The 71,425-nt window shown below is 46.0% G+C and overlaps 3 protein-coding genes across 5 annotated transcripts; 1 reads left to right on the forward strand and 2 right to left on the reverse strand.

Moving 5' to 3' along the window:
• Positions 1-1,934: 1,934 nt before the first annotated feature.
• Positions 1,935-2,993, reverse strand: LOC309595998 (G-protein coupled receptor 12-like; the record flags this gene model as incomplete). Its single annotated transcript, XM_082323681.1, has 1 exon — positions 1,935-2,993. One exon carries the CDS (start codon positions 2,991-2,993, stop codon positions 1,935-1,937), a length of 1,059 nt encoding a protein of 352 aa, XP_082179807.1.
• Positions 2,994-22,236: 19,243 nt separating this feature from the next.
• Positions 22,237-54,258, reverse strand: LOC309595809 (ubiquitin carboxyl-terminal hydrolase 12-like). Of its 3 annotated transcripts, none has more exons than XM_082323168.1 (9): positions 54,132-54,258; positions 40,427-40,507; positions 35,984-36,057; positions 34,782-35,008; positions 33,485-33,561; positions 32,526-32,609; positions 31,668-31,865; positions 29,523-29,601; positions 22,237-24,729 (listed from the first exon to the last, which is right to left on the reverse strand). In XM_082323168.1, exons 2-9 carry the CDS (start codon positions 40,450-40,452, stop codon positions 24,628-24,630), a joined length of 867 nt encoding a protein of 288 aa, XP_082179294.1. In that variant the 5' UTR covers positions 40,453-40,507; positions 54,132-54,258; the 3' UTR covers positions 22,237-24,627. The 3 variants fall into 3 exon arrangements, with proteins under 3 accessions (XP_082179294.1, XP_082179295.1, XP_082179293.1); XM_082323169.1 differs by lacking the exon at positions 54,132-54,258 and adding an exon at positions 41,482-41,571; XM_082323167.1 differs by having other exon boundaries at positions 22,240-24,729; positions 35,984-36,197; positions 54,132-54,252.
• Positions 54,259-60,152: 5,894 nt separating this feature from the next.
• On the forward strand, positions 60,153-68,652 carry LOC309595731 (ras-like protein family member 11A-like; the record flags this gene model as incomplete). Its single annotated transcript, XM_082322996.1, has 4 exons — positions 60,153-60,297; positions 61,723-61,779; positions 64,142-64,224; positions 68,185-68,652. The coding sequence occupies 4 exons, from the start codon at positions 60,153-60,155 to the stop codon at positions 68,650-68,652; spliced, it is 753 nt and encodes a 250-aa protein (XP_082179122.1).
• Between the last annotated feature and the right edge of the window lie 2,773 nt (positions 68,653-71,425).

The following is a 71,425-nucleotide window of genomic DNA, read 5'->3' on the forward strand; positions in this document are numbered from 1 at the left end:
ACAAAGTTTCAAAAATGGTTTAAACTAACTCTGTCTTGAGTGTTCACACTGAGGAACTGCAGGGACCTGGCTGCACTTACAGAAACTAGAAGAAATAAAATGAGCAAAGTGTTTATATATATATTACTCCTTCTTATACATATATTTACTTTTAAATGTATGCTGATTCAACATTGTGCCTACTGCCCATTGCTCAAGGTATTCAAAAGAGAAAGGAAATGAAAAAAAAAGAGAGACTGGCCACCTTTCGAAGGTAGACAATAAGCCCAAGCCCCAGGCACACTTTGGAGATTCATAGCTTTCTCACATGTACTTAGCTCTGGGGGGCGAGAAATTCATTGCACAGATCCAGAGAGAAAACACAGTTGTGCCTGTATCCAGCCATAAAGTGGCTTCGTACCCACTGCAGCCTCACAAAGCAAGAACGTTTCTGTCTTCCGCAACACTGCGGTGTACGCGTGCCGCGGTTTGGCAGCGGCGGTGCCGTTGGGTTGGGTTGGGTTGGGTTGGGTTGGGTTGGGTTGGTTCATCTCTTTTGCCCATGGTGCAGCAGAACCTAGTGCCTGCTTTGAAGAGGGGCATTTCGGATGCTGGAGATCACAGCATCTTTCTCTAAAGGAGAAGAACCTGTTTGGGACACAAGTCTCCTTCTGCAAATACTGAGCTGTTCCCATGCCGGGATCCGGAGCATCATCCACCACCTCTGCCCTGAGCCACCCTGGGTGTTTCACCCCAAGCCCTGCCATCTCTCTGAAGGTTGCTTGGTTTCTTGCTTGCTTTTTAAGTGAATGCACTATTCCACTCTCGGCCAAAAGAAAGCACAAGATAAAGGACACTTCATCATGGGCTCACTAACACCACAAAGCACATGATACAGTAGAGGAATATGAGGGTACTGGAGCTTCTCTAATGAAGCAAGTTAAGCTGGTAGCATCGGGAATTACGCGTGTGATTACAGAGGCTTCCCTCTAGGGGACCCCAGCAAGCCCGGCCCCGTCTTTGGATGAGGATCCCACCCCGTGTAAACGATCGGCGCGGAGGGAGCGCAGCCGGGGGAGCAGCGCATCACCCCCGGCCCCCGCGGGCAGGGGCCCGTCCTCGGCCCGCCCAGAGCCCTGGGGGGGGGCACCCCCTGCCCTCCCCGCCCGCACACCCGCCGCCCCACCCTGCCCGCGGTCACCTTTTTTATGTTTTGGGGGGGGGGGGGGGGGTACCCCGGGTCCCCCCATCCCCGCGACAGCCCGACGTGACGGCCATGCCCTAAAGTGCCTTTCGCCCCGCGGGCTCTCAAAGTGCTTCGCAAACGACATAGAAACAGAGAGGCACCGTGTCCCCCCCGGGCCCCCTCCACCCCAGCCCCCCCGAGCCGCAGCCCCCCCCCCCCCGTTATTGCATAGCATTGCAAGACCTGATTTTAGGGGGACCGGGGGGGGGGGGTGCCCGCCCCACACAACCCCCCCACGCGTGGGGACCAGCCCCGCCGTGGGGGGACCAGACACCCCCCCCCCCCCGCTCCCGTGGCCGTCCCGGCGGCTGCCACGCATGGGCCGTGCCCCCGGAGGGTGGTAGCCACCCGGCCAGGCCCGGCGAGCCCGCTGCTCCCCTGGCTCCTTACCCCGAGAGGAGACAAACGCCATCGTACGGAGATGCTTTTTTTTTCTTTTCTTTTTTTTTTTTTTTGGTGTTTTGTGTTTTTAAATAAAAAATAAAATGTGTAAGAAAATAACATTTCTAAAGGAAACCATTATCATTCTACTCTCTCTCTTTCTTTCCCCCTTCTTTTTCCCTTTTTTTCCTCTTTTTGGCCATCTTCCCATGGAACGAGATGTGCTGACCGGGGGTGGGCTTCCTCCCGGTAGGAAACAATAACAACGGAGGGGAAAAGGAGGAGGAGGAGGAGAGCAAGGGAGCGTGTCTCACTCCGTGCTCAGTCCTCACACATCGCTGGATGTCCTTGGTCTGGAGGAGAACGTGGAAGGGACGCAGCCGCAGCAGGCCAGCCAGAGCGACTTCTGGATGTCTGGGTTTCTGAAGGCGTAGATGATGGGGTTGATGAGGGAGTTGCAGGTGGCGGGCAGAGCCAGGGAGTAGGTGTAGACCACGGGGTAGCTGGAGTCGGCCACCAGGGAGTAGATGGCGAAGGGGATCCAGCACAGGGCGAAGGTACCGAGGATGAGCGAGAGGGTGGAGAGCCCTTTGCGGGTGGAGGTGGCCTGCGCCGTGGCGATGAACTGATGCTGCACGGCGATCTGTTGGGCGTGCCTGAAGGCGATTTTGCAGATCTGCAGGTAAAGCTGCATCATGAGGGCGAAGAGGAGCAGGAAGGTGACGGCCAGCACCGCCGCGTTGTCCTTGGTGACCGGCCGCAGGATGCTGCAGGCGCTCTGGTCCCGCAGGCAGTTCCAGCCCAGGAGGGGCAGGAGCCCCACGCCGAGGCACAGCAGCCACATCAGCAGCACCATGGCGCAGGTGAAACCCAGCGTACGTTCGCTGTGGTAGGTGAGAGCGTTGTACAACGACAGGTAGCGGTCCACGGTGATGGCCAGCAAGCTGCAGACGGAGGCGGAGAAGGCGGCCAGCAGCAGCCCCGCCGCCCCCAGCTCCGCCGCCTCGCTGGGCGGCCGCAGCAGGTACCGCACGGCGAAGTTGGCCACTAGCCCCAGCCCGGCCAGCAGATCGGCCAGGGCCAGGCTGCCGATCAGCAGGAACATGGGTGCCCGCAGGCTCGGCGTGTAGAAGAGGACGGCCAGCACCAGCGCGTTTTCCCCCGCCACCGCCGTCCCCGTGGCGCACAGGGCGATGTCCCAGGGGCTGACGGCCCCCCCGGCCCCGGCCCCGGCCCCGCCGCCGCCGCCCGGTGCCGCCGTCCCCGGCCCGCCCGCCGCCGAGGGCCAGGCGCTGGGCTCCGAGGCGTTGCCGAGCCCCGGGAGCCGCTGCTGCTGCTGCGGCTGCGGCTGCCACGGTTCCCCCATGGCGGCGGGGCCGTGCAGCATCGCTGGGGAGAGAGGGAGAGGGATGCGGTGAGGGGGAACCGGCGGCGGACGCCGGGCTGCGGGGAGAGGCGCCGAGCCCCGCACCGAGCCCGGGGAGCCCCGCACCGAGCCCCGCACCGAGCCCGGGGAGCTCCGCACCGAGCCCCGCACCGAGCCCGGGGAGCCCCGCAGCGGCTCCGCTGCAGCCCCGCACCGAGCCCCGGGACACCCCGCACCGAGCCCCGCACCGGGGCCGCCCCCGCCCGCCGCAGGGCGCATCCCCGTCCACCTCCCCCCAGCCCGACTGCAGCTTCCCCGGGAAAGAACCCCCGCCCCGGCCCGGGTTACGCCGTTACCCCCCGCCCCACACGCACCCCTCGCCCGGGGGAAGCCTCGCCGCTAGCTCCTGCTCCTCCCGCCGGGCTGAGGCCGAGCACAACTCAGCTCCCCGCTGCTGCCAGCAGCCTCCATCCGCTCTGCCCCGCGCCCGGCCCGGCCCCGCGCAGCATCCGCAGGCGCTGCGCACCCCACCGCGGGGGAAGCACGGAGCCGCCTGCCCCGTCCTCCTCCCTTCCCCGGGGCACGGCTACCTTTTGCCGCCTATTTATACCGAAAATCCCCCTCCCTCCCCGCAGCCCTTTCTTTTTTGCGTGCAGCGAGTAAAAATAAATACTATTAATAGCCCTCGCATATATGCGGAGCCGCTGATGAAACGAGAAGGCAGCGACAAGGGACAGCCTGCGTTAACTTTCTCCTTTCTCCCTCCCTTCCCCTCCTTTGCAAAGGACTGGTGCAAGATGCTGCCAGCCAGCTGCAAACAGCTGCAGGATCCTGCCCTGCTCGGCGCGGGTCCCCTTGCAGAGCAAATCCTGCCCTCCCCGGGCCGGGCAGCTGAGGTGTGAAGGTCAGGGGGGGCTCTGCCCGCTGCCCGCTGCCGGCCCCCGCTGCCCGCATCGCCCCTGCCCGCATGCAGCCCAGCCCGGGGGGCCGCCGCCGCCACCGCCGGGGGTTGTTGTTTTACCTGGCTTTAATGCTCGAGGATCAGCTTGCTTCCCCCCGTTTTTATTTTTTTCCTTGCCAGTCCTTCCAGTCCTTGGTGTTAAGCCTCATTCCTCGGTGAGCATTGCTAATAACGTTGGCAGATAGCTGGCATCGACTTGCACTTAATATTCCTGCCCCATTGGATCTGCTGATAAATCTCAACTCTGACGTCAAAGTCTTCACTTATATTCATGATCCAAGTCTGTGAATCAGAGCCGCTGTGATCAGAATAACAACAAGGCTGGCTCCCTGCTCCACATCCACATCCACACCCGCAGGCACGAGGGGGGGGCGCGCACCCGCGCGCACCCACGCACGCACCCATGCACGCACCCGCCCCGCCGTTCATTCATCAGCTCTCCCGCCACCCCGGCGCACCTCCCCAAGGTCGGGGCCCTCCGCACCTGCGTTTTGCGGATGCAGCTTGGGTGCCAGCCAGGCCCCGGCGGCTCGCAAAGGCGGCCGGGCAAGGTTTATTTTTACCTCTTGTGCCGGGGAACGCGGGGATCTGAAGGGGGGGGGGGGCTGATTCGGCGTGGCATGGCTCGGCTGCCCCGCTCTTCAAGGGCAATGCCCAGGGACAGCGGCACGGGTCCCCCTGCACCCCCAGGAGCCGGCAGCTGGGGGTCCTCGGGGGTCCCCGTGCAACCAGGCTGGGGCAGATGCATCCCCCCACGGCGGAGACGTTGCACCCCAGGGCCTTCACCCCGCACGGGCTTCCCTCCAGCCAGTGTGAAAGCTGGGATGAGAAGGAGCAAGACCTGGGAGCTTCGCGTGGGCTGCTCAGCCCAGCACCCACCCTCCTGCGTGGGGGGACCTGCCCGAGGCGGGTGGGTGTGGGGGTCTGTCCCCCTCCCAGCACCGCAGCACCCACCCACCCCTAAGGCTTCCTTCCCGACTATTTGGGAAAGGATCTGCCTGGAAAGGAACAAATCCCGAAGACACGATTGTTTTTCTGGCCACAAACGGCTCCATGATTCAGAGAGGGAGAAGAATCTTCAAAGCAGGGATGCTCAGCTCCCGGATCGGCAATATTTCAGCTACACCTTCTCCTCCCTTTCCTACTGGTTTCATAACACTCCAGCTTTACTCCTGCATCCCCCTCTCTCTTCCAGGCTGTAGCTGTGCAATGCAGCGAGCTCGATGCCGGGAAGGATTTCCAGCTCCTGATGTGCAAAGATATTTAGGTGAATATCGGTGGTTTGGGCTGAACCCGATCGCCCCAGTTAGGAGCATCTGGGTTCTTAATCAGGCCAAGCCCCGTCCCGGGGGACTTGAATCGTCATCTACCTGGGGCTGCCAGCCGCGTGACTGAGCGCCGTTGTGTGCCGAGTGACATGAGCAGCATGCAAAGGGGCGGAGGGAATCTGAGCGAAGAGCTGAATGAATTCGCTCCCGCTCCCAGTAATTACGCACTGCCTGGGAAAGGGGGGGCGGGTGAGGAGCTTTGATTGACTCCCATCGGCAGCTGCCTCTGCCAGGAGGTGGGTGCAGAAGACGGGCTGGCCGGTTGCGGCAGAGGGGATGTGACGGCCATGCGAGGTGCTCTGCAGGGACACAGCCCACCCAGGCCCCCCCAGGCTGAGATGAGTGTGGGCGGCCTCAGCCCAGCCAGGCTGACGGGCCACGAGCGGCCGCAGGTCTGAGCAGGGGCGGCCCCGCTGTTCCCAGCGGATCTGCCGGGGGCTGCCGCAGCTCCGGGACCCAGGTCCAGCGGGCACTGAGGCTGAGCAGGGATGGGCATCCCTCCAGTAATTGCCCCCAGACACCCAGTTGCCCCAGTCTGGTCCTTGGATCCTCTCACCTGGAGCTGCCTCTCGCACAGACACGCACACCCCAACGGGTCTCAGTGACCCCAAACCCCATGCTCTCGCTGGTGGTTGGCTGGGACCTCCCGATCCCTCCAGCATCCAGCCCCTCCTGCAGTCTCACTCGCAGAGACCCACTCAAACACCCGGCTCTCTCGGTTGATCCCCAGGCCCTACAGAGGTCCTGGTAGTCCCAAACCACCCTGCTGCCTCCCGTCCCCACCTTCAGTTCCTCCCCTCAACGTCCCATCGCAAGTTTGTCGCAGTCCCAGGATGCTTTCCCCGCATCCCGCCGCGCGTGCCAGACCCCGCAGGTATTACCCCTCTGCTCAGGAGGTGCCCCCTTTCCGTGCGCTCATCGCAGTGGGCTTCTTGCTCAGCAATCAGGGCTGCTTGCCCTCCTGCTCCACGTCTCAGATGACGTTTTTTGGGGTTTTCCCATGTGCAAGTGGGTGCGCCAGGCTGGCAGCACACCGGGAAGCACTGGCAGAAACCTGAAGCTTTTCCTCCTTTTCCCCCATGCCTCTGCCCGGATCCTGCAGCCAGCTGAACCTCAGCAGGTGAAACGCTGCTGCTGCCCCACTGCACAAAGCAGCCCCGCACCTGGGTACCGCGGCCCCGGGGCTGGCTGGTGGAGACCGTGTCCCCGAGGGGGGTCTCTCCTCCAGGTGGCAACAGGGGCTGGAAGAGGTCTCAGGGCCGTGCCAACACACCTCCAGCCTCCTCTGCCTTCGGTCCCATACAGAGGAGGACATAAACCCGCCAACGTGCTGGCCACCCAACTGTGCACCCAGTTATCTCCCTGGCTGGGAGTCATTCCAGGATGCCCCTAGGCCCTCTCAGTGGTGCTGCTGCCTGCGCTGGGCACTGAGCGGCAGCGGAGGGGCCGCCGGGATTCGGCAGCTGCACGTCTGTCTGTCTGTCTGAAAGGGAAAATTATCTGTGCCGGGGCAGCCGGGGCTGCTGGGGCACCCCAACAATGTCATAGTTTCCTTAAGGCGCCGGTGACAAAAATGACATTATCTGGCCATTTTTAAACCAAAGCATACCACCTCCAGAGCTGCCCCGAATGCAAGCGGCGTTGGATCTGTGAGGATGCACTACTGACCATCATTTTGTAATATTTGACCATCTGCCTTTTATAGTTGCCTATAATGTTCTGAGCCCCCTCGGTATCTGCAAAAACATTTTGACGATATATTAAGTATGCTTTATCTATATTCAAATTACAGACTCAATAGCAAGGAGTAAAAATCAAACTAATCAAAGACACCAGCAAAAGCCTGACACTGTGATTAGACAGCAAGAGGCCACCAGCCTCACCTGGGAACACCGTTCGGCGAGGAGAAGGCTTTCCCTTGTCATTTCCCACCTTCATTTCTCATCTTCCTCCTTGGCTTTTGGGCCTTGGGAGGAAGATCAACGCTAAACACCACACACAGTCCTCCCCCGGCGCTGCCCCGTGGGGATGCGGGGTGCTGCCAGCCCACAGCAGGGCTGGACCTGGGTCTCATCCTGCCTTAGAAATTGGGGTTTTTTGGTTAAAACCCAAGTGGCTGGCGACGTGGCTGCCTGGCGAGCAGGAGATGAACTCGGGAGCCGCTGAATCTCTGTCCCTGTCTCTGACTTGCTTCACTGCAGCTATTTCTATAGCCAGGTCTTTGTGGTGCTTCGGTGGCCCCAGGAGGGAGCTAACAAGCGCCTGGGTGGGTTACGGGGTGGCAATCAACTGATGACCTGGCCGGCCAAGGCAGAGCCCGCGGGTAACCAAAGCTTGCACGAGGGCTGCTGTTTAACAGACGTAACGGGTGGTACGGAGCTCACCACGAGGAATAACTACGATGCCAATAACCTGCAAAAGCGGACGGACTGGCAGTCTTTTTGCCACTGTGTGGTGGTTTTGCAACCAGCAACCAAAATGCCCTGAAAACCACAGGCAACCGAGCCAGCGGGCCGCTGGGTTTCGTTCCCCCAGGCTACGCGGCGAGCCCCGCGCCATCGCCGATGGCTGGGAATGCTGTGGGGCTTCGCAGGCGCTGCCCCGGCTCCGTGATCATCCGGGGAGCCCGTCTGGACACCCCCTGCTATCCATCGTGGGCTGTAATAAAACCATACCTAGAACACATTTGATAAAATAGATGTGATGCAATTCTCCATCATTTTTTTCTCTAAAAGCATTAAAATCAGCTTTATTTCTTTTCCTCGGGGAAGCATCGTTACGTCCCTGCATCACATGAGCTTTTCCCACCTTGGCTCCCGCTCCTGCCACAGCATCCCGCGGCCAAGCCGGCAAACCCGGGAGCCCGTTGCCTTGAAACCCACAAGACAGGCGTGCAAAGCCGCACCGCTGGAAATTCATCCCCATATTTATACCGGCATCTTTTCCGCAGCGAGAGGATGCAGCCTTATTTCAGCGCCTCTGTTGTTCCCTATTACTCCAACGGTGCTTGAAGAGCTATAAGAAGGAAAAGCGCAGCTATAATTAGCAGTGCTGACTAATCAGGGTGGCAAACAAGCGCGCTGAGCCCGCCAGCCTCCCCAAAACGGGGCCGTCGGGGGCCGCGCGCCACTGGAAAGCGCGTGAAGTCCTACATTCAAAGGCTTTGCATAATCTTTGTGGCTACGGAGTGGAAATGAGGCCATTTTCTCGCCACTGCTGCCGCCGGAGAGCGGGGACTTCTCCCGGCGCTGCTTCGGCTGCCGGGCTCCAGCCCCCAGCCCGGCAGGAGGAAGGACCAGGGCTCCGTGATGGGTTTGGGGGTTGAGGTGCCGATGTCAAACCCAGGCAGTGGAGGAGGTGGAGGCAGGCAGGCAGGAGTCCAGCTTATAAAATCATCCAGCTCTGTTGAAAACCAGTTGATTTGGCTCAAAAACCTCTCACAGGGAGCTGGAATGGACCTGTTCGACGGCCCAGCTTGCAGAAGTGACCTCTGCCATCCTGCCTGCAACAGCACCGCTGCAACCCTGCTTTTACCTCTTGGAGAGCTATGGATGGATGGTTGGCTTCTGCAGCACCAGGGAACACAGGTCCCAGCCGGCCCCGCGCTGCAGAGATGTGAGAGACCTTCCCGCACCAAAATGCGATATCTCTGGGTTGTCCGGCGTGGGGACAGTGGGGACAGTGGGGACACCGTTTCTCGCTGCACGGTTGCAATTAGACATCCAGCTGCTGTGAACGCTCGCCCATTTAGCGGCAGCCTCGAAGGGGTGCGGGCACCAAAGGGACACGGGGCGGTTCACAGCAGGGACGCAGAGTGCACTGCACCCCGGCTCGCACGAAACCTCCGCATCAGCGGGTTTGGCCCTGGAGGCTGTTGGGGTTCCCGTTTTTGGGGCCAGGCTCCATCACACTCTGGTGGCAGGTCCGGGCTCCCAGGGCCACCCCTGCTCGAGGCCAGCCTGCGTCCCTGCATCCCGCCGGCACCTGCCCGGGGACAGGACCCTACTGTCACCTGCACGGGGACAGGACCCCACCGGTGCATGCCCAGGGCCAGGACCCAAATGGCACGTGCACGGGGACGGGCCCCCCAGGGCGGCCGAGTGGGGGCAATGCCAAGCTGTGCCAGGAGGGAAGCAGCATGATTTGAAGGCTTGCTCTGCCTTCTCCTCCCAACTCCACCAAACACTCAGGCCAAACCAGGGGGAGGATCTTTCCTCCTTCCCTCAGTGGTATCATTCCCACCTGAATGATTTTGCTCTGAGTCCTTAAGCTCCATCGCTTTCCTGAGCCAGAGGAACACATTTTGAAGCACCTTTGCTGGCAGGCGCCATGTCACCATATGTCAGCTCAGCTCTGGCCAGCAGGGCTGCTGGGGCAAGGTGGTTTTTCTGAAATAAAGGGGTTTTGCACCGTGTTTTCCTCCTTCTCCCGGGCTGTGTTTGGTGCTCTGGCTGGCTACCTCGTCAGGAGTGACTGTTTCCCCTACGCTGTAATTCATCAAGCCATAGGGAGCACTGGGAGTGTGCAGGATGCAAGGCAAAATATTAGGGTGAATGATTGTGGTAATTAATAATTAACAATAACCTAATTTACCTGACGTGGCACAGAGGTAAGGAAGGTTTTCTGTGGTTTTGGAAGGGACAAAATAAGAAAGATTCTTAAAAAAAAAAAAATCTGGAGTCTTTTTGCAGCTGAGTGCAGGGCAGCCTCCCCTCACTGCTGGTCTCCCGGCCACCTGCTGCCACCAGCGTGGCCTTTCCAAAGCCAGGCTTGGAGCGAGCCGCTCCGGAGAAGCTCGGCTGCTGCGCCCGCGCTGGGACCCCCGTAATCCCCGAGCCCTGACAAGGACGCAGGTCTGAGGGCAGGACGGTCCCAGGTGCGTGCAGAAAAGCTGTCGGCTGCCCTGGAGCCGGCGATACACCAGCGCCGAAAGAAATCTGCAGCCACCGCGTGCCGGCGGGGATGGATTTGTTGCTCCATTGCAAGCGCTAAACCCCCATGCTGATCCCCCGACGCGCCGGCACGGGGGGGTGTCAGGCAGCCCACCCAGCGGGGAAAGCCCCCCGCGGCAGCGCTCAAAGGCCCTCCAGCCTCCCCAGTTCCTTTCCCGCTGGGCAGGAAGGACGTTGGGTTTCATAAAACCCGGGGAACAAATTCTCAGCTTTGAAGTTGTGCAAAAGGCAGCTCCGACACCCCCTCGCCCAAGCACAGCCGGTCCTCTCTATTTATTGATTTTAACTCTGGCTTCTGACATTTAAACAGGATCCTACGTGGAGTCACGGCGCCGGGCTCCCCTCGGAGCATCTCCCGAGCACGGGCACATTCCCTGGAGTTAGGCTGGGGACCTCATTGCCCGGATCCAAAGCCCTGGTCTGAAATGTGGGGTGGGCTAGGACTTCATCAGAAAAAGGTCACAGCTGCTTGCTGGTAAGTGAAATAACTCATATAAAGCAAGTGCTTGGCTTGGAAAAAATTCAGCTTGAGGTAGGGAGAGTTATAACCAGGTAAAGCCAAGTGCTGGGAGCCAACAGGAGCAGCCCCATGGGCTGATGTGAGATGCTGCCTCCCCCCGCTCTCCCGCTGCCTGCCTGCCTGAGCCGGAGCCCTGCCCAGCCCAGCAGGACGGGGCCCAAAACGAGCTAAAAATGCCCCACTGCCCCTAAAATTCTTAGTAACAGAAACAACATGGAAAAGGCAGATTTCAGCCCCCTGCGTCCGACGGGCTCGCTTGCTCCCCCAGCTCAGGGCACAGGCGTGAAGTCTTCGCCTCATCAATGATGCAGGCGATGCTATTTCTGCCTCTGAATATTTCAGCAGGAGCGGTGAAGGCTTCCTGACTTTCCCCGGGCGCGGGGCGGCGTTTGCAGGCAGCATCGCTGCAGGCCACGGCCGCTGCAGGCACCGGGCTTGCCAGCAACCTGGGTCTCAGCCCAACCTTCAGCCTGAGGCCTGCGCACCTGGATTTTGGGGGTACGGAGGTATTTTTCCCACTCTGGGCATTGCATCTTCTCCTTCGGCACCACTGCCCAGGGCTGCGTCTCAGTAGGGGGGAATTTCCCCAGGGTAAAAGAGACATTTCCCGGAGCGTGAACACCCAGCCGGAGTGGATTGCTGCTAAATATACTGGGAATCTGCCTTCTCCATCCTCTGGGCTGGGGTTTAAACCAGGAAAGTCCTCTATTCCCAAAGGATTTCCCTCTGCCCTGGGGACTTTACCCCAGAGCTGTGCCGTGCCTCTCCCCACAGCGATGCTGGAGGTTGCTTGGCTGGGAAACATCGTCCCCCCGCGACTCCCATGGCCGAATTTATGGCAGAAAGGCACTTGGCAGAAGGAGTGAGAAAGTAGAAAACGAGCAGTGGGGAAAGACCCTCCAAATACTTTAAACCTGCCAAATTCAAAGGGATTGGGGAGGTCTCGGCGGGAGTTTCTGGGAGCAGAGCAGCGGTTTCCCTGGCGTGGGCAGAACGGTGCATGGCACGGACAGAGACGCGGTGCACGGCATGGGCAGGAGCAGGGTGCACGGCGCAGGTCGTGCCTGGCCCCAGGGACGCGGCACCCCACGCTCAGCCAGGACGGAGCCGCGGGTCCCGCTTGCCGCAGGGAGCCCTGGCACCGGTGCCGGCCGGCTGCCCACCGCGGATCCTGCCTCCCACCACCGGCAGAGAGCCGCGGGCGATTCACACTTCGCAGCGCAGAGACTGTTTGCATCCAGTCTGCCTTTATTTACCACCTGGGAGTCCCCAGGCAGGGCGAGGGTGGCGGGACAGATGGGGAGGATGAGACACGGGACTGCACCTTCACATCCAGTTTTGAGCTATTATTTCCCCTATTTTTTAAATTTTTTTCTACCGAAAGGTCAGCTCTCTTGTCAGAGCTAGAAGTCACGATCATCTTCCCTGATATCAGTGTAATCGTGTTTGATGAGTCACTTGCTTAACGGGAAGAGGCTGCTGGTTGCTATAGGGATGGCAGCAGAGGGGAGAGGATCCCTTCATTACCCTAATCACTGCTTGTGATGGAGAAAACACAGCCCCAAACAATTCCAGGCCGAACTCCCCTTCATCGTAACTTTCTGGCAGTTTTGCTTGCCAGGCTCTTCCCTGCAGGGGTGCCTGGGCAGATCCCGGAGCGCGGGACAAGCTGGCGTTTGGGGACATCACAGGGCCGGGGGTGGCGGGGACCGGGGAGGGATACAGGTAAGTGCGGTGCTCGATGGTGGGCTTGGGTACCACGGGGAAACTGGGAGCTGCAGGGGCTGCGGTGGCTTTGGGGTGATGGAAGGAGACACCCACGAGTTCCCCGCCGCCGTCTCATTAAATACCCATCTCTCCTTAAGCTGTTTTTCTATATCCTAGGAAAAACTGTGGCTCCTGGGGGTGCCAGGGCTGATCCCTTTGCAAGGCAGCCGGTGCCCTGATTTGCAAAGGTGAGATGCTGGCAGTGCGGGGGGACAACCTTTGGAAATGAGGCCAGCAGGCCACGGAGTCCAGCCGCCGAGGTCGCCGGGACCCATCTCCTCCCGGCTCGGTGTTTGCCAGCCTTTCTCCTCGCTGGGTTTCATCACCATGAGGCATCCCTGTCCCACCGCCAGGCACCTCCCAGGGGTGCTCACTTGGTCCCTTCGCCCTTTGCTTCACCTTCTTCTCTCCCATGCCAGACTGGGGGATTTATTCCCCAATTCAGTCCTGGAGGAGGCTCCCAGCCACTCCTACGGGGGACGCGGGGAGGGGAATTCTGCCAGGTCCATCCCTGCAGACCCCCACTGCCATCGGGAACCCCCCACCATCTGCACGGTGCTCGGCAGAGCACCGCTCTCCCCGGGGACACCTCCTGCTTTCCCAGCTCTTCATTAGGGAACCGCTAATTACCACCACAGTGTTCAGCGATGCCGTTTCACCGCAACGCTCTCGTTTTGTGTAAATGGGCTATATTTAGCTCCGCTGCTCCTGCCGGGGATGCAGCTTGCCCACTCGCACTTTTTCCTCCAGATCAGGAGAATTTGGTGCCTCTTGATGGTGGGGAGGAGAAAGGGGAGAAACCTCCAGTCTTCAACCGTGCTCTCCAGAGAGGTTTGTACTTGTGCTCTCCTGCACAAGCAGGGTTTGAAGAGCTCCTCAATGGGCTCCCAGCAGCGCTGGGTTTCAGAAAGGAGCATCCTTTCCCCTTTGCAAATCCCACCGTGAAAAATAAAAGGCGGGAAAAATAAAAGGAGGATGGCACTGGAGGAGACTTGAACCTCCTGGGTACTGGCCGGCCTGTCGCCTCTTTGGTGGGCAGCGCTCGAGGCATTGCAGAAGAGCAGGTTCTTGGGTGCTCTGATGCCACAGTCGCATCGACAGCGCTGGGGAAGGCTCTCCCCTGCCATCTCTCTGCTCTCCAAGCAGCCGTGGCCCCATCAAGCCCAACCCCGCAAGCCCCCCAAGTGTTTCGGGAGTTATTCGTGCTGGCAACGCCGTGGCCTTGGAGGGGGAATTACCGGGCCGTCGCCCCCTCTGCTCCATCGGCTGCTTGGCACAAGCCTCGTGGGTCCCACGGCTTTCCTCTGTGCAAGAAAACCTCCAACACAGCTGGGCCTGGAGCAGCTCCGGGGACAGGGACATCAGGGGGAGCGGCTGTCACCAGAGGAGATGCGACGGGTCAAAACCACGTTTGGTAAAGCCATGGCCCCACGGGTGCAGCGACGCAGCTCTGCGCTTTCAGCGCTCCAGCCCTCTCTGCCCGACTCATCTCACCCCTGGGTGCCACACGGGGACCAGCGCAGGCACCCACATTTTGCTGTCGTCCTCGGTGCGTTGGTCCATGGTGGTGCTGGCTCCGGCTTTGGGCAGAGACCCCAAACCCTGCGCAGCCGCCTCAGGGGCTCGCTGGGGCCCCCACCCTCACCAGGTCCCTCCCGTGCCGCTTCCCAAGCAGCGGCTCTCAGCCTCTCGGTTTGTTTGCAAACAGGCTGCTGGGGACGGCAGCATGTGCTGAGCTGCAGCATGACTCACGCGTGGCTGGGCGGCTCGGGGACCCGGTGATGCTGCTGGCGCGATACGGCTGCGAGCGCCTGGGAGCAGGGATGGGCGCTGCTCCGCTTCCTCCGGCGCTCAGCGGGGAGCTGGGTCCGGCCGCCCCTGCGCGCGATGCCCAGCGTGGGCATGACCACCCCGCACGGGGGGACACCGTCCCACCCGCACCAAGTGATGGGGGTACCAGGGGCAAACCTGGGACATCCCCTTTGCTCGGGAGACCCCTTTCCTCCCACGCTTTGCTGCCTCTGACCCAGCAGAGACAACCGGGAGGTATTAAGGAGGCAGGAAGAAGCTCAACCGGCGTCACAACTGTGCAGCAGCCTGGAGCCCACGATTTATTTCTTTCCAGGCACAGTTTGTGTGGGTGACAACTGCTGCAGAGATGACAGCGGAGAGCAAGGGCTGAGGGCGAGCTGCGGAGCTGCAGGGCGGTGGTGCTGGGCACCCCGCGGCACCCAGCACCCAGTGCCGGCAGCCCCGGAGGGGTTTGTCCGCATGAGACCCACACCGGGCATCGCAGGGTGGCCACGTGCCAGAGCAGCTACCTGCTGCCTCAACTGCAGAAACCAGCGTCAAGGTCATTTTTATGTTTTCTTCACTCTATGCACCTTAGTGCTACACACAAGGCCCCTGCGATGTTTTCAGACACCTCGGGGAGGAGGATGCAGGTGAATCCTCCTAGCTCAGCCCAGCGCGGTGCCGCTCCTGCGTCCACGCTCCTCCTCTGCAGACCCTGCTGTCCCCAGGGCCAGGGGCTGGGAGAGCCCAAACCTCTGTCCTCTGGGAAGGGATTGGCGGTTCCCCATCTGCTTCATGGGGTGTCTGTCTCCAAATCTGCCTCGCTGCATCCCCGAGTCCCTCAAATTCTGCCCTGTTGGGTCCCTGCATCCCAAATCCTGCCTCACTGAGTCTCTGCCCCCCAAATCCCACCTTGCTGAGTCCCAGCGCCTCTGCGAGTCCCTGACCCTCAAATCCTGCCTCACTGCATCCCTGCACCCCAAGGCCCACGACCTCAGAGAGGACAGCCATGCCCACATCCCACTCTGTCTAATGGGGAGCAGGAGATGCCATATGGCCATGCAACTAAATGATCATTAAAGCCCGGTGTGTAATTAAATCTGATCCAAAATCCCCAAGCTTGGGATCATCTGTGGCCAGGTGGCTATTTCAGCAAGGAAAAAAAATCCCCCTGCTTTCCCCATCAGGTGTTTCTTGAGACACGCAAGAGGCAAAACAGCTGCTTTAAACAGCCGAGCACAAGCAGCAGCTCGCAGAGGTGGGAGCAGGAGGCAGCTGCGCTCCCGCTGCCGGAGCTGCGGCGCTGAAGGTCGGCCCCGCACACAGCCTGCGCCGGCTTCGCGCCGGGGCACCGCGGGCGAGCGAGCAGAGGGCTATTTTTAGCCGCTTGGCTTTTTAAGAAAACAAAACCCCATCCAGGAAAAACACCACTGATACCTTGGGAAGAATAAACCCAGCCTCGATCCTGGTCCTTGGGAGCAGCCTGTGCCCTCCGGGGAGCATCCCTGCACCCTCCTGCGCTCGCAGGCACGGTGCTGGGGTTGGGGACCGGACCCCCCAGCCCTGGCTCACTGCAAATTTAGAGAAATATGGGGGATTTTGCCCCAAGGCACAGACTGGATTGCTGGTCTCTGTTTAACTGGAATTAGGGAGGTGAACACTCTGAGCAGGGCCGGAGCTGCTGCTCGGTGCGCAGCCCGGGGGCCAGATGGATGCTGCGGCTTGGGTGAGCGCGGAAGGGCAGGAGAAGCGGCCGGCAGCGAGGGTTTGTTTGCGGAGCACCCATGAAAGGTGGGGCGAAGGCTGCCCCGCCGGCCCAGGGCACGGCAGGAGCCCCACCGCAGCAGCCTGGCTCAGCCCTTTGGGGCTGTTTCGGATGCGGAGCCGTCCCTCGTGGGCTGGACACCCACCCGGCAGCTCGGGCCCGTCCCCGTGCCGGTCCGGCAGCCACAGCAGAGGCACCCCAAGGTGTGGGTGGGATGGGTGCTGGCCCCTGGCCCCTGCTGCCCAGCCATGGGGACAGGAGGGAGCATCTTAGGAGAAATGTCCCCAAAACAGGGTGTTTTGGCTACCCCAGAGGCCCCAGCAAGGGACAAAAGCCTGGCGGGTGAGCAGGGCTGCGTCTGGGCAGCGCAACCTGCTCAGCAGGATAAATAAAAGAGAGTTAATACAGAAGAGCCTGCTGGACATCCTGCAGCCAGAGCATCCAGCCATCCCTCCCTCTACCGCTCCTGACTCATCGGCAGCTCCGCAGCGGCTGCCCACAGCTTTTGAGAGACCCCAGAGTAACGCTGCAGCGAAGGCAACGGGAGAAAAAGCAAATGCCTGGCTTCTCCCAGCACCCGAGGAAGGGGTGATGCCGCTCGAGCAGCGCCGGGGACGGCAGCAGCTGATGGTGCCGACTCAGGAGCGTTGGCTGCCGAGGGGGCGAGCGGCAGTTTGAATCCATCAAAGACATACAAGTTGAAGGGAGACCTCTCTAAACGCTTCCCACCAGGCTTGGAGGAAAATCAGGGTGGGATGGGATGAAACTCAAAGCAAGACGGCGTTAATCATCCCTAAACCTACAGCGGAGAGATGGAGAAGGGGTCTGCGGGCCAGGAGAGCGGCCGCTCGGTGATTTTGGGGCGTCCCCCGCTTGCACGAGCACCCGGAGGAGAGCCGGCTCCCTCCCAGCAAGATTTGCCAGCCTGGCGTGTTATTTTTTTCAGTGCCAAGATATAATTAGTGCCAGTTCTTCAGGAGCTGCCACTCACCATCACGCAACGTTTGCTTTTCTTAGGAATATGACTAACTGGCAAATGATTAAACACGCTCAGGGAAGGAGGAGGGGGAAGTGAATTTTCTTTTTTCCTCCTTGGGAAGAAAAAAAAAAGCCCAACTTCAGGAGCCACTTTGCAGTCCCGGAGAGTGGAATAAACTTTGAGGGCGCTCGAGGAGGGATGCAGGAGCCACCCGCCAGTCACGCCGGGCAGCCCCCGATTCCTCCCAGCATGAGGATGCTCGGAGCCGCAGCCAGGGTGGTGGGAGTCACCGAGATGCTCGTAACCACGGCTGCTCTGCAGGGACGTGACCACAACAGAACATCAAGCCACCTTCCTGCCAACCTCCCGTTTTTCCCTTCCCCTTTCCCCCGTCGCTCGCACCTGCGGACGGATGCTCTCGTTTGCGCTCCCTCCCAGCAGAGCCCTTTTAACACAGCGGGTTTCTCGAAGCTCATCTCCTCGCCAGCGTTGCTTCGAGGAAGGATGCCTCTCCCGGGGACCGACGGCGGCACTGCTCTATCCCACGGCCCGCGCTGCAGCCGAGAGCCGAGCTGCGGCCTCCGGGGAGCCCGAAATTGGATCCCGCTCTTTCAGATGGGTTATTTTGGAGAGGTTTTATGTTTTGTTGGAAGATATTTTTAGAAGAAGATAATGCGGTTGCCAGCTCTCATGGGAATCCTTCTGTCCCCGAGTCATTGCTGTTGAAGCACTTGGCTCAAACTGCGGAGAAACAGCGCGGAGAAACTGGTTTTCCCAAATCCAGTCACCTCCTCTTGTTGGGGGATGAGTGGGAAACTTGGGCAAAACCAAAGCTTGGCCTTTCTGCCGGCTCTGAGGCACCAAAACTGAGAGGCCCCAAAAATTCAGACCTAGGTTTATCTTCAGTTTTATACCACCCATGAGAAACCAGGCCAATAAGGGTAACATCTCCATTCAACTCTGCTTAACTGCACCTTAGGGCTAAGTTAATGAAAATATTTCCATTTGCTCTGGTGGCTTCACACATCCGTTAATGCCCCTTCCTGGCCTGAAGACTTGGTCTCTGATCCTCACTACCCCGCGCTTGTCCCCCCGTTTCGGGGGACACCCCGAGATCCTGGCGGGAGGCTTTGAAGGGTGCCAGCGAGCGCAGGGGCGCGGAGGTGTCGGGGCCGCTCCTCCCTCCGCGTCGGCAGCAGGTGCCAGCGTGGTTTGGCTCCTTTACGCTGAAGTGATGGCAATGAATTTTGAAGGAATAAACTGGATTTTTTCCAAACTCGTGGCCTTTCCTTTGGAGAAATATTGTGACTCAAAATCTGAAAATGAACAGTTTAACATTAAAAGAAAAAAAAAAAGAGAACTTGGAAAGGATTGCCGAGAATAACACTTTCTCCCCATCACCACCACGTGATGCAACTGGCTGCGCCCTTGCCGGGGAGGAGCTGAGGGTTTGCTGGCCCGAGGGTGGACGCGAAGGGACCCAGAGGAGTTGTGTAATGGAGCAATCTTTTGGCACTGATGTTATTTTACCTCGGCTCATCCAGGTGACGGGGAGGGGGAGCCTACAGGTGTGGCTCGGCCTTGAAAAACCCACGGCAACTTGATGGTGCCCCAGTTACAGCCACACGGGTTTGGCTGCCGAGGGACCATCCACGACGCCGAGATGTGCTCCTGAGATGAGGCTTTCCACCTGCAACAGCCCCCCGAACACGCGGAGTCCCCACGGCCTGCAAAGACACTGCTGCAGACCTGATGCTTTCAAAATACCGAGCGTATTTCAAATTGCCCATCGCTAAGAGAAAAAGGAACAAACCCAAATTGTAAGGGATGCAAGCAAGTCAAGACGAGGAGGTCTCGCAAGGTCTGAAACCTGTGCTGACACCGACGTGAGGTTCCTGGCCAAATACATCTTTCCTGCTGGCTTTGACCGGGGTCTATCACGCCGAGACCTCTGCGAAACCGACCCTCTGCTCCCAGCTGCCGCTGGGCACAGGCGGCCCCGCACAGCAGAGCTTCCAGATGCGGTTTCCCTTCCTTCGGGCCGTCCCTTCCCTCCCTCCGTTTCTTCACGGCACAGTCCCTGCTTTCTGCTTTACAGCGCTGCAGTGACTTGTTGCAGGAGATGCAGGCAGCTTCTCCCAGAAGGAAACAAATGCACTAATAGAGTGCTAATTAGGATACTTCATTACAGACAAAGTTATTCAGCTCCTGCTGAAAACTGCCTGCTATTTTCTTTGGTGTTTATACCTAGGGGTAGACAGAAGAAATAGCGTCAGCCACATTTGACCTTCTCTTCATCCATGGCCATGCTCGGGTGGTCAGTAGCCATCTGAGGTTCACTCCAGCTGGAGCTCCTGTTCGCTTGTCCCTTCTAAGTCCAGACCTTAAGCCAAGAAAATGTCTCTTTCCACCTCTACATTCCTCACACGATATATTTTACTAAAGCAGCTACGCTCCAGATAAAAACCATCTTGAAAAGGAAATGAACTCTGGGTAGATCCAGGGACGCTCCCAACTCCAAACGCAGCTCTCAGCCCCCATCCTTGCCCTTCTCCCCTTCCTTGTATGCCGCCTGTGACTCGGAAATCACCAGGGAAGACCCAGCTGGGACTATCTGAATTTTTTATACACAAATCGCAGTGTAACCTGTGCCTCCGCCGCATGCCCTGGCTTTGGTGCAGCTGGATCCAGCTGCAGGCGATGTTTCTCAGCAGCATGGCATCAAAAGCATTTTGCCCTCAATAAATCTGGGCCAACCTATCTAGAGTAATACTTTGGGGGCTCTGATATTTTAAGGCATTCATAAATCCTTTCTTACCTTTGCCCTTCAGGTCCAACTCCTCCTCTGGAGGTTTTTAAGCCGCCCTCCTTTTCAAGGCCCCTGTGCTCCACTCCCCGTCCAAGCTGACGCTGGCTCATGGGTCCAGTCCCCATCGTGCCACGTGGGTCTCGGAGAGCATCTGTTCCTACACCCATCATCTCCCACGTCCCAGGCCCGCTTCCCCAGACAAGCACATCCTGGCCTGGCACGAGGTGCCCTGACGAAGGGACGAGTTACCGACCACAGCTGCTGGAGACTCATCGTTTTCATCCAGAATTAGAATCACAGAATCGTTAAGGTTGGAAAAGACCTTTAAGATCGAGTCCAACCGTTAACCCAGCACTGCCAAGGCCACCACTAACCCATGTCCCTCAGCACCACATCTCCCCGGCTTTTAAATCCCCCCAGGGATGGGGACTCAGCCCCTGCCCTGGGCAGCCTGGGCCAGGGCCTGACAGCCCTTTGGGGGAGGAGGTTTTCCCAATACCCAACCCAACCCTGCCCTGGCGCAGCTTGAGGCCGTTCCCTCTCGTCCCATCGCTTGTTCCTGGGGAGCAGAGACCGACCCCCCCGGCTCCAGCCTCCTTTCAGGCCGTTGCAGAGAGCGATGAGGGCTCCCCTCAGCCTCCTCTTCTCCAGGCTGAGCCCCCCCAGCTCCCCCAGCCGCTCCTCCCCAGCCTTGTGCTCCAGCCCCTGCCCCAGCCTCGCTGCCCTGCTCTGGCCACGCTCCGGCCCCTCCACGACCCGCGACGCTCCACAGCCCATGCCGGCAGGTCTGACCCCGTTGTACATCCAGCCTCCAGCAGCCAGACCCCCGCCCTGGCCTAGGGCCGCGTGGTTCTGCTGTATCACAACAGAAGATTCCCAGACGAGACAGGGCCCGCGCGCACCCCCTCCGCGCACATGCTGACAGGAGGGCGGGTTAGTTAAAACGAGCAGCCGGATGGTAGCAAGGATCAAACCATTTTCTTTTGCAACACGTTGTCTTCAGAATAAAAGGCCGAGATGACCCTCGCGCTATCCCGCTTCATTTTGAACCTTAGGTACTCCGAATGACCCCTCACAGCCATCTAACCCCATTCGGCTGCTGCTCTCGGGAACCACACAAAGCAGGCTGGCTGGGTAGGGGGAAGCAAATTCTGTAGCTAGGACTGATTTTCCAGGAGCGGGAGGGAAGCAGACAGAAGTAGCCGGAAGGTTAATTAGCGCAACAGCAGTAAATCCTAGCAGGACTTTACATGTTGAGAATTAATTATGTTTCAGGGGCTGGTTTCCTTTTGATGAATGCCAAGGACTACAACGGGAAGGTTTTCCCTGTCTCAGGGGCCGTTGTTAGTCTATTTTCTTTCTTGTACCAATCAAATACGATTTGTTTTAAACCTATCCTAAACTGAGCTGGCATGGTGACTTTAAAAGCTGCTGCTGGTAACTGGAACACGCCAAGCACAAAGACCAAGTCATAAACAACCTCTGTTCCCGAAGTCTCGAGGGCAGAGCCTCTCCACAGACAAACCGCAGGATCTGCCGAACTGGAAGGGAAGCGGCGACGCAGGTTGGGTTTTGCTCCCGCTGCTGGTTAGCAGAGAGACGCGCTAACGGCGGGATGGCCTCCAGCCCGGCGCCAGCGCGACGCTCCGGAGAAGACCTGAAGTGACGAGACCAGCCCCCAAGTCCCAGCATCGATCCCGCCCTACTGGTACGCAAAGCTAAACCCACGTTGCTTCCAGACATTCCGATTTTGGTTGTTTGCCCTCGACAAAATGAATTCTGGGCAATACTCTTTCTGAAGTGGCTGAAAGTCAAACTCGTGTCCACTAGAGTTAAAATTAGCTCCATTTATTTATTGCTAATGCGTGACCCAGCAGGACAAGGACCAGACAGTACTTTGGATTTAAAACGTGTTTTTACAGAGCAGCTGTCATTTTCTAATCTCATTTGTTTCTGTTGCGTTCTGACCGAGTCCCGTGAATTCCTACTCACGGGAGCAGCCTTTGATCACGTTTTCCCCTTATGAAAGTGAACTCCAGAGAACGACACAGAAACGAAGACCCGTCCCGCAACGTACCTGAAAAGCTCCAAGCATATGGCACTATTTTTGCTTTTAAATGTCTCTGCTCCAGATCAGTCAGATAATATTTGCAACAAAGTCTGACGGAGTCCGACAGCAAGGGGTGAAGGAGGAGAAAGGAGAAGGCAGGGAAGGGCAGGGGCAGAGCCGCAGGGGATGCTGAACAGACGAAGGGATAGCGGGAGCGGGGTGGGTGTCGGGGAGAGGCCCCAGGTAACCTCTCCTCGATTTACCAGCACATCAGTTACCATCTACGACGCCGAATTATTCGTTTCTCTGGGTTTAAACCGCTTATGCGCAGGTTGTACGCACGCAAGTGCAGCGGGGTGGGAACCCGCATGGAGGGAGACGCTCAGGCGAGCGAGCCGCTAACCCATTTTATTTCTGCCTGGGACTGAAATGCAAGGAAAAGCATTTGGGCCATGTGCCTTTGATCATACATGACCTTTATTGGAGACAGGTGGGGTCATTTATTATACAGAAGTAACATCACACCATTCTCTTCCAATTTAATTCCTTTTAGTCTCCTTATAAATCTGTAGCAAAAGTGCACTTTTAACAGTTTTTAATCTATAGTATATATCTTTCAATATTATCTCTCAGTCAGGTATTTTATTTGTAAAAACGTATCGCCAGATATACAAAATACATGTCTAGTGTACTACATTAATTTTTGTATTTACTGTTTAGATTATTTTTTTATCTCAGTGCTCTCTTTTTTTTTTTTTTATTTTTTGCAAGACTTAGTGATGCCAGGCTTCTGGTAGCGCCACCAGGAGAGGACTCACGGCTTGTGTGTGAACAAGGGGAGAAGACTCTTAGCCAGGAACAATTTTCACACAATAGGAACAAGATGACAAGAACGTTTGCGGTTATTGAATGTGTCTCTTAAAATGACAGTACTCTGTATAATAAAAAATAATTAAAAAACCCAATGTCCGTATTTTACCTTCTGGAAGAGGAGATGTGCCAGGAGGATGGAACCTGTACCCAGGTGGAATACAATGGTAACGATTAATTTGCATTTTGAAGACAGGAGTTAATTGCTAACGTGACATTTCTGGTCATGATAAGAAGAAACGGATACGTACAGCCACCACAAGAAACTGTTTGCGAAATGCTGTTTTCCTGAGGACGATATTTTGGTAAAATATTTTATCTCCTGTACAAGCCACAGAATTGCATAAGTTAAATGTCCTCAAGAACAACAATCACTGGTATACACCATGAAGGGCTGTGCTGGGAACAACCACACAGAGGACAGCTCTTGTGTCACCTAACGAGACGAAGAAAGGAAAATCGGCATTTCCACTGGTAGTTTAGAGCCAGCTGCAACAAGCTTTGGCACAGCAACAGGACTTCTCGAAAAGAAAATTACAGAAGATTTTCTGAGATTTCTTACAAACTTCCTTAGTCTTTTCTTTCTAGTTATCCTTGAGATTATAATATATACACACGTAACGGATAATTACTTAATTTCAGTCTTCAAAAGACTAACAATTTCCCCTGTTAAGCAAGGCCTATAGAGGTAAAACAATCAGAAGCATTTTTAGGGGGGGTATTATGATTCCCAGATCGATACAAACATTACCGACAGATAATGAGGAACGCTCAGCAAGGTAATGCCTGGGTTGGTTGGTTGGTTTTCCTTCTTACTTGTTCATTATCTTGAAGACTTAAGAAGAACCGGATTAGTTACAGAAATAATGCTTCCCTTGGTTAACCCTTCACAATTAGTGCTGTTTCTGTGTATTAGCATAGATTCAAAACGCTAGTTGCATCAGTTTACTGTGTATTGAATGAAACGTTGAACGGATCCTGTTTCAGAACGAGGGCACTTTTGGTTTACGCAATAGCTCCAAGAAATGCTGTCACTTCAAACTTTCTACAGCAACTGGTTGCCAGACATATTCTCCAAACGGTAACTGCTTTTCTGCTCCCCTTAAATCTGCAGCAACGTGGCTCTGAGTCAAAACTTCTGCTTCAAAAGAAAAATGCACAACAGACGAGGCTGAATATGGACAAAGTTCTATACCTTCTGAAGAGGAAACAGAACAGTAAAAATAAAAGTATAAAAAGAAGCAGTGCTGTTAGTGTTATCTAAACCCAAGATAATGCATAACGGGGAAATTTACAATGCTGCAGAGAGAGTTTTTTGTCTGCTTTTTTATAAAAATTACAGACTTGACATTTCCAATATGTCTTAGCTTTGTACTGCTTCTCAAGTCTGAGTCACCAAAAATATCCAGCAACCAGCTGCTGTTCATATCCTAAAATATGCCTTCAGCTGACACTGAATATTGAAATCATTCTGCTAAAATACAGAAAAACGACGATGGTAGAAACCAAGGTATAGCCTCAGGCCAACATTAAATGGTAAAAATTCTACAATGCTACTTTTAAATCTCTTCTTCAGTTCATGAACAAATAAGCAGCCAGGTTTCAAGTAGAGGTAACACAGATTTTGGAAGATAGCACGTAAAAAAAGCCCAGAAAGAAAACTGGAACAAAAGCTCTTCTTGTTACGGCAGTCAGCACTAATCCTCCACGAAATGGCAGGGAGAAGCCTTTATTCGCCCTGCTGGATCTGTCCTGGTCCTACAGCAACTATGAGGAACTGCTTCTGCTGTCACAAATATGTTCCATTTGGACATATCTTGATCCCTTTTTTCGTTTATTTGTATACACGTATCTTTTGTCTTAGTCTCTTGACTGGTAGAAGAGGATATATCCAGATTCTGAGTTTTTGGAAATGTCTGATGTTAACCCATAGAATTCTTCAATGGCCTGGGCATCAATTTTCTGAAAATTAATGAGAGTTACAATTAGCCTCAGTCAAAACACCACCCTAAGAATCCCCTTCCCAGACGAAGCATTATTTTCAGTTCTCGGGAGTGATGCTGAAAAGCCACGCAGCATTAATACAACAATATTTCAATATCATTGCATTCAACCAAATACAACAAAACATTTTTTATACTTATTACCTTATTCACTATTGAAAAAAAGGAAACCAAGATGAAATAGTAAACCTCTCGGAAGTGGTGCGCTCTTAAGCTGGACTATAAAAAAAAGGGATCCATGAAAATGGATCCTTAAAAGAGTACACGTCGTTTTTATATTTGCTTTCTCATTCAGACTGGTGTTACCTTTCCTGACTGCAGGTTTGCAATGTAAATGAAAAAAAAGCAGTCACTGGTCAGCAAAGAAGGCTTTTGTACAGTTGGGAGTACATAAGGGCCATCCTGAGCAGATTTAACGTTCAGCTGAAATAACCCCGGATTTTCAAGTTCTTGTGACCCTCTTAGAGAAGTCCTGCAAGTGCTACTGGTCATTATACCACGAAATCTGTGGATCTCATCTGATTATGATCTTCTGGTCTTACGAGAGCTTTCTTTCCCTTAGGATTTGCTGGTACAACGCCTACTGGAATATCATCACAAGGTTTGTGTTTTAAGAGAAATAAATCATTTTCCATATTAATAGAATTAAACGGTCCGCTTACATTTAAAGTCGTGAACTATGTGCAGAAAAGCAGTTTTTCATCTTATACTCCAACCAGCAAGGCCTGTAGGGCATTTTAAAGGGCTTTTAAAGAGGCAAGTTCTATTTGATCCCGCTCCTGAGAACGACTGGCTTCACATTCCTGAATATGATTCTGCAGTCAGCAGAGAGCAAGCGTAGAGACCAAAACACTGAAATAAAATACTCCCAATGACCCGTGTTACTCAGCACTCCACTGTGTTTTAGTTTAGGACTCTGGATCCACAGAGATGAGAGGCTGAAGTAGCCTGAATTTGTTGTGGAGGACCAAAGGAGACTAGCCTAAAGATTCCCTTTGTTCCCCAAGGAATAAAGTTGAGGAAGCAAAGAATGTTCAGAATACAAGGGGCTCTGGGTTGAACACCTTCTTTGATCATGAGAGGGAGCAGCGGAGACCAATTTGTGCTTCGATTTTAAAGGAAAGGGACCACGCTATGACTCCATCAAGGAGCCTCCTCAGCCACAGAATCCCTCTGGCAGCGTGCTAACTCATTGCTCACTGCACAGACTTCGGCATCACCGGCACACACAAAAGCGCTGGTTTCTCTAAGTGGCACTGCCAGACAAGCTGCAAGTTTAAGCCATCCTTTTCCCAGCCTTTTTGAAGCACAAAAAACCCAGACATAGTCAGTAAGTTTCCAGAAGATGCATCAACTGCAGGACAGAGCTGCAGAAACTCTCCCTTGAATAGTTTTGTTAAACACTTTCTGTTAAAAAAAAAAAAATAGGGGGGATGTTTTCTTTTTCTCTCTTCTCCATTCAAGGACTTCAGAGAAGCTGAAATACCATACTGTGGGCTTTTGCGTTTTCACGCAATTTATTAACATAACATCTACTACAAACCGTTAGATACACATTTTAACAGAAAAATAGCAAAAGAACATTCTTCAGCCCTTGTAATATATTTAGCAGACAACTCAAACATGTTTTATTTTAAGTGCCAACTAACTTGCCATGCAATCAAGTCTATTTCCACTACTCATTTGAATGCAACTCAAACATTTGATATAGATTAATTCCCCCTACAGATATTTTTAGTTTTATCACGGCACAACTGACTTCCTTTTTTAATTTCACTATCCACCGAAAACACAGCGGAACTTAAAGAGGATTATATAGACGCTATTCTTCCCATCCTTAGCTGACCACATATATCGTGGACAGCAAAGTTTTACCCAGTTGCAGCTTTAGAGTAACAACCAGTTGATGGTTTCACAACTACTTTTAGGATTCTGCAGCCTCACCTGGCATTAAGATGGTTTTTTCTTGCTAACCGAGCTTAAATATCCTTTGCTCATTTCCAGACAACTATTCTGGTTCCCCAAACCAAATCCTTTTCTTGCATACCATTCATAGCATTCAAGCAAATGCTGCAAATCTCTGAACAAATATTTAAGTGAAGCCATGCAATCATTCTCCCCCTTTTCTCAATTTGGAGAACTCCCTGGATGGACACTTTTCCCTCTCTGTTTCAGATAAACATTGTCACTGTGATGTATCATTTAGTTGCTCTAATGACAACATGTCCAATTAGCCAGAGATCATTTACTCAGGTTTCTCAATTAATTTTCCTTGGCGCAGTATCCCATTTGGACTGATTTGCCTCCTGGATTTGATGCAGTCGCTTTTCAGATATGCTGTAGTATGTTTGGTTATTATCTATTTTCAATTTAATTGAAAGTTGGCCTTCCAACCAAATCCAAATAGATAAACAAACATGACTTCACCACTTTTGACATTTAGTGGGTAATAAGGATAAACTACTTCCTATTGACAGTTCAGAGCTATTAATTCATATCACTTGCCAAAATTGCAACACAGCTTTTTAACTGTATTTAAGGGGAAAAAGCTTTCTCCTGTGTTCTCTTCTGTATACAGGTACAAGGGCTTTGGACTCATCTTCTGAAGTCTGCTGACTAATACCTGTTTTGTTATATAGCCAGCTCACACCTAGAATGTTAAGTCTTCAAAGCTTAAAAAAAAAAAATTTAAAAAAATCTGCTTTCATGCTCTTAAGAGTCTCTGAAGAGCAGAAGGCTCCCGTGGTTAGCCCTAAAACCAGAAACTTATGCAGAATTCATGTTTTAGGGGCTTTGGGGTTTTTTTTGCCACTCTGTTTTTGAGGACAACCTCTATAATGTCATACGTAGCAATGTGTTTCCTGTGGTGTCACCTTAAGGCCAATCACAAGCAGTTTGAAAATAGTCCTTGGTCAAGTTCAGGGTAGATATTTAAATCTCTTTAGGCAGCAGATGGAACTCAGAGTAGCTGGGGCTTTACTTCACTTTCTCAGTGAAGAGCCTACAGCACTAGTAAGGAACGAATTCTCAAGAGCTGATGACTAAGTGGGGAGAGAGAGAACAGAAAACGGCAGCTACTTCTTCCAGCAGCCTGTAGCATCAGGGGAGGAAGAGCAGTCTCCACTCTCCTGTTCTCCTTGATCACTGAATCACCAGAAATTCAGGCGAGTTCTAGCCGGTCGAGGAAAGAGAAAGGTTGGTACTTCCTAGACAGAGGGAGGTGAGATGTAAGCTTCATGTTCCTCACACACTTAGAAGGCGGGAGCAGCTACAACGGATAGTGAGTGAAGAGATCCTCTGGGGCAAACCCAGCAGGAATTCTTATGCTACGCTCTTCAAAGCGGGTCAAGGCGCAACCGTTCATCAGAGAGGGCCAATGATCTCAAACGACTCATCTGCAAAACTCTCATGCGCAATTTTTCATGCCCTCCACCGGTAGGAAAAAAAAAGCCAAAATTTCACAGAAAACAAATAACACGTGCAAACGCCAGCCAGGGAGAGTCTTCTAGCAGGAAAAGGAATCTGAAACCTCCGTATCGCAGCTGGGGCAGAGGTAGTGCTACAGGACAGGGCTACATTGCTAATCCTAATCAAGACAGTGAAAACTCAAAGAACCATGGGAGACACAAAAAGTAGAAATTTCAGATCAGAGAGCTTTATTTTTACAGCATTTTAGATAAACTCTGTAAAAGAAGACGAACTTAAAAAAAAGAAAGCCATGATTAAAGTTAGAAAAGCAACTTAAAGGGGAAAAAAGCATCCCTCCAGGAGAGAGGAACTACATTCTAGCTTACTTGTGACAGCTCCTCAAATTTATTGTCCAATAACAGACAGTGCATATTTAAAAGCTATGTTTTGGCACATCTCTAAAAGTGCCAGCAGTGTTTGCAGATAAAAAGAAATTCCGTTCTGACCTAAAAGCTAAGATACAACATAGAGTGACTGATAGAAAACAAAAATAGAACAACAAGATGGTTATTTTACATCTACTTTTAAAATGTAAAGTTTATCTCCTGGACAGAAATGACAGCGAATACTTGCATTTAAAAATATTGACGTGAACATTATTTCCAAAATTAGCTGACGCAATTACACACTTTGGCCATGACAGAAACAGGGGAAAATAACCCTCAAAATATAATAATGGGAGAAAGGCAACTGTTCTTGGTCATACAAGCTATCTAAATCACCAGAGAGTCACCCCTGATGCTCAAAGCTAAGCAAGGATTAAAAAAAAAAAATGGAGAATGTACTACATCTTCTTTATATCGACACAAGCAAGGATTTTGCTGTACCTATTTAGACATCAGGCCTTAACCTTGACTATGAGATGTCAGAGGCAAACAGTACATTTTCATCTTTACAAAAAGCTGTTCTACTGTGGTATTTGTTCTACTGTTTGATATTTGCTTAATAATTATGTGAAATACATGGATATAGAAATATTTTGGATATTAGTCTTTACAGATATGCTAGTAGAAAACTTAAGGAAAAATTTGCTTGAGCAGACTGTTTAAACATTGTTATTACTGTGTCAATACAGCCCTCGTGTTGGTTTGCCCTTCTCCACACTACTTCTATAACGGAGATGCACACAAATGCTGAAGTTTACTTTTGAAATGTCCAGAATTATTCCGTGCATGTGTTTTGCTGAAATACTTTCACAGGTGCAAAAGCTAATCCCAGACATAAAAACCGAGCTGGAGAGTGATGCTGTCTACACTTGTTTTTACGATGTAAAAGCATACCTACCTCTACAATGTCATCATCAAACAGCAACCAAAAGCCATGGCTCTTCACAATGGTGATATAATGTCCACGATTTGGACCACTGTCAGAAAAAAGGGTTGAAGACTTATTACTCTTGTGCCTACAAAGGCAGGACCACTGCTTTCCCACATGACTCTAGCTGTTACTGGCAGAATTAGATTTCCCAGCTCTTAATACTGTCTAATACTAATAATATTCATAACATAATAATACTCATAACATTGTTTAGGTTCTTAGACTTTGCCAAACTGCTTGAATTAAAATTTCTGTCTTTGCTACTTGCCAAATACAATACATTCAAAATACACAGTTTCGTAAATATTTTAGATAGTCATTCATATATTTCACAAAACAAAATTAAAAGCCAGTTATTTCAATCACTGTTTTGTCGCATTCACCACTGCTGAGTATTCTGACGACTGTTCAAAAATTTTAATAACTGTCTGTCTGAAATATTTTATTTGCACAGGAGAGGGTTTTTTTAATATATTTTTAAAGTGTAGTTTAGCCTATGGCTGACTGCAGACAGGCTTTCTGCAACTGCTCTTCCCAGTTTTCCAGTGGCAGTTTCCCAGTTTCCGATTCTATCGCCTATATCCTGAACGCTTACCTTGAAGGGAAAGGACAACAAAACGACCTGACTCAAAGGGAGATGGATCTGCAGAGTAAAGGCAGGCAGATTGCCCTGGAAAAGTAGTGCTTTGGGAGAATAACCTATATGGATGGAAAACTATGAGCTATCGATCTACTAACCTCAAATTGTGAGAGAACAGTCCAGGGACCCAGTGAAAAAGAAATTTTTTTTTCTTTCCTTCTCAGGCTTTACTTTTTACTTAGCTCCTACATAAGGCTTTAAAACCAGCTGTATTCCTATCAGCTTTAGGCAAAAGAAAATACTCCTCTAGTCCTTCCAGAATTACTGATAAACGTAAACGCACAACCTGTCACAGAAGGAAACTTCTTTGTTTAGAGCAACTAACTGAAAAGTAAAACTATAAGGGCAAAATATTTAAAACAAGTTCTGAGAACTCAAATATTTAGAAAATATAGTTTATCTTAAGTCTTTGGTAAGTTCCTAGTAAGAATTGAAACCAGAAGAGTCACAGGACTCCTAACAGCCCCATATAAGACAACAGGTTTGAGAAGAAAAAGCAAAGACATTTAATACATCTAAATTATTAATCACCATTGTTAAAACATGTAAGTGTAGTTATAAGTACAGCAAATTAAGAATCTACAGAAGAAAATGCATAGAATGAGATATTAAAAGGATAACAATAAATAAAAAATAGCACAACTGTACCACAACAGAAATCACCTAGAATTATATGGAGTTTCTTTATACTAAATCTATGCAATATTAGTGTGTTGATTATATTGTCTTGCTCCTCACAAAGATGTTTCAAAACATTTGTGTGCTGTAATAACTTATTACTCTAAAACTCACACTTCCAGAATAAATATTTTTACTCCAGTTATAAATATTTTTTGCCTTCCATGACTGCTTTTTTCCTTGAAAGTGCTTAAAAATTTTTCCTCTTTGCTTTTAAAAACAGAATTAAAACCATTACAACAACAAAAATTTAATAAAGAGAATAAGGCTATTTAAAAAAATCAGCAGTACACAGTTTATTCCACGTGGTGGCACCAGCTTCTAAAAAAAACTTCAATGATTTAGCAAGTAGCAACATGAGACCTGTAACTTAATTCTATTTCAGTAAGTGTTTTTCCAGGATTTGCTTTTATTTCATTTAGGTTTCCTAGAAAGTAGGGTTGAGGGTGGGGTTTGGTTGTTTTAATTTTTATTATTTTTTTAAAGACTGCTTTTACTTTGCTACAGCTCAAAGAAACAACTTGTCTGAATTGCTGCCATATTTGAAGTTGATAAAAGAGCAAACCTGTGTACTCAGAAAGCAACATGTAAAACACTAAAAAAGCAGTAAAAACAGAGCAAAACACACTTTAAAAAAAAAATAAAACAACTTTCAGACAGCTCCCTCCGACACTGCTTAGCATGCTCCCATATCGTCAGCCACCGTCCTGTTACGAAATGGCATATGGATGACAGACTGCTTTTAAAGGTCAAGAAAAGGCCCTTAAGGTCCAGAAAGCATAAACCCAACATACCTGCCACAGTGAACCACCACAGCCACAAGGTCATACATTCTGTCAGGATTTGTAGCATCTCCTGAAGTGTTAAAGAGCCGGAGCTCCAAGGGAAAGACTACACGGTAGGAGAGTTTGGTGTATCGATGCAGCTGGTCCATGTATTTGAACCTTTTTAAGTGCAGAGCTAGAATCATGGGCAACTTTTTCACTCTCATTCTGAACCACAAAAATACGTTAAACAAAGAACAAGGTATTAGCAAACCACCTACAACAAAGCTTTGTTCAAAAACAGTTTCAATATGAAGAAGCTTCTTAAAAGGCATCTAAAATGTTGATGAAGACTTTCAAAAGGCTGCTTTTCTCACGTATATTCCAGGGAGAACAGGCAATATTTATTCTGAAAGATTAACTACACAACTGACATCTGAATGCAGGACAACCGTCTATGTTGAAAACATCAATTTTTCATCATATCAATGGGAAGAAATAGATGGAATAAATCTGTTTTGCTGTGCTGGCTGTGACCAAGTATGAGGTGACAAATAAGATTTTTTTTATACAGTATTCATAGTGAAAGCAGTTGGGATGGTTTTCAGTGGCTTTAAGCTGATTAATGCTACCTGGGGAAAATACAAATGTCTGGAAGCACCAGATATCAGCTCTTCTGGGAGGAATACAAAATTAATCTCTTCATTTCTCTCTGATAAGGTTGCTACAAAGTTACTTGGTCTCTCCGCTTTTCCTCACTCCCTTCCCCACCAAACACAGGCCTGAACAGTCTCACATTTTCTTTTTACTGAGTTCACAAGGTGCGTTTTTCCATCAGCTGCCCATTTTAAGAGAACATTTATATTAGCCTGAATATTTGAACCTTACCTTTTCTGTGCTTCCTGTTTACTGCGGCACTGCTCACAATAGTATTTATATTCACTGCATAGAGTTTCAGTATTACTAAACCCTCTGTGGAAATTAAACAAAAGTCAGATAAGCTAATAATGCTGAAAAAACATAACGTTCACACAGAAGATGAAACTCCTCTTATTCATATCGCTCATACCTCCCAAACACATTTCAGAAGTATTTGTCCCAGTCTTGGGATGTAGTATCAATGTTCAGCTGGCGAAATCTGGAAATTACACCCTCAAGTATCAACTGCGTATTTTCTGGGCAGCAGTCAAACACAACAGGTAATAAAGAGCAATAAGGTGATTGTGTTTTGCTTCCAGAGGTACCCACTCCATGTTTTCTTTGGTGGCAGACATTAAATGTTAAGACTTATAGCCATTGACTACCCAAAATCTGGATTATCTTTCAACTCCTAGCAATTATGCATCCATTATCAGCTATTCAAAAGGCAGATGCTATATGCAACTTGCAGTATCCTAGCAGCTGATAGGATCTAGCAGTCAAATATACAGAGCAAATTTCTATCAGAAAAAAAAAAACCAAACCAAACCTGACCACAAACATCAGGACCAGACAACTGAAATGCAATAATAGTATTAAAATAAACAAAAATTTATCATGAAACCAAACATACCATGTTTAGTTTTGATAAAACCTGACTATATGAAGTAACAAATTAAAATCCCCATAAAAGAAAGTGAAAATCAATCTTACATAGCACTAAGAAACCATCGTACTCATTAACTACTAAAAACCACTAAGAAACTAGCCGCTTCAAAAAGCCACGATAAAGTGAAGAGCACTCTGAACAGAACATATTTTACCATAAGTCAAAGCCTACAACTGTTGCACAACAGAGCAACTAAGCTAGGCTCTTTCCTTCTGACCAAGGGCAGGTATTTTTTCCACTCACAAATATTTTCATTTACCTTAGACAGTGCGTAATTGATGTATTTTGTTCCACATCAACCGATAGATCCAGAAAGTCCTCGTCTTTGCTACTAACCTTGAAAAAAATAAGAAGAAATATTTCATAACAGTTTAGAACTGGCAGATCTCTTTTAACCATTTCTGGAATGGTGCAATGTCCTCGTTGCGAGTAGAGACCTTTGTGATAAAAAATAAATATACACACACATAGGGGCCCTTTCTCGAGGTAAACTAAAACTGAAGAAATAAGCTGATGTGTTGTTACAATCCAGAGAGGAATATAAAAAAAAGCCCAAACCCAGAAAAAAAAAAAAAAAAACACAAAAAAACCAAACCCCCAAACCTTTCTTGCAAAACATCTCTCCCCCCTGAGACTTCAAGACACATCTTCTTACTTCACTGGCAAAACCAAGATTTTAACCACTGAGAGGTCTCAGAGCCGGAGAAGCTTTAACCGTATTCCACTCTGCTTTGTAGACCGATACAGCTTTCTGCTGCATTTCAGAGTTTAGCAGTAAATACTTATAGGAAACGCAGAAACAGGCAGATGGGTTTTCAATTAAATGGGTTAGCAGTTAGGAAAACCATCTTTCCATTTGTGGAACAGTCACATTTAATTTCAAAATTCTCGAGACAGAATCTTATTAATGTCATTTTTAGAGCTTCTATTCACCATATAGCCGTAACATTAGATTTAAAATGCCAAGAACAGGCATTTCAGTTGTAATCACTTCTCTTTTTTTCCTCTCTCCATCTGGGTTTTCATTTTTTTAGAAATATTAAATCAGACACAGCACATGGCTAACTACAAATTCCTGGTCTGAAGGTGGTGTGGTTCTTCTAACTCTAGACTTTGTGCACTTCTTTTGCTCTCAAATAGAGTGGCTATGGACCAGCACCAAGAAGCACAGACTTCCAATTCAAGAAATTCAGTTAATCCCAGAGTGAAATAAATAGTGAGCAACTCTCATGTAGAAACACAACATAAACTATCAATCACTGACACAGGAAACATGAAGACAAAAAGGCAGCTTGTATCAGCCAGGTGCAGACTGCCTCGATGGAAACAGGGAGGAGGAACAGAAAAAACACTATGCTTTTTCTGAGAAACATACCTTAATGAGTATTGGTTTGAACATAGAGGTGATACAGTCATAAAATAGGCTATGCTCCATATTTTAATAGAGAGAGTGCAATTTCATCTATCCTAATAAATGAAAAAGTGTGCTTAGTATTAGGGAAAATGATCCAGAACCTGTGAAAAATCTAAGAGGTTTGGTTTTGTTTTAAACGTACAGCCTCACAGTTAAGACATCTGGTTTCATTGGTTAGTGTTCCTTGGAAGATTTCATGGACCCACGTCAGATCAGTCTTGTCTCCTCCTTCACTCTCAATGCTGCCGTTCTGGAGTTTGCCATTCTGCTTCTCCTGCTTCTTCTCTTCTTGTAGTAAGTCAGCAATAGTGTTAAGTAGGTAGTTTAGGAATTCATGTGCATCCTGCTGCATATAATTATCAAATAATTCTGGAAAGGAAGAGATCAAGGAGAATGAAAAAATACAGATACTTCATAATATCAAGTTACTATGCTCTTAGCAATCAGTGTGTGCCCTTCCCCCTTCTCTACCCTATTACACAATTGTGGGTTACACTGTTAAGAGTCTTTGAAGAATTGTACTTTGTTGTTCTCGCAACGGATATTAGGTTACCCTCACCTATTTCTCAGGTTACAAGAAACAGGCAGCTGAAAAATAACATAAAGGAAACCTAGTTTGGGCATTTATTGGAACTGATGAAAACCATGATTGGTTTTTAGGGGTTTTTTTGTTGTTTGTTTTTTTTTTTTTTTTTTTTGCTTTGGGGAGGGAGAGAAATAAAGAAGTTCAGCTGTGTTGCCTTCAGCCATTAGTTCATTAAGTCCAGCATCAAGGGGCAAAAATCCCCTATTACAAGTTTGTTATCTTTTGAAGTTCAAGCAGAGACGATAGATCAACATACAGAGCTCTTCCTCACAAAGTAGCCCTGGGAAATACCCGCTAGTTCTCAGCATACGGAATTTATCCTACCACAAATCTAAGACAGCAGGCCAAGGGTGGTTAAATTTCCTTAGGGACTTTAACTTTGACCAACTCTGTGAGGTTTGTTTAGCCCATGACAATTTCTAGCAATGACCCAAAGTGTGCTGACTTGCAGCAGACCTCCACAGAACACGATGCCAACGTGGAGTAACTGGAGTACTGAGACTTGTGTGCACGCTCTGTACTTGGTCTAAGCAAGTATGGAAACAAAGAGATCTAGATAATCCTCTTATGACAAAGCAGAGCTCTGATATAATCTCTGTTCCTATGCTACAGAGGTGGTGAAATTCACACCACAAATAGGAGTTCAAAAATCTTCCAGAAATCTGTTAAAACTTGACAATTTGGACTCACTTAAAAAGGAACTTGTGTTTATGTTGTATACGCTCAAATCTGCATAAAAATTTAATTTATTCATTTACCATTTTCTTTCCTCAATCGGGAAATAAATTTCTTGGGTGGGATGACTCCCACCTTCTTCTTTTGCGTAGCAATACTGTTGAAGAGATCAGAGAGGCATGTCAGGAGGCTTTCCTTCTTTCGAGGCTGCACTTTGTATGCCAAAACTTTTTCCCGAAATGGACGACAAAAATAAAGTGCCTGTAAGACTGAGTTGCAGTAGCAGGTATTGCCGAACTGGTTAAAACAGAACAGAAGGAAAACAAACATTTTCATATTAGGTCCGTTAAAAAGTAATACAAGAAAGAGGTTGCTCATTAAGAATGTCACGTACTGAAAATGGAAAAGTCATCGGTCAGAGTGCATTTATTGGGGAAATACTAGTAGGCATGGTGCGAAAGACTCATCCTTGTATCATCACAGCTGGCAACCGCATGAAAAGGAAGGGAAGACAACAGTCACAGCGATACTGGGCACACACACAAAAAAGCAGGAAACCACTGACAAACCAAAAATCCAATTGAGGGCTCATCACAGAATCAGAACTTCTGGAGACACAGCATGCTGCTAATGCTGATAGGGGAGATCCTGCTGATGCTGATGTGGAGGGGTGCCAGTGGTACAGCAGAACAGAGGGAGAAGAAAACAGAAAAAGGAAGGGACAGCATCCGTCAGCATCACTGCGTCTCAGCCATATTATAGTAACAAGAGCTCAATGCATGAATTCATGGTAGATTTGCCTGTGTCAGACACACAAAGTACCTCTTAGAGATAGTTAGCAAGGTATATGTTAAACATTTCCTGTTTATAATGAAATCTTAGGAGAAGTGCATGATGCAGGCAAATTCAAAGAGCAGCTGGTTTACATCTGCCATATCTGCAGGCAGTGTCATTTCAGAGAAAGGAGGACAGCGATAACAACTTCCAGAGGCAGTGTTCCACATTGCTTAACGAGAAGAAAGACTCAGACCACTGAGATATTAGCCTATCATCCACAAGAAATACACCATGGGTTTGTGAGTTGTTTCTTTGCAACTTATTGTGCAACTGTACTGTACAATGCTGTTGCTTCAAAAAATGTGAAATAAATTCTGGGTTTGCCAGTCCCCAGTATTCTGGTAATGAGATTCTGCATCTCAAGAGCATTGACAGCAAAATATTTTAAATAAACAAAATGAGCATACAAATCTGACTACAGAACACAGACTGTTTTGTTAAGTGGCACTCGGAGAATACGGCCACTACTGTTTATGAAAATTTGGTGTGATTACTGTAGCAGAATGATTTTAAGTTAATAATCAGTTTGCTGACTGAAAGAGAAAATTGACCGTTTAATTCATACAGCTAAAAAGGTTACAGCATTATGGTTACGTTAACATTAATTTATACCATATGCAAACAACATGGAACAACAGTTAAAACTTAGTGACATTAGGACAACAAATATGCAAGCTGAACAAACACGTGAATTAGGACAGAACCTAACCCATATGCTTGTTAGTGACCTAAGAAAATAAACAGGCATCATGATAACTAAATTTGCATACAGGACAAAATAGGCAAGAGAACTACCAAAAGCCCGAATAGATATTGTTTTCAGATGAGGTATATATTTGTCTATAATAATCCCAGGATAGAAGAGACAGAAGAAACTAGAAATTAACCAACTAAAAGAAAAAAAAGAAAAGGAAGGTCATGGTGCATCTTAAGTCAAAAGAGTCTACAAAGCAAGTAGTTAATGAGATTTCAGGACTATTCATGAAGAAATCATGTCAAAAAGCATGAATTAAAATGGTTATACATGTCCTGCTTTGGTGCTACCCATACAGAGAGAAATTATTAGAACCAAACTAAATGCAAGAGTTAAAGGAGTTAAAGAATTAAAATTCCATCCAAATAGCTTTAAAAATTCCTGACAGTAAGATGCAAGATGCTTTGCAGTAGTCAAACTGATACAGCGAAAAATTCACTTTATGGCATGCTTTACGTTTTAAAAATGTTCTTCTAAATAGCATTGCAATTCTCTTTGTTTGCTACCACGTTTACATAAAGTAATGTGGAAGAACTTTTATTCCTGAAAGCAATATCTTGCATGCTAGCACTTTAGATATTTTATTGCGTGCCAAGTACTTTACAAAAAGACCATGTGATGCATTTTATTTCAGAAATTCTGGCTTTTTTTCATGTTAGAACAAAATCCTTCCATCTTTGAGCAATTCAGGGCCTTGGGAAACTTCTGAATATCTCAATTATTGATCTACCCTTCTCTGTATTAGAGAGACTTCTCCACAAACAAACAGTATTACATAGCAGTGTTACACTTTTAAACTGCAATCAGTTTGCACTTAGAAGTACGAAGTAGTCAGAGCTTTCCAATTATGACCTTAACTTTGCTAGAAATTCTGCCTAAAAAAAAAAAAAAAAAAAAAGAGGGTTCTAACCATTTGTCTTCGACAGAACCCCAAAAACCAGGTTGGCAAGGCAGTTCTCAATGGGCTGATGAATATTTCCAAACCTGGAGCTACATGCACAGATCAAACACACAAATAGTGTATAAAGCCTAATGTGACCTAAAACATAAAGGAAAAACAGGTACAAACAAGTAGGCTTTAAAATCTTTTTGTCATGGTTCCTCTGGTATAAATAAATATTTTAAATGGATGCCAGAACATAGGGGTTTTTGCTTACAACTGACTGTATTTTGAGTCAACATTACCTAACCTCATAAGAACTGTAAAATGTTACACTTTCAATGTAAAAATACAGTTTGAAGGCTTATTTTAAGATAGAAGCTTTTTAAAATGAAAACTGAGATGAAATTCTAGAACGAAAACATTGGTCCATCCCTCCTGCACTTCAACATTACACGTAATCTGTTTTAATGGGCTGTCAGCAGGAGCAGTCAGGCCCTTCTCCCGTATACTCTGCAGTGGCTTTAGCAATAGTCTGAGTGCAGGCAAGCTGGTTCAGCTCACTGACCCAAAGAGAAAATAACTATTAAAAAAAAAAAATTAAAGCTTTCATTGTCCATGGGTTCAACATTTGATTCCATTTGCAGTGCAACCACACATTTACTAGTACTGATGCTGAAGCCATGAAGCTGCCCTCTTTAAAGTGCTCCAATTCACTTCAAATCATGAAAGAACTAGAAATAACTTAGGAAAAAGCTCTGCAGAACAACAGCATGAAAACGATCATCCTAAAAAAATCAGTTGCAAGGAATAAAGCACAACAGTATTAGTCATATTTTGTCCTTCAAAACAGAGAATGGATGTGGTTATAATAATTCTGGTTATTTTTAGAATGCTATTTTTCCTCTTCATGCTACTCATCGCTCTGCTATTTATGTTACAATTGGAGATGCCTTCCATTTTTCTCATTATGGTGCAAACCTCAGCAGCTTTGGAATGGCCATTAACACCATACTTAAGGAATATAACTCAATGTGTTTAGATAGTTTGGTGTCTGAGAACAGAAACTGCTAGAAAGCCACACAGAAGTCAATTAAAGGAATTTGTAACGAGCTGCAACAAAACACTTTCGTAGCTATGTTAACCTTATTTGGTGTGCCAAAGGATGGATCATCCTTCAGTTTTCAACGAAATGTAGCTAGATGACCGGCAAACAGATGTATACTTCTGTTTCTAGTGAGTTTTGCCAAAATTGTACGTTCACATCATAAATACGATGCCACAGAACCACTGTTTCTACTAACTTCCTATGGTCGTTGGTAAAAGACGTCACAGGCGCAACAGCTGCCTTCCTCCCCCAGAAGCACTGGCGAGATCACCACCAATGCTCCATTCTCGCCGTGGTTAATTTAGGTAGACAATTCTTATTGCCCAACAGATCCCAGTCAAGTCAGATCTAAACAAACTGACAGGCGCAAAAAAAATGTATCGTTTTAGAAGGATTCACTGCTACACAAGGCTGTCAAAAAATTAAAAAAAACGAGTATTACTACATGTAAGAAAATTATCAACCAAGTCAATGTCGTTCATCTCCTGGCTATGTCCTCGCATAGAAGTTCCACTAATCCCACGAGTAATATGTTTTTAGAAAAGTAACACGTTTTCATTTTAAAGCCTGAAGGCTCCTATACACTGCAGCATCAGTGTAAAATTAAATCTCTCTTCTCTAGAAGATCATGTGAACAATGTACACGCTTTATTAGTTAATGTCCTTTCCAGCTAAATATTAAAATCCTATAATTAGAAACGCACCTGAGTAGGAGAGTTTCTCTCAAAGACTTTACAATAAACATACTTATTTTTCTGTATTTAAGATGAAATTTGTATCTTGGTTAATAACAAGGCATAGCACCACATTGCAGGATGTGGTCCCTATGCAGAGTCCCAGTTTAAGTCAGAAGTGCTCATAGATAAAGTTCTACCAGAGAATCTGTTAAATTCAAAATTAGTCTATAAATTAAAAAGCAGCATTTCAACCATAGAAAATTCACTTACATTGACCAAGCCAAAATAATGCTCATTCACCGGGAACTGTTCAGGACCAATCTCTTTCTCCAAAGCAGAGGCATTGGCGCCCTACAAAGAAAACAGTATGTTTATGTTAGAGAAAAAAAAACTTCCTAAAAAAAAATCCAACAGAATTCATACTACTCCTATAAAAACAAAGCAGCTAAGAAAATAAGTTACTTCCATTGAGAATTAGCATCTCGTGTTTCCTACGTTCTTCAAAATGAAATCAGCATGATGCTTTATTATTACAAAAGGTACCATGGCTTCACTTAAAAACTCAACTTCATCAGCCAGAGCTATCGGATCTAACAGAAGGGCTTTTTTGCATTTGAATTTATTTGAAAATTAACAACAAGAAATTTGTTCTCACTTAAGAATTCAGGTTACTCACAGTGATCTAGAAACACCAATTTAAATTTAGGCAAGAATGCATTCTAAAAATAAACTCATAACACACAGAGAATCTCTAAACCTAGAGGACAGAAACCATACGGGCTACAAATGCCATGAAAGAAAGAAACGTCTTTTTGTGATGCGGACTGCACAAAAGGTGTGATGTGGCTGTTTATGATTTGCATCTCATATAAAGAATTCTTGAAAGAATCTTGCCTTCACTGACATATTAGAAATACTATAATTTTCTAACTTTATTTCTGGAAAGTACTATGGACAAGTGGAGCATGATTACAAAAAACAAAAAGAATGGAAAGAAGAATTTTATCAGACATTCCTCAAACTCAGATCACCTAAAAGTGATCTATATAAAGCTTTGCTACCCTTAATTTAAGGATGATGTATTAAGCTTACAGTGCATTTTGATACATCCTTGAGTCTCCAGCAATATAATGAGGATAGAAATTACTATTTTAGATTCAACTGAAAAATACCACTACACATCTATATGGTCTTCCTTGTCACACAGAATGAGAACTAACGCATACCAACATTTTAGTTTCAATTTTAACTTTGTCCACTTCAAATTCAAAGTGGTTTATGCATCTCTCTCCATTTTTTCTGTTTTTTTTTAAATCCATCAATACCTTATGGCTGAGCTCCCACTTGGGATTTGCTGCCTTCCCTCATGTCACTCCATCTCGTTCTGTAATGTTTCTTGCTGATCTTCCAACAGTCCTTAGCTGCATTTGTGCTGTTATCTAAGGAGTTACCATCATTCAATGCAGAACCCAAGCACTTTGGATTCCTGAATTCTGTTTTAAATATCCAAGTCACTCCATCTAAAACCTTCTGCAAACAGTAAACAGAAGTCCTTCTGCACAGGTGAGCCACCTTAAAACACCTCAGGAAAACACTAAACAAACAAAAATTACAGTCCAGCAAAATTCATCTATTTCCCTGAAGCTAGTAATGTTTTTTAATTGCTGAGCAAATATTTCCATCATTTCCATTAGCATTCTGCTATTAATATAAACCACAGACAAGTAGAGACTGTATAGGCAGTTCCATCTAGATCGTCTTTAACAAAGAAATAGCTAAAAATTTTCTAAGAAACAGGAAAGACACTAAGAAATAATTTAGTTTAACAGGAGGAATGGAAGCTCTGTAGTTGGATCTCCCACATCAGATTTACAGTGAATTACATATATCAAAAGAGACAGAAGATGAGGAAGGCTCAAAATTGGGTACTATAAAAACCACAAAAACATTCACTAGGTGCTGACAGATTTACAAGCAAGACTCTTCGCAAGCAGCAATTACACAGAAATTTTTTGAGGCATCAGTGCCAGTTCAAGCAGCTCCTCTCATTTGTTTCCCTACATCCATTCCCTGCTTCCAAGTACCTCCTTCTCCCTCCGCTATCTCCCCTCAAAAAACCCAAACCAAACCTAGACATAAGAATAGCTATCTGCAAGGCTGAACTGCTGATACAGCTCTCTCCAAATGCTACTTCAGCTCTTCACTCGTATTGTTCTGATCAACACCGGCACTTTGGGCAATAGCGTAATAGGAGATTATAACCCACGTGCTATGTAAATGCACAAGAAGAGGTGATGCTGGTTTTGAAAAATGTTCAGTCTTGAAATCAGAACTGACTGCTAAGTGAGGTTCCTCTACTCTTACATTATGCATGTTTCAAGATTAAGGAAGGGATATGTGTAAAATCTGCAAGCTTGTGAAGTTCACTTTAAATTTCTCTGAACTGTCTTCTCACCTCCTCCATGATCTCCGCTACTGTATTAGAGAAACACTGGAGAAACAGACAACTAAAGCCGGTACCACAACTTACAGAACTAGTGAAACCAAGCAACCCGAATACTCCAGCCTGTAAAGCAACATAGGGAATAAACATCTGAACAAAGACATAAAAGCATAAGAATTGTAATTTTTAACAAAAGTATGCTATAAGGAATTTAATAACCTACCATAAACCAGTGTTGTAATTCACCTAAACCACCAACCTGTATTCCACACGTATCTATCCATTTAACCTAACAGGTTACATGTGCCTTTTCTTCAAGTGCTTCCTTGTATCTACTACCCAAATTTACAAAGTTTGGGCAAGTTAACTGCAGGGGCAGACTGAAAATTAAGGTTTCCTTAATAAATTAAATGCTAAAGTTAGTCAATCAACCACAGAAGCTAAAATAAGCTAACATTTAGTTGCAATGTTTCTGAAGTTTCTTGTCGGAGAACATTTTAAATTAGCATACCAAAATCATGAAAACCAAAACAGGACTCAAAGTAATTGTGGGAGGCATCAAAATCACAAACTAGCCATCGATAGTTCTGAAGATGCACACTTGCAAACTAAATAATACGTAATATACTGAAGAGGCTCTAGCAAATGCACATGCCTAGCATACCACCATAAAATAACGACATTGCAAACAGTATAGAGTGATTTATCGTGGGAGTCAATGCCCAGGAGAACTACGCTACACAAGGCAACAAGTGTGTAGGGAAAAAAAGCACTTTATGGTGACAGCACAAATTGGCCTTGGTCATGTTTCAGGATGGAAAGACGTGACACGTTCGTGAGGAAGGCTGCATAACTGGAGTCAACGTTCAGCTACTCGCAAGCCGTGGTCTTTGCAACTAAATTTGCAAATAGCAAATTAACCAACTGGAGATCAAATCTAGTGCAGCATGAACCATGTCTTGCTGTAACGAAGCCTAATAAACAGCTTTGTTTTCAGACTGGTGTTATACACATTTTCCCACCCCCACTAAAAGATATTTCCATCTGGATAACTATTTCTGCCTCAGATCACATAAATATTTGCTCATAAGAAACAATATACACTTCATAATTGGGTGCCACAGACAAACTATTCTGCATCTTACAGTACTTTATACATCTAAAACCATAAGAAAATCAATGGTGTTTTGCTAAACTATGACACACATTGTGGGAACAATAGAAAAAATGACATGGAAAAAATCGCTAATACATACCAATTGAGTTTGCTTGGCATATAAAAACTAAGCAAATAATGTAAACTAAAATACAGCTAAACATAAAGCTTAATGCATGAGATCAGAGTTGACTTCCCCTTGCTAGCACACAACAAATAAATACATCTTATAAAAACCCCAGAAGTACATCCTTGAGGCTTCTAGGAGGTCCACAGAAATGCTCACAAGGAACTGCTCTGCTACTCCGGTTCAGGAAGAGGTGATAAAACTTTCTGTACACAGCTCCGTGAGCAGGAACAAAATACAAATTTATACAGTCAACACATAATTACCCAACGAGGAAAACATCCTCCTAGTTTAACTAAAGTGGTAATACTGTTTTACTTATGTAATTAGACTCTCGGAGAGATGCAAATTTAACACTTCCATACTGGTGGGGGAGGTGACAACTAAAGTTTCAGCAACTTGTAATCAGGATTTGTAATTTTCTAGAAATTACTGTGACCTAAAATGATGTCTCGGAGGTTGGTGGCACTTTTCCAGAGCTCCCCTATTCCATTCACACCCCCACTAACAGAACCGACTTTGACGCTAGAGAGCGAGTAAGCTTAGCTCAGCTCAGTGGGCTTCTGGCACTATTAGTTAAGTAGAGAAATGGAAATCTGCCTGGCCCACCTGAACTATCACCATTTTAACAGTTCAGAACAACAGATACAGCTAACAATGGCCAAGACGACCCCAACAGACCCAAAATAAAATATTTTCTGTCATAGTTGCAGTAATTTTACTTTATGCATATTAGCTAATTAAAAAAGGGACCTATCCAAGAACATTTGTGCTCACTGATTTCCACGAGAAAAGACAAAGAACACTCTTAAAAAAAAACCCAACCATATACTGAATTTTAAAATATCAAACAAGCACAGGGAATTGTTAATATTCAAGTTTTTCTCTATTTTTCACACCAATTCAGTGAGGACAACACACCAACATTAAATAGATGAGATATAGGAAGATAGTATTAATTGAATAAAACTAATATTTACCCAAAGAACACCAAAAGGTCTCTAAGGCAGGTTTTGTTGAGTTCGGTAAAGCAAAAAGGGATGGTAAAGTAAAAAGTGATGTGAACAGACCAGTTCAAAAACTCTCACCTGAGGGAGCTGTCTAAGCAAGTCATCACAGATGAAGCGATCCCACAGTATAGCTGAAATTTTAACTGAATAACCCATCAAAACCAGAACAGACATCCATGAAGTCTTCACCTTGTAAGCTGCGAGTCGTTTTTGCTCAGTAGAGAAGTCTTAAAGAATTCTTTCCAGTTCAATACACCATGAAAGCGGAGAAAATAGTAGTAGACTTCTATTTCTTAGCCAGATTACACTGCTAACTCATTGCATTATCAAAACAAGATAAAAAGAAGTACGCTTAGGCATTACGGTCTCTTATAAGCTCTACAATCCGTTTGCAACTATTGCTGCAAAGAAAATGAGTATTTTGCCTGGTCTAGATTTAATTGATTTCAGAAACTGGAAATGTATCAACAGTTGTTTCCAGGGGCTTCAATACTTCTATGCCCTTAAACTTATTTGACTTTGTAATCATTCTTATAGACAAATTACTTATAGATTGCATTCCTTTATCTGACAAGAATCATAAGAAGAAATTATTGTTGGAAGATGATGAAATGCTACCACTTTTCTATTCACTACACACAAGTACCTTTATGGTAGAAATTCTAGTAAAGCCCAGAGCTGAAGAGTTCTTCCGAAGCTACCGATGAACAGAAGAACAGCTGGCAGTGATTAATGACAACTCCATAGCTCAGAACGTGAACTACGGTCAACCGATGACAGAAACCCACATGTCCGGCATGGTTCTTGCTTCAAGCTATAACTTTTTCCCTTTTTAGTACTACGAATTTTACTAAGTTTCAGTGAAATCCTGATCTCTGCAAAACTTGGCTGAGAAGAAGTGGACTATTATTACAGACTAACCAACGTTACCAGTCAAAATTTTTTATCCTGAAGTAACACTTTCACACTTTGAAGGAATTCACACTTCCATTTTTAAGTATCTACTTTTTGCTGCTACGAAGGTAACTTTGCAGACGTGGGAATGGTTATAAAAGCAATGCCGTACTATCTTGATAAGCATGCAAGCAGACCTTAGGAGCACGAAGCAGCTGCTGCTCTAGCTTCAGTAAGAAAAGGATCAAAATCAGCACACCATTAGGTCAGTATCCTTGCTGTTATTCAGAGCTCTTGTCAAAAATAATCAGGTCAACGCTGTACTGCTGCTTGAGCAAACAGAGCAGAGAGGCACTGAAGCTATAAAATGAGGGGGAAAAAAACCACAAAGGATGACGGGGAAGGATTACAAGTGGGAAGATCCCACTGTCCTCTTTGCAACAGCCTTGAGATTTGGTGAAGGGAAGCAGGGCATTTACTGTTGCTAAGCTGCACTTCCATCAGGGATTAAGACAGCACACAAGGAGGGCTCAGGCAGCTGTCCTGCACATTTTGGAAGGTGCTGGCTTCCCATCTGCTTTGACTGAGCGGTGGAGCGTCTCACATTAACACAATCCACCGGCTATTAGCAACTGGGTGTATTTTCTAAACTGTAGAGGTAGATGTGTGACACAGTTATGGGATAGGCTGGAAGAGAGAAAGAAGTACACTAAGAAAACAAGAAGAAAGTATGGTGAAAGAAGAGGGATACTAAGTGAAGACACACAAAAATGTAACCATTAAAACCATTATTACAGGTGGCTACAGTGCAAGCAGCATTTCTGACGTGCTCCAAATACAGTGTTTTTGAAATGATGCAGGAAAATCCATGCAACAGCAAATTGTCAATGGATTTATAACCATTCTATAACCATTCATTACTAGCTCAACATAATGGAACAAAATACTAAAGATTTCTCTGGTTTCTTAGAAGGACATGGAAGTTTAGAGATACCTAAACAGACAGTACACTTGCCAAATAAATGCTACTAGAGTTTTTAAAATGCTAACAAGGATGAAGCACTTGCTTGAAGTACAAGAAAAGGAAGAACCTAGAATCGTGAAGCCCTTCTCATATCTTCAAAAAACACAATGACAAACTTGCAGTTTATTTCTTTTTTGAATACTAATGATCCTGACAAAATCAACAAGAAGTCTGAGTAAATCATTGCTGTGCTTATTTTGGGGCACTCTGCCATTTTAGATGCTCCATTTACAGTTCATTTGTAGACAGCAGGAGATTTTCAGAAGAGAACTCTTAAATCTGTACACATACCTATTACTGCTTCCGAAGTTCCAGAAAAATTCCTATCTGTACATTGTATAATGTTTAAACTGTAGTTTCCTATGCTTGCCTATACACTTTAGCTGCTATAGCCCTATCTAAAATACACACAAGACTAATCTCATCACCAGATTGCTTTTAATGAGCTAGACAGAATCAGTTAATTTAAAACACTCTCTATACAGTCCATGGAAATCTGAAGATACAGCCTTTCTTCAAGGATAAATTACTATTTTTTTAGCTCAGTGCAAAATACTAATCTCCACATTATATGCTTTTACACAAGCCTTTTAGCCTTCTCCCATTGCAATCAATACCATTCAGTTCAAATGACGTAATTAAAGCATTGCAACTTAGGATATCTCTAAACTTTTATTACAGCTGCATGCACACTCAGAAGCTGCATAGCACTGTTGGTATAATTGCCCGTTGAAATAAAAATCCCTTATGATATACCAGCTTGGCCTCAATACCGTACTAACTCAGCTTTTGGACTGGAACCAGCTTATTCCCACTGAGTGCACAGCACGCACCTGCCTGCAAAAGACATTTCCTTTAAAGAAAGGCAAAAAAGGGAAAGATAGCTAGGAGATATTTCAGTGTCCAGAACATATCTGGTACACAAGTCTTGCTGAAGTCTCTCATTATTCATTTGACTCTTTCCTTTTAACAAATTGGAGTAGGATAAGATTTAGCATTTGAAAAAAGCTGGGAAGCAGCTTTCAAGTTGGGCAGAAAGGCTCCATCATGCAGCCCTCAAGATTAGAAAAGCTGGTTAAATACACTGCATGACTGAAGAGTGATCTTTAAAGAGTGAACAAACAAACAAACAAACAAAAACTCAAAAAAAACCCAAAAAAAACCAAAAAGGGGAGAGTGGGGGGTGGGAAGAACAAGTAGGCCAAGCCAGAGCTACTTAAAACCTTTCAGGAAAGAAATCTGAATGAGATGATGCATTTCATAAAGTCTGCCTGCACTTACTTTGCTGTATTAGCCGTGATAATAGCTCCAGCTTCAGGGCTACTAAAATTACCACGAGGCAGAGTGCAGAAAAGAGCAGAACTGGGGTTGTATTTCTGGAAGTTTACAGAACATACTGTCATGGTTTTCTAAACACAGAATTAGATGTTGCTGCCCCATCTTTTAAAACTCCTTGGTTGTGTAGCACTGAAATCAGATAAAAAGAGTTGTCAGCTCAGCTATCACTCACTATGATTTAGGTTTTGAAATTATCCCTTTTCATGCGTCGAGGAAGGCTGCCATTCTAGGCATAACAAATTATGGTAAATTGAACTTTGGATTCCAGCACTTAGCATGCTTACGCAGGCAAAACAAACTGATAATCTCGAAAGGAGCAGGTATAACAGTGTCACAGACTTTCCAAGACTCCACGCTTCCAAATACTACAGAATCTTCTTAACCTGCACAATTGTTCAAAGGCTGGCTTTGCCCACTCTTCCACAGCGAGTAAATTCACAGAGCGCTCTGGCTACTGCCAATATCATGGAGACCACAGTGAAATTAGAAAACGCTGTATTTCAAAATAAGTTTACTACTATGAAGCGTTTAAAACCTGAAGTCTTAATTAGAGTGTTTTTAAATCAGTTAATACAGAATGCTTTGTAAACTGTTTAATGTAAATGTTTATTCAATTAGGAGCTGGTCTTGCAAGGTCCACAGGATCTATGCCTTGCTTACAAACGTAAAGCAAGTCATAAACGCTTGTGAAATTCTGTAATCTTATGCTCTTCAAAATTAGACAGTAAAGCTAGGCTCCAGTAAAAAGAACATACGGAAAGAATGCTGGATTAAGGGTAGGAAGTACAGAAACTACCGCTTAGAGTCTCAACCTTCGTTACAGTACGACGTTACAACGTATTTCCCCCTTCTTGGCCGCTGCCTCCAAGATTTCCAAAGTGTTCACAACTAGTTCATCCACCTGAGAAGAGCTCTGCAAGATTTCTCCTGACCTTGGGTTTCTCTCAAATGACCTTGTAACACACATAAGAGTAGATGTCTTGCTAGTACGGCTCTCAGATATTTTACAGCTTTTTGGCCCTCTAAAAGAACAAACACAAACAGATCTACAGGTCTGATTCAAGGCCCAGTGTTTACCAGTATTGTTCTTTTGTGAGTTGGTAATAAGATTTCATCACGACCTTCACACATCAAACAGCAGAGGAACAATACTGTAAAAAGTGAGGAAGCGGATGCCGATGGAAGGCAACACATAATTCTGCAGATTTATGAATAGGTTGTAACTTCAGACACTACACATGTACAGGTTAAAGAGGCACAGAGCTATGGCAGTAAAATTTAGACACAGGGCCCATCAATGGATCTGAATGTGCATATATTCACAACTCAGTGCACGAGAGGTTAAGTACATAAATCGCTAGGAAAGGAGCTGAAAATATAAAATACGGCACAAGAAACAAAACATAATGATCTACAGTGCAGCCCTTTATTTTGGCAGCAAGTCTGGGAATCTCCCAAATTGACATCTGTAAGAGCAAATACTGAAAGCCATTTATTTTTTAATAAGAACAAGATACTAAGTGATGTGCATATAAATACATATGAATTCAATGTATTAAAAGCATTCACTCTAAATCCTGATTAAAGAACAAAACAAGAAAGAGTCAATAATATAGAGCAGCTCCTGAACTATCTACACTCTGCTAGTTTAACATCTTTTCCCAGGTATTCATACCTCATTTATAAATTGTAACAGCTCTGTAGTAGAGGTCCTCTAGTATAATTAATATCTAGTTTCAACTAATGAACCATACGCAGCCCATAGTTTCCTCAGTACTCCATGGCACAACACAGTTAGGGTCTCTCATTTTCCCAGGGACAGTGAAGTCAGAAAATGTTAAAGTTTAGAGACAATCTAGGATCAAAACAGACACCAGAACAGCAGAAAAACTCGTCCATGTGGTAGTTCAGGACTCTGTAAAATCCTAACAATCATTCAAAGGAAACCTGTGTGCTCTCCACCTGAGCTGGCTGCTTTGCATAGGCTTCCATCTCCAAACTGCTACAGGACCAAAATCTGGAGAACGCATCAATAACTACCCATCACGCACACGGGATCAAACTAGAGCACAAACAGCACGTGAAAAAACCTTGCACAAAGTGACCCACTAACTGGTTTGCAAAGGGTTACACACGTTTTTTTCCCCTAAAACAAAGCAGGTTTTTCTCAAGCTGGGTTTTAAGTGCAAAGATGAATATTTGTTTCCTTCAGCTTAAGGACTCAATCAAGCAGCAAAGCAGAAGTCTGCTTAGCTAGCTCTGCTTTTATCCTCCCTTCTTCCCACTTCCTCAGTGATACCTTCCCAGCCATAAATGCTATTTCTCTGATAAAGCTAAACCAAAGTTATACAAATATAGGTGAAAGAGCAGTAAGGCAAACATAGGTTAGTGACATGAAAGCCCTGCTTGAACTGAATAGTGTAAATTATTCAGGTGGCAAATGGAAATGTATTACTTACAAATGATTCAGTCATCTCTTCTCTAGCGCTGAAGTTAATAATTACATCCCTGCTGTACTGATTCAGAGCAGGAGAATAAGACTACCACCAATTTGTATCCTGGATTTGCGTTCTTCGGGCGTGTCTTACTGGTTTAGCAAACAATTAGACATGAATCTAGGGGAAGTGTCCCTAATTAGCTGACCAGGAACACCAATATTTCTGCTAACAGCTTACTACAGACTTTTCACAAAAGTAGCAGTCAGAGAGGAAAAGATCAGATCTATACTTCTCACTTTGCTCCATTTTAGTGCTTTGTTTTGCTTCTCCAACCAAACAAAAAGTTATTGTCAATGTAACAAAAAAATCCCCAATTCCTGACTCAAAAACTCTGTTCTGCAACCGACTGTCTCAGCCCCCTGGAGTGCAGCAGGCATATTCTGGATTAGATGATGCAGCCAGACCCATGGAAATTCAGCCCTCCTTGCTCTCCCCTCCTCAGCCAAGAGAGAATTCACATCTGTCCACGACCATGCGTATGCCACAGAACTACAAAGATATCACTTCTAAATATTTTTGAAACAGGAGCTATGCATTTTTCATGAAGGGTAACAAAATGCCTCAACAGTGCTTTCTGTTTCACTCTCCCAGTTAATTTTGCAGTTGCTTGCAAAAACAAAAACAACAACTCCTAAAATCCACAGTGAAGATAAGGGCTGGGAAACAAAATTAAGTCAAAGGGACACAGCAGAGAACCAGAGCACTACTTGGTAGCTCTTGGCTATGGATGTGTCTTGCCATATGGTGCCAGCAGCCTTACCAAGCAATGAATCATATTCAAATCAACAAGTATCTTCCTCTGAGTTTCCACTCTTCACAATGCTATAGTTGCCACATGAATGTTAAGCAATCGCTGGAAAAGGGACGGTGCTCACGTAAAGGAAATGCAATGATCACAAGGCATGGGAGAGATGATCCACACTACAAAAACCTAGAAGTTATTTTAAAGGGGGAAATATGATTCAAGTTATAACTACATTACTGTCTACTAACGAGTTCGGGCTTTGAATTTAATTTTTAAAGAGATATTGCAGAAGACTGGAGCGTCTGAGATGGAAAGTCAGAAGCACCAGTCCCTGTGATGCTGATTGACCGAGGGGTCTCAGAACGTCATAAACTGCGTTTCAGTTTTCCAGACTGAAGCACAGATGATGACTAGAAGTACTGGCAAAAACTGCATATTTTACTAAAAAAATGTAAAGTACTGTACAATCACTACGTATTAGCATAATCCTGAAGAAAGCAGTTTCCCAAAGGGACTTTGTTAATGTAATTAAATGTTTTTATAAAGAAGGCTTACGTTTTTCATATTCACATTATGAGAAAGCAACCAGTATTTTTACTTACTGGACATTAATTGAAGTAGATGCAAATAAACTGATTCAGTTTTAAAATATAGCACCCAGACCTTAATTTTCCTGGGCTAGCCAAAGAAAAAAAATAGTAAGATTGACAGTAAGTTTAGCTAAGCTAGCCATGCACCTAAAACACTGATGCTGAAAAATTCCATACCATTTGATTAAATAGCTATACAAGAAATTCAGAAGTAAGTTTCATGGAATTATTTAGTGCTCACAGCCCTGCTCAACATTTTCTGCAGAGAAATGAACCAGTAAGCTCTCCACCTGAAACAAAAACAGTAAGGAGAACCTGCTTCCTCAAAGCTGCAACACCGTGAAAAGTCTCCTCTTGAAAAAAACCACAGTACCTTGGAAGGGACATTAGTAGGCTACAAGTATCTGCTTAGCTTTTGTCTATCACCCCCACCAAAACCAAGGTAAGCGCAGGAGCAAAGATGAATCCGAGATTGAGTACGTATAGCCAAAGTCTCTAAAAACAAATCACAAACACTGGAATGGCTGGATTCGGATTTGGCTACATACTCATAGGAAAATGCATTGCCTTACATTTGCCCTCTTAATCTGAGGCTCAGTCAGCTGATCTCAGGAATGCATCCAAAATATTATATGGGATTGAGTCAATCACTTGCCTCTGGGGTGCAGAACTCCACAATGAAGTCATGATTCAGCCACCTCTCATGACCTTAATTTCACCTGTGTTTGTGATGGGCAATTAAAAAATACAAATTATGTTGAAAAAAATCTAGTGAGATTAGTGAAGTATGAAGATCAGGTATCCATTGCCACAAATTTAAAAAAAAAAAAAAAAACCAAAACAAAACCCTCTCTTGTTAAAGGTATTACTATGAAACTCCAAACACTCAGCTCTGTACAGCATCACTGCGGTTCAGTTCAATTGGGTCTCAAGTTAATCCAAACCGGCAGTCAGTACCTACATGGAAAAGAAAGAGGAAAACCCCACACCCTTCACACACGTGAAATCAGTCTCAGCGAGCTGGTGTGCAAGAACCCCTTCTGACACTGCAGCCTACTCTCTGGTCTGCTCCTGTTCCCAATGAGATCTAAAAAGTGAAGTTTGACCACTTGGAGCAATTAAGAAAAACAAAATACTAAAACTGAATACCCTCAGCCTGATTCTAAGTCGGATTTCAGCAATTCAAACCCCTGTTATAGTTTATACTGATTAAACGCCTTACAGTAAGAATCTTTATGAAATGTTTAGATAGCGCATCATTACCAAGACGCAATATTTTATAACGAGTCAGCTGTGTTTTAGTGCTAGACAAACCACTTGCTGGCCTCTATTTATGCAGCAATGTAACTTCATTTAAAATTCTGCATAATCATGCAATTATCAGTCTCCCTCTTGCTAGACTTTCACTGGCAATATGGATGATACCCTGGTATAAGCATTCATGTGAAATGATTACAGAGCTTTTACAAACTAGTATAACGACCTTTAAATTGAGCTAGTTATCACAACAAATGACTGCGATCTGAGCCAGAAAAAGAACTAATGTTCAATAATTCCCTTGGTTCCTCTCTCTCCGAAAGAAAGCATTCACCTGCCCTGAATATATTCCTGCGAACAGGCGGGCAGCTGACACATGCACCAGACATCAGCGAGTTCTCATTTCTGCAGAGAGCTCTGGGCTCCCCCAGCCACCTTTCCCCACCCGGGATTTGGGCCTAATTACTCCAAAACCGTCAAAACAGCGGCGCTAAGCAGCCAGGCTGCCCCCCCGCCCCGGCTCAGCCTGGCTCCAGCTACTACCGCTGCCCTTGCCCCTTCCCTGGCACAGCCCCTCCCGCTGCCGCCCCCCCGGCGCCTCACCCGGCTCCCGGCTGCGGCCCGGCCGTGCCTTCCCCGGGGGGTGCGGGCAGCGGGGCGCCCGCCACCTCCCACAGGCACCCCCCTACCCGGACAGGCGGCGGTGCCTCCCGTAACCCCTCTGTTTTAATTACTTTTACTAATTCTTACGGCGCCCGGCCGCGGCGGGGCCCTCCTCAGCCCCTCAGCGCGGGGCCGGGGCCGCTCCCGCCGCCGGGGCTGGCAGCGGGGCCCCTCGCCGGCCGCTGCCCCGGGCCCCGGGCCGGCGGCGCCCGGCTGGCGGCGGCTCTCACCATGGTACAGATGGAGGCGAGTCTCCGGACCGTCATCAGTATTTCCATCCGCCCGACGCGGCCCCGCGCCCCGCGGCCGCCCCCGCTGCCGCCGGCGCCATGTTGGGACGCAGCCGCCCAACTGACAGCGGCAGCCGGAGCCGCAGGTGGCGCAACCGCCAAAAGGGGCCGGGCGCAGGCGGTGCGGCGCCCAAACGGCGCCGGCTGCGCGCCGCGCGCGCCCCGAAGCGTTCCCCCCGCCTCACCGTCCCCCTCCCCGCAGCCCGCCTCTTTCCCCGCTCTTCCCTCCTCGTTCCCGGGCAGCCGGGCCCTGCGAGGCCCGGGAGGGCGGCGTGTTGCAGGCCTCCCTCAGGGGCACCGCTGGGCTGCGGCTTCCCTCTGTGCCGAAACGGGGCCGGGGAGGCCCTGGTCCGTGCAGCGGTGGGTGCCCGGTGCGCTGATGGAGTCGGACAGTGGTTTTGCACCAAGTAATCCTTTGCCGTTCTGCACCACGCGTCCCCGTTTCAGCAAAATGACAAAAAGGGCTCTTTCAGAGCACAGCGCTACGAATGACAACAGCGTCTATTGTAAACCCAGGAGGAAAAGGAGTGAAAAATGTTGCCGCGTCGCCATACAGCACTTCACGCAGCGCATACCAAAAGCAAATACGTATCAGAGGAGAACATCCCTCGTGAAGCCAGGGATGGGTAGAAATGCTTGTCATCTGGCTGATGAAGATCTACAGAATTGTGTCAAACCTGGAATGAGCCTGGCTTCTATTTTGTGTCAACTATAAATTGAGCGCTGTTGAAAAGCGCTGACGAGGGTGGCTGGAAGCCCTCTGTTCCTGCTGCGCGTGAAGCACACCGTCAGCGGTGATAGTGCCGTTACCGCACGCTGCCCCTCACTCCAGCCCTGACCTTGCGGGAATATCCGCGGGGAAGGGAGGACGGTTCAGTTTCCAAAGCACAAGGATTTTTATGAGGCCAAGATGTTTCCATTCTATTTGAGTTGCTCGCCTGCAGCGATGTTGTCTTATACACATTGTACTTACTGCGTGATCTACTACAGGCTCCCGAGGGAGAGTCTTCCACAACCTAAAAAAAAAAAAAAAAAAATCCTTACCAAATATGCTAAAAGTGAAAAAGGACACGTGCTCCTTACAGGGTTTCCATGAACGGCAATGCAACAAAACTAGGGACAGGAAATACAGAAATAGTGGAATCTGTACAGTGTTTAACCAAATTTTGCTATCTATTTAAATGATCGCCTCCCTTACATCCCAAAATAGCATCAAATATGATTTATCACGGCTGTCGCAATAGCATCTGAGGACACTTCCTTCCCCTTTGGCCTCAGGATCAGAACAACTTTGTGCTGGGTACAATTATGGTGCTAAAATGGCAGTCTTGTCCCCAGACAACATCTTCTGAGGTTACTGCGGAACCACACGGCCCAATTTTTAACGCGTTTTACCCATGATCTGGCTCCGCACAAGGTGAAATCCCAAGGACACAGAGAAAGGCTGGCTCCTCGTCCACATCACATTCCGTTCTGTTCCTTTCTTACCTCCTGCAAAAAGATGCTTTTTATTTGCCTTTCCCAACTATGAGGGTATTATTTAGTTACTGGGAGGAAAAAGGTGGTTCAAACACGACTTTTGTTTAGCGCAGTGTGAGAACTGGTCTTTGGGCCCCAAGTTTGCAACAAAGAACAAAGACGGTCAGACAAAGCTGCAAAGATCAATCTGTTGTTGTTTGGAATACATTCAGGAGCGGGGGATGTGTCCACCAGCCACCAGCTACGAGTTTTATCACAGCATCTGCCCAAGCAACCGGCATTTCCCCAGCACCACATTTAGCATTTCTGCTCAGAAATGAGCCGTGTTTCTCCAGCCCCGTCTCCATAACGTCAATATACCGTACAAAAACATCTGAGAGGTGCTGGAGGCAAACGTGACCGTTACAAATAGACTTGTAGAAGAAAGACCATTTTTTGCCAGGGCTAGGCAGAAGGGGAAAGAGCGACAATGATCGCCATTTCCCCAACGTGCTGGGATCTTAACAAGATCGCTCTGGCTCTGCTCATCTGTTACTCCTTCTGTAAACTGTATGAGGAACAATTATATCCAGTTTTAAAACCAATTTGACATCCTCCTATGAAAAGCACTATGGTAATGGCAAATATTTTTATTTTTAGAATGCTTCATCTCTGAAGATGTGTAAGAGTGCCAACATCAATAAAAATAGAAAATCTTATAAAAACCATAGCCAAAAGCAACATAGACCAATAAATAAATCTGTAAAAAAATTGGTGTGGAAATAACATAATCTCCGTGCAGCATGCAAAGGCACATATCTTTGCATGGAGCAACCCAAGGAGCGGTTAGTGAAATCTCCAGAATCATGCAAATGTTTTCAAAGTTGCTCGGAGTTTTGCAAACATTCCCCCTCTAATTTAAGCTATTGTTTTTCCAAGAGAATTTGAATTTAAAACATGGTTTTCTTAGCTAAATATAAGTCCATTGTGCACAAACAATGAAAATCTCTTTTAAAAACAATTCTTATGCTACATGCCAAGGGTTATACAATCTCCAATAGTGTGAATCCTTCTGCATGGTTTCACTCAGTGAAAAGACTATTCTGACAATCTAGAAAAGCAGATAAGGATCAGATTGTCAAACCTCTGGCTTAGATTCTATATCTTACTCGAATTCCTTCAGAATTAGAGCCTAAAAGTTATGATTGGGGGGGAGGGGGAAGGAGCATGAGAATAGATTTAAAACTTTTGGAGAATATGCTGCTTTTTTATTATTACTAAAACCCATTCTCTCTGGGCAGAGATTTCTGCACACAGTGGAAACAAGCTTTGGTTAGAAGCACAAGAAGCTGGGGCTAATGCATAAGAAATTTAGATTGAACCGTATTAGCAAAGGAACTAGAAATCGATTGGTCTGCTTCCAAGATGCAGTCGAAAACTGCTTCCGCATTTGTTTTAAGCAACTAGAAGCCATCACAGCTGCCAAAAGAAGCAGTTCAACATTTCCTCCACCACTAGTCTTTCGTTCCTGCCCCCACGCATCTCCTCTCTCGTGTCAGCACCAGCATCCTTACAAGCACATGGCAAACAGCTTTTCCAGTCTCTCTGCAAAAAGAGTCTTTTGGACTCTTTGGGAAAACAGCTTTTCCAGTCTCTCAGCTCCATGCCTTCGCAGACCCCACCATGATTTTGAGATGCGGAGAACTGCGTGCCGCACTGGCGATGGGGATGCTCCGAGGGCTTATGTATGCAGCAAAATGCTACCCTCTCTCTCCTTCTCCATTCCCCTCCCGAGGGCACCCAACATTTTGCTGGCTTTTTTTGCTGCTGTTGCACACTGAGCTGATGAGTGTGAACTGCCGGTGAGGACTCCAAAGTCTCTTTCCTAATTTATGCGTGCCACGTCCAAGTTCAGCGTCATTTAAGCATAGTTTATATTATTTTTCTCTAGATGCACCGCCTTACATTTATCTAGACTAAAGCTCACCTGCTGACTTTATGTGCACTCACTTGCTTTTGTGAGATCCTTCTGGAGTTCCTCAGCACTGGCACAACATTTGGTTACCCAAAAGGACTTTAACTTTGTTTCTGTTGATTGTGTTGCCTTTGGAGCAAGCCAGCAGATCTGTATGCTTCTAGGAATGTCTTTGCTCATATAGCATATTCTCCATGATCTTGCTTAACTGACTTGGCTTTTTTTCCTGGGCTGAAACTCTTCTGGCCACCTAGAAGCTGAAAAATATATTACTGTTTGTTTTTAGAGGAGGACTATTGTGATGAATACTTTTATATTATTCACTAACATATGCTTTTAATAGCAAAGGGTAACAAAGGTTCCAACATCCTACACTTAGAGAGGCAGACAGTTATGTACTGCTGCTAGCTAATCCCAAAATTTATAACGTGTCCAGCTCAATAACACATTTCAAAGTGCACTGTTAACTGACCACAAGATTTTGAGCATTTTCCTATTCCTCCTCTCATTTTGCCTGTTCTTACAACACTTGTGTGAGATTAAAGCACCCTGGTAATGAAATTTCCTGGAAAAGATTTTTCAGTGTTTGGGTGTTGGCAAAAATCTGGAAGCAAATTTACACTGGAAGATTTGAAAACCATTCACATAGGAGCCATGTCCCAAAAGACACATGATCTGGTGGCTCCCTCCCAGTACCGTGAGCTGGGTAGCCCTCCAGATATTTTGTTCCACCTCTTCATCAGCTGACTGTCATGATGGTCAAAGTAATAACACTTGGTGCTTACACAGCAACTCCGCACAAATACTGCTTCAGAAGTAGTTTTTAGAGGGGAAACAGAGCCTTAGAAAAGCGACACATCCATAAATCTGCTGAATCTTGCGCTTATTTCACTGGGCTGCTGTGCACCAAAGCTGGATTTTTCTAAAGCCAGTTCACACTCAGCATGTCCTCTGTGATGCTGGCATGGAAATTGAGATCGTTTGACAACCTGCCCCCCGGTGCTGTGGGAAGGGGTAGTAATCTAAAGACCTGGCCTGATTTCCCACCCTCTTGGCTAGCTCGCAACTGTACCCCTGGCCTCTAAAACCTGCTGGGCAGAACTCGCGTATGCTGTGACTGAAAGCAGTGGCGTGAAAGCAGCTGGGCAGAAAAAGTCTTTTTGGTGGCTGCAGCCTCTACGTAATGAACCATGCCTACCTTCTGCCTGCTAGGAGCAGACAGAAGACAGGAAAAATCTGCATCCTCAGGTCCCCATGATCTGTGGGTGGATTAGCTGCGGTGCCACTTTCCGTTAATATCCGTGTCTCCCACACAGCATGACGGAGTTCAGGTCTCAGAAGTGTGCTGCCTGCCTCTTCCCACTGCTGCCTAAAGCTGCTCCTGCCCCTTGCAGACCTCTTTTGAGAAGATGAATGCTCTAACTATATTTTCTGTAGTTTAATTTGCATCTGTTTTATATTACTTGCAGTTTTGCTTTATCATTCCCTCTCCACTGCTCTTCCCTTTTTCTTCCCTCCCCATTACCCTTGGTAACTGAGAGCTGATTGTAGCTAGTGTATGGTTACATGCTGTCATCCCTACAGACCTTGCAGCCGCCAGCTGCCTTAAAACTACATTGGGTTTTCCCATAGAAGTCATTGTTTCTTCATTCCCTCTGTCTGGCTCACCCCACTAAAGGATACCGAGTCCTTCCTCAGCCTTCCCAAGTCTGTCGCCAGCCCTAAATTCACTTTTCCATGTTTGGAGAAACTGCAGTGTCCCAACCCAATGCTAACCCACATTCCAGTGGGCCATTAAGACTAACAACACGTATAAACCAGTAGATCAAATGTATCCTGTAGGATACATATGTGAGCTAGTATTTTGGAATAACCCACAGCTGCCTGAAAACTGTGGGGGGGAAAATATGTGTTTGTTTTCCTGAAGAGGAGTGTCCCACCAGCTTCGGCACGCTGAAGGGGCCCAACTGCAGGATGCAATAGGACAGGGAGAACAACAGAGCATGGAGTTGGAGCCAATTGAAAATGCAAAGCAACTAGACAGGCAGAACGGGATTATTCAAAGTGGAATTAGAGCAGAGCATGGGGCTGACTGTATCTCGCTGAAAACGCTACCGTGATGACTGTAAACCAGAAGAATCTCGTTTTAGCAAAGAGCCAAGGGACAGCACATAAAACAGGCAGCGGGGAGATAAAGCTGCGAGCGAGGGAGCGCGGCTGATGGAGGCACAGGCTGGTGCCCGGCTGGAGGAATGTCATGGTTTCACTTGTGATTGGCTGGGGAATGGAGGAGTCAGTTTTCACGGGGGCTGATCAAAAAGTTCCCTTTTGCTTTCCAAAGTTGCTGTCTGAGCAGAGGCATCGGGAAGAGGAGGCCAGTCGCTCTCACATTCCTCAGGAAAGCTACTTAAATGAAATGAGAAGGCTTCTCTGTCCAAGGATATACAGCCAAGAACAGACGCCGAGAAGCTGTTTTCCTTCTTTTCTCCCCCAACTCCTCCTGGAGTTGAACAGCTCTCATTTCTGGCATGCGTCTCATCTCTCAGGATACTATGTCACAGTATTCTACTAACTTTCTCTTGCTCCCCATACCAGAGTATCCTGTATTAGACTGCGTGCCCAACAAAATCATCAAGCTCGTGGTCCTGGGTGGCAGTAGCGTTGGCAAGACAGGTAAGTCCACAGGTGTAGCTGATGCTTTTTCTTGCTGCTGCACTTACCAGCTGATTTGCAGCTCAGATACAGATCCAAGGCTGTGAAAACCCTTAACCGTTGCAGCTTGAACATTTTAAGTTACTTTTTTTTTTTTTTTTAAATGCACTGCATAATTTGTGAGGCGGATTTGCTGTAGGTCCGCGTGAGCAGCCAGCGTGAGGTGGCAGGGAAGAGGAGAGGGCACTGTGTTGGGAGCTCTGTACTCACAAATGATTCTACCTGGTCTTGTGCAAATTATTTAACCGTGTCTAAATTTCCACACCCCAAAAATGGGACTAGTGGGTTTTATTTTTATTCTTCTGTTGTAAATGTTTTATGCTCTGCAGACAAGTAACAGCATACAAGATGTGTCTTCCTGTATTATTCTCCAAAGGAGAGGAGAAGAAAAGAGGGTAAAACGAGCATTATTGCTTTTGAATATATGGTTCATGATTTCAGAAATGATTAAGGCCAGATCTGTTTTACTACATCTGAGGTTCCACAGGACTTAGTAAAATGTTTGATTGTTTTGGATTTGAAGCAGCCACATTTTCATATTATTTTAAGTAGGTTGTTGAAGATAGCTGCACAGTCAATTTCATTTAAGGGTACTAAAGAGGTATCCACTGTGAGAAAAATGATTATTTGAAACGAAATCTATGATAGGGTTGTTTGCAGAATAAACCCTTTTATTTAGCTATTAACTAAGTGGTTTTGCAAGTGATTAGGAATCTGCTGAGATGAAAGCACTACAGAAATATAAGTTACTGTTGCCACAACAGGATTTTAAGTGTTATAAAGTGATCAAGAAACAGGAAAATCCAACAGCGTAAGGAAGCAGCGCAGGTTAAGGTGAATAAGAAGGCCCAGGGCGCTGCAGCGTGACCCATGTGTGCAGAGCACATGCAGTTTGTTTGCTGGATGTGATTAGGTATCACTAATGGGTTTCATGAGGAGGACTGAGGATTTTTAAGGCTGGGAAGAACCATTACACCCATCAGCCTCACTTCTTATATGACACAGAGGTCTTAAATGTGGTATTTGGATTAGTTTCAGTTTACTGGCTTGTTACTCTTTTTCTAAATTATTTCAAACCAAACGTCAGATTGTTATACCTGCAATCACAACAAACAAACCTCCGTATCCTACACTGAACAGCCACACTGAATCTAAGGGGTAATTTCCAATACAAGTTGCAAAAAACTGTGCATTAGGTATCACAGCCTGGCCCTAGATCTTTTTCTGTGAGTGTTGAGAGAAGCATTTGCAGAATAATATGTAAGCAATTCAAAGATTAACACAGTTTCATATTATACTAACTCTTCCAGTAAGATATTACATGTGTTCTGCAAAGATTGACTTTGGTTCACATTAAAGACCCATATTTTTTTCATTGTTTTACAGCCCTGGTTGTGCGCTTTCTCACGAAGAGATTTATTGGAGACTACGAAGCCAATACTGGTGAGTCTGCTTTCTACTGCAGTACTGCAGATAGCTTGAAAAGAAATCTACTCTGGTTTGTGACTGGTGCATATTACAGGAAAGCCAAGCAGTGTTAGATGTCCATAAGGTGCATATTTTCGGTTAATAGCCTCAAGCTATGAAAGCAATAAATCAAAGGCTCATTATTTATGATCCTTTTAGCTATTTTTTTTCCAACTTGATGGAAAAGGATCAGAGTAAAAGGTTTGCTTGGGGACATACCTATATAAAATGCAGACTCAAGGAACAACTTGCATATCAACTAAACCGCGGAAACCCAACGCTGCTCTCTCTGCAACCCCAGGGAAGCCAGAGGAATTCCAAAGTGCGTAAAAGTCACTTCAGAACTCCCTTTTTTCAGTGGCTTTTATGACAAGGGAGACTTCCAAATTGAAGTATTCTTTCCGTAAGATTAGCAAAGTGACCACGCAAACTGCTTCTACTGCATTTCTTGTTTAATCCTGACACCTCAGAGGATGCGTTCATGTGAACCATTTAATTCACAGCCTCTGTTCCAAGAAAGTGTATTGGCCAGTGTTGTAGAAAGGATCTACATACACTGTGCTCCTACCTGCTAGCACATCCCACACGTAGACCATCTCACAGTTTTTGGGTGAAGGAGGACAGGATTCAAAGCAGTGATTGCTTCACTTTGGAGATGCACGCTGAATTTAGAATGATGAGTTAGGAAAGGAGATGGCAGTACAAGACACCTTTGATCTCCGCCTGTCTGATGAAATACAATCTGAAAGCTCCTCCTTACAGCTCCCTCTCACTGACCCTAAGTAACCTTGATGGTTGGCTGCACTATTTCTCTTTCTTTTCCTTCATCTCTCCTATGGGAGACTGTACATCAAGTTAGACTTCTGAGCGTTGCAATGGATTGCTGCCAGAGACATTGCTGAGAACCACATGCTTTTCTCATTAAGCTACCAGCCCAACAGCCAGGCTGTAGAAGAAACAAATATGCCAGAAATAAGAAACAGGTGGCAGTGTATTTGTGATCATTCGACCATGCTTCTCCTTCAGTTGGGTATAAGGCAGAGCACAGGCAGTGTCTGGAAGTACCTGCTCTTTTTTCTGCAGTGCATTACAGAGTAGCAATAATATGTTGTCTGGTCTTGGTTCAAGGGTGCAGTATCTTCCCATAAACCAGTAACATCTTTTCAGCTTAAAATCTGATGTGTTTTCAAAAAAAAAAAAATCCCAGAAGGGCTATATCGCCTCACAGACTCAGTATTAAAACTTAATATGATACTGTTGGATTCAGACGCAGCAAACTTTGCCATACTAAATTTCCTTATATTGTTAATGTTTCTATGAGCTCAGGCTCTTTTCCACTGGAACAAAACCACCTGTTTCCTTGAACGAAAGATGGTTTTCAGAAGTGATGGCATTACTGTCACTAACTGACCTCCCTTTTAATCTGAATTCCTTACTCTCCAATAGATGGGACATTGTTTTAGATGCAGCAGTGACAATTGTATTTGGACAAGACTGAAAGGCTGTACGCAACAGCTGTGGATATAGCATTTCTTCACATATCCATGTGACTTGTATTAAGTTCTAAAGTAAAATAATGCTGACATCAATCTCTGAAGCTGTCCTTATCACAACCACAGATAGTTTGTAAGATCAAAACTTAAGTTTTCATTGTCTCGTAACGCGCACTCCAGTAACAAAATAGAGTTAAAGCCCAGAATAGTCATGGTCTTATTAGAGCTGGATCAGTCCCAGATGTTTCGAACTAGCGCTTGGCCCTAAATATGTGGCACTCAGATTAACCAGAAGTCAGATTCAAAGTGTCCAGTCTTTGGGGATTCCAACCAGACTCTGCCTGCTAAGGTCACACAAATCCCAAAGAGCATCTAGGTGTTTTGTATACAGTCACTTACTCTGTGTCCAAAATGAGAATACTTTCCTTTTTTGAAAACTTTCAGAAAAATGCAATAGGAAACAGCTCACTCCTTTTACAGACAACACCTGGATATCTTGATTTGAGATTAAAAATATATGAAGTCCACATTTTGTAAAGTTAACCATATGGATTGAAAACCTGAATGGGATTTATGTGCCCACTTTGACTATTTCATTCAATACAAAGCGCCACTTTTCCCAGATACCATCCTCGGTATACATTCAAAACATCCAACCACGCAGCAAATACAAAACCACTCTCCTTAAGTAAACAGCCACACCACCACTCCGGTGCCATTCACTTTTCTCTAAGCAGCTACATACCATAAGCCTCAAAAATCTGGATTTCAACAGTTCCATTTTGCGTTTATGTACTCTTTCTTTGCTACAGTCACTGACTCTAATGATGTCCCTTTTCCACCAGGTGCTTTGTATTCAAGAAAGTTCACCATAGATGGGGAACAGATCTCTCTACAGGTGCAGGATACTCCCTTTGTTTCATTGGAGGTAAAACATCTGCTCAGTGCATCGCTACTTTACAGCACAGTTACTGTCTGTTGTTTGTTGCCAGCACTTCCATCTGTAAGTAACTCTACGTAGCAGAAGCATAGCTGGGCTCAAACCCGAAGGAAGGCTAACAGGGGTACCTTAAGCCTTGCCAAAACGAGCCCTTGAAGAGGTTAAATCAAGCTCCTTTAAGAGTAAGTCAGAATTAAAACAAATCTATTTCAAACACATTAATGCATCCCAAGCCTAAACAGCAGTAAAATCATCGTCTGGCTCGCTCCTGCAACTCCTTGATTGTTTTATTTCCTGTGAAACGGTTTCTGTCCCTGCACGGCAGAACACTCACCTGCCTAGAGGCCCAGCTGGCTCAGCTTAGACCCTTCTGCACAGCCAGAATCCTTCTTCTCTAGAAAGGTGGTTCTTTCCAAGGGGACAGGCCTCACAGCAGTTGTCATTTCCAACTAGGGTGCTTTTCAGTGCTTTCTTTACTTTTAAAAAAAAAAAAAGTTATTCCTTATTTTTAAGGTGTTAGCATTTGTCTACACCCCTCTTTCTGTCAGTGTTTTAGATATTCTAGATCTAATATTTGACTAGGAACCTGTTTCTAGAAATATTTTTCCAAGCAGGATCTAAGATTAAGATGTCTTTTTTTGAAGATCTGCTTCACATGCAGAACAAGAGGATGAAAACAGTGTCAAAGCAGCAGGAAATGTAATGAAATTTGGTTTTACATGAATGGTGGAAATCTCATGAGAGTAATAATTCCTATAGAATAGCTGAGATTTCATGATAAAATTAGGTATCCTCTTGTCACCATCAAACCTAAACTTCTAGGTTTGGCCTTAACCTCAGTCTAAGCTCTGCCTTGGCCAAAGATATGTCTGGATGGGAACACCGCCTTCTCTCATCCTCTTTCAGTCTAACCCTGGGCAGCTTTATATGCCTTGTTTTGTCTGCATGGGCCCATGTGTGCGTGGGTTCATTTCTGTGCTGTAGAACTGTGCCGTCCTGAGCTTACAGAACAGGATGAGCAAAGCTCCCACAGCCTCAGGTTCCATTCCCATTTTCTCTGATGACTGGAACTAGATGTAAGCAGAAATCTTTGACAAAGTTCCCCACTCTCTGCTGCTGCTGGGGCTGCGCAGAGCAGTGGAGAGGACCCCTCGTTTACTCTGGACACTAAAAAGCAAACAAAAGCTGCTATGGAAGTCCTCCAAATATTCAAGTGGGACTTAAGAGTACAAAGGCCCTATGCCAGCTTGCTTAAAGAGGACCTGCAAAGAGAAGCTGTTGGTGGTGATTAGGCACAATTGGGACTGCCTGATAAACACTTAACAAAGGGAATCCCCTCTCTGTTCTATCCCATGGAGAAAGGAGGGAGTGAAAGAATTTAATTCCCTCTTTCACACCAGATATATGTTTATTTTCTGGTTTCCCTGTTTTAATTAAGACTGTGCCCTAAAGTTCTGTGACTGTAGCCAGAGCTCCACAAAATTTAGTAATGCCAACAGCTGAGGTTTCTTAGTCAGAAACGATTTTAATTTAGTTAGGAAGGAGTTTCATTTTCTTTGTCCCAGTCAGAGGTCTGCACTGTTTCAACAGTTCCCACAGACATGCTTATCTTAGCCCGTATCTCTGTTTGCATCAAATGATGTGTCTGAAATCTGACTGTTCCTGAACAGGGCTTGTTAAGACTGGGAGTAGGTTGGATTTTCTGTTAAAATCCTTAAGGAAGAGAGTTTCTTGCCCTCTGCAGGCTGAGCACAGTGTGTCAGGAGGCAGTCGTGGAATCGCTCCGGATGCCAGCCCCGCCGGAAATGTTAATGTTTAAGAGAGAAACAGAAGCAAACAGATAACTGGTTTTGTTAGGCGATTCATTGCTGCTTGGTCTATACGTGGCAAATGACTGTGTGTTTCAAAATTCATTCTGAAGCAGAGATTTCCATTTAAAAAGTAGCCCATTAGCCTTTGATTTTCCTGAATAAAGCATTCCATTGGGGATTATCCATCCATCTCACCACTGGGTGGGCCTAGCTGGAGTAACTGAGAATTTCTGCTCATTAGGGCTCTCTGAATATACACCTTCTCCAAAAACATTTTCAAACGCTTGCCAGAGCAATTAGTTCTTTTTCCTCATGAAAGGAGTTTGCTGGTGAAAAGAGGCTAGCAGGACATGAAGGGTGGCTAATTATCTACAGATTGGATACAACCCAGACACCAACAGCCCAAATTGCCCTTCTTCCCACAGTCTGCCCTGTCCTGGCTTGAGTTCACTCTCATTAACCTTTTAAACAAGGCTGCTAGTGAGGATCCCTCTTCGTTCCATGTGCAACTCTGTTGAGTTTTAGGGTTTGAGGGTTTTGGGGAGGGAGAGGAGCGATAGGAGCATCTGTTAAACGATTTCACTGCTAACAGGATTTAGCGGTCCTGTGAGCTGGCAAGGGCAAAGAACTACTAGGTATGATGAGCCAGTGAATCTGTAGGCAATATTGAAATATTTACAAAGGGCAGTTAGTTAGCAGAACTCCTGTTGAAAGTTGTAAGCCTAATTTATACTGTGAAACTTAAGAAATTCTGCTTCCTTCTCATAGAAGAGCCTTGTCGGCAGTCCTTTTTTTACTGTCTGATCTACCATAAAAGAACTGATGAGTTTTACTCATTCTTTTCCACCTCTGCTTCCTGAAGTTAGGCTTTGTAATTCATATTTAGGTGTCTAAATAAAAGTGACCTGTTTCGGGAGATTGCTGAGCACATGCAAATTATGTTAAAATGAATGTGAATGGCAGATATATATTCTATAGATAAACAGATAATGCAACAGACATTCTCATAGTCTTACTGAAGTTGATGAAGATTTATTGAATAGAATTTAGCAATAATAATAATAAAAGTTTGGGCTCTGTATTCATGATGTTGAACTCCCCCTAAAATATACAAAAGCTTCTAATTCCCACCAACTTCATCAAGAGCTGAATACTGCATCTGCTTAGTGCCTTGTTGGATACGAAAGAAATGCCAAAGTTCCAGAAAGCCTGTAATATTGACAGGAATGTCAGTTCTTACAAACCAAGCATACTGGCAATAACTGCAGCAGTGATCTCCCTATCTGGTTGGGTTACATGCCAGCACGGATAACAAAGAGTAGAGGATTAGCTGAAAATAGCTTCATCTTGAAAAGTGAGCTGATCTCTTTTCAAGCCCCACAGTATTGTATTCAGTTTTATATTCCCAGCGCTGGTGATTGTTATGGCTGTCTGAGTAGGAGCGGTGATGGACTGAACAAATGTGTGACCAGCAAAACAATAATATAAACCCATTGCTGCTCTACAAATGAGCAATGAGATTTCACCTCATTTTCAATTCCAGTAATTGGTTATTTGTAACAAATGGCTTTTTCGAAGTAACTTTGCCTTTGTCTATCTGGAGACCTACATGGCAGAAAAACCTGTCAGGCTTCACCAAACAGAGCTAGTGAGAACCCCCGTCCATGGAGACATTGAATACAGAACTGGGAAAAGCCCTAACAAAACACCTTGGGGGACAACCGTTCACTTGCAGTGCTGTGACTAGCCTGCTGAATTTTATGATGCTTTTATCATGCCCATCACAATTTTATCCACAATAAAAGCGCGCGTTTCTGTCACCCTGGTTTAGTACAATAGAATACAGGACAAACTTTTCAATATCAGTATTTTGGCTGTTCTCTTATTTTCAACCAATTTGCTCTGAGCCCTCTCCACTCCACATTACTGCTTACTGGTAATATGTTACTGACACAGTGGAAATTCCTCCTGTCCCTGGTACATTCCCCGACAGTCAGAGAGGTTTCTGCCTGTACGTTGAGAAACAGCCGCACATTAAAACAAAGCTCCGAGTAGCTAACAGTGCTGCATGAGTGTTTGCTCTGTCTGCTCCCTATTCTCAGTTTTCTAATCTCACACCTCTTGGTTTTGACGGCAGGATGACACTGACAGCATATGCTGCCAAGAGCAGATAAACCGTTCAATCTACTGGGCAGATGGCTTCGTTTTTGTTTATTCCATCACAGACTATGAGAGCTACCGAGTCATCCGTCCCCTACACCAGCACATCCGCAAGATTCACCCGAATGCTAACATTCCCCTGCTTCTGATGGCGAACAAAGGAGACCTCCTGCGAGCCAGGCAGGTGTCCTCCAAAGAAGGACTCCAGCTGGCCAGTGAACTGGGAGGTACTTACTATGAAGTCTCAGCCCGGGAGAACTGTGAGGGAGTGCATGAAGCCTTCCAGCAGCTTTGCCAGGAGGTCAGCAGGATGATTGGGAGCTGCAACGGAGAGAAACGAAGAGGCCTCCACCTTGTCCGACCCAAGTCTCCAAATATGCAGGACTTAAAGAGACGTTTGAAACAGGCTCTGACTTCCAAAGGGAAATCTGCCACTACACTTTGATGTAGCCGACAGAAATTGTTTTCCACAGCCCTGAAAAAAAGGCAAGAAAATAAGCTGGTAATAAGGGGCATCGCTGAAATTCAGCAATCAGGTTGTGTGAGAGGCTCTTTGATTTTGTCTTTACATCTTCCTTAAAAATCCTGTGCTCATTCAGCAAAGGAACTTACAGAATTTGCTCTTTAGGGCAAGAATTTAGAAACTGTGATTTAAAAAATAGATTGTCCCTAATGATTTCCTTTTTGAAAGGGACACAGTCAAATAGTTTAGGCTTAAAATGTGGATTTTATTAATGAAAATAATTACATCCTACTTTTAAGAGAAGTGACTTCTCTTAGGGATGGCTGTATTCCTGAACATAGGCAGTAAGCTACAGCAAGACATGAGGAGAGTGACATGAGCTATACTAAGCAAGCAAAATTTACCAGATTTGGTTAGTCACAAGACTGGAAAATAAAGGCAAAAAGTAAGTGAAGAGCATAAATAGTGAAAAGTAGTAATTGAAAGCTTTTAAATTGCAGTTTAGAAAGTGTTCTTAGCAACTCGGGGAGAGATTTGTTCATATGCAAGCTTTAGCCTTACAGCGTCTCTTTAAAGGGAGATTTAAAAAACCTCGCTATTTTTTCAGGTTATTTGTCTTTAAATGCATATTGACTGTTTCTGAAAGCGATTATATGGGCAAAACACATACTTGTAGCAGCATTTTGTAGTCAGTTTCTCAATGGTGTACTACTCATTTTTCTGTAGGTTTCCTACATGGCAATGAGAGAGGGAAAAACAGAGCAGTGTGGTTTAAAACCTGCAAAAAATGGGCTGTATTAATCAATAGCAAGGAGGTGACCTAAAACTATTGAACTTTTTTTTTTTTCCCAAACTAGTTAGATTTCAAGTTCAAGATGCTATTTTAAAGAAACAAGGCCTTCACATAAAGTATATTTAATTCATTAAATCTTTTTTTTCTAAAGAAGAAAAGGTTTTATGATGCCTGAAATTTCTGGCTTTGGGAATTCATCATTTTGTTATTTGCCTTAAGACCAGACTTTACTCAATACCTGGCAATGCATCCAAATCACCAGCCTATGAACACATACTGCACCGGCAGCATCTCACTGCATTGTGGCTCAGCACGTACAAAGGGATTTGAAGCTGTATCCTGTGAGCTGGCCTGTTTTATGGTAGCAATAACAACAACGTGAAGCATCCATCAGTCTCTTCTCGATGCGAGCGGAAAGAAACAGGGTTGGACCATGGAAGAAGTCACGATGCAACAATCTTTGCTTTAAACAGACCATATGAGCAATTCGCAGGACCATGAAATGAAGTAAAGCTCAATGATTTACACTCAGGAACACAGAAGGGAAAACCCTAGTTTGATGGATATAGAAAAATACTCGCAGCTGCAGTTTCAGCTGGCAGTACTGAGCTAAATCAACCTTTTACTCATTATGAGGAGCAAAAATGTAAATCGAGTCTGATGAGTGTTTATATAGCTCAGGACTTGAAAATGTATTTTATATTCTTCTTGTCCCTATATTAGACAACTCTAATCATGATTTTCCTTATCACCTGGATTTGCGCTATCTACAGCTCACTTTCTGTTTTATTTATTGTTTTCCACGGCTGGTAACCTGAGAATGTCTTGTGTTCTGATTAATTTAAAATTCTTTTATTCACACAAAGGAACTGCTCCTTTTTTTAAAAATTAGTTTCAAGTGGTAGTAGGAGGGGAAAAGGAAAGTTAGGTCCTCCAAACAGGGACACAAACAATATCAGCGGATTTCTACTTTAGCTTATGATTAATTAACAATTTGATGTTTGAGCAGTGTCATTATTCATTGCAGGCACTTTGGTATGGTGTTTATTAGCACAGAATTTCAATATTTCAAATTACCAATAGCATAGCTCAAATATCAAATCTAAAGATTCAATAACATGAAATAGTTTGCAAGAGACCCACAAACTGAAAATTATTTACATTGGAAAAATGATCACCAATTTTGAATAGCAATTAAATAATTTACCATCCCGGTACTGTACAACAAGGGCTAAATTTGCTGAAGACAATTTGCTGATGACGTTTTTTTCATAAGAGCCTGAGAGAATTAGGTGCTCTAGCTTGTTAAATTTGTTTGTAACTTACTCTTTCAGCTCTAATCCTTTCTTATTTGGGAAGAAAGCTCAACAAATTTCAAGCCTGTCAATGTTTTATTTTCAATAGTCATTAATAAAAACATGCAAGGTCTTTCCTGAGTAGCGTACAAAATGGCTCCTTTACATCTCATGTCTTCAAATGTCCCTTGTTTTTACTACACTAAAAATATTTTTTTTTTCCCTTCTTATAACCTTATACACCTTGCTTTGGAAGTATACGCAAGTATTCCTACATTTGTACTCCTACATAAGTTAAGTATTCCCACATTCCTGCGGCACTGGTGGGGAAAAAAAAGTCTACGTTTTAGCTAAGGCCAAACAAATATTGAAACGTTTAAGTCTTCTCCTAAATACTAACATGTGGCAAACATTTATTCTGCTACAGAAACTTGAGTATAGTATTTCCTTTGTTCATTGACCAGCAATACAAATGCTGTAATAGCTTTGATACTGGTTTTAAGCCAGGACATACCATCTACAGAAGACACCAGAGCTCAGCACTTTTATTAGCAGTGCAGTACTTAAGCACCAGAACACACCGCTGTGCCACTGAAGCTAAGCAGGGCTGAGGAAGGAGAATGGTAGCATGAAAAGCAGGGAGAAGAGAATGCTATAGAATTAAGTG

The sequence above is a fragment of the Platalea leucorodia genome (genome assembly GCF_965183815.1).
Source record: "Platalea leucorodia genome assembly, chromosome: 10".
Classification (NCBI taxonomy): Eukaryota; Metazoa; Chordata; class Aves; order Pelecaniformes; family Threskiornithidae; genus Platalea; species Platalea leucorodia.

What these genes read in the sequence shown, in the direction of transcription:
- LOC309595809 (XM_082323167.1), bottom strand. Translation starts at nt 54,179, where the DNA reads ATGGAAATACTGATGACGGTCCGGAGACTCGCCTCCATCTGTACCATG. An exon ending in GATGTCTTAACTGTGAGGCT is followed by an intron (nt 33,562 to 34,781) that starts GTACGTTTAAAA and finishes ATTTTTTTCAAG; the next exon opens with GTTAGTAGCAAAGACGAGGA. An exon ending in TTGATGATGACATTGTAGAG is followed by an intron (nt 24,730 to 29,522) that starts GTAGGTATGCTT and finishes ATTAATTTTCAG; the next exon opens with AAAATTGATGCCCAGGCCAT.